The sequence below is a fragment of the Amphiura filiformis genome, chromosome 13 (genome assembly GCF_039555335.1).
Source record: "Amphiura filiformis chromosome 13, Afil_fr2py, whole genome shotgun sequence".
NCBI lineage: Eukaryota > Metazoa > Echinodermata > Ophiuroidea > Amphilepidida > Amphiuridae > Amphiura > Amphiura filiformis.
In genome coordinates, this window is record NC_092640.1 from 63,660,794 (window position 1) to 63,732,882 (window position 72,089).

The following is a 72,089-nucleotide window of genomic DNA, read 5'->3' on the forward strand; positions in this document are numbered from 1 at the left end:
CGTTTATTTCTTATTGAGCTTGATGTGTTTGCTTTAGCAGAGTGGGGTGGGCCAAGTACAAGGACGCAACAAGAGGCTGGCTGGCCATGACATGTTTATTAAAATAATGTGTTGATAATTAGTAGGTTGAAATATTTTAAAAGAGGCGTCTCCCCTAATAACATGCCAAAATATATCAAGATCTTTACCCCTGGGATCTTTATTGAAACTGAAGTACTCATTTGCTGAGTTAATTATCACATTTTAGAGAGCGTTTTCCACCGTTTTTTAATGAGAATCAATCTGATTTTTTTAAGAAATATTATCTTTATGTGTAGCATATTCTGCACTGATATCGTATTAAATATTGACAACGGTTGTAGTTTAAATACCAATTTGTTGATATTAAGCACTTCATCCGAGTCTCTGTGACAACATATTTGTAACCATCCATCTAAAACCGCTCGTAAAGTCGACAAAATGAGCATAAAGGTTGTATTCATATTTACCTAATGTTTGTCCTACATGTTCTCATTTTAGTGTGAGTCAAACGCCAATCTTTAATCCTTTTGTTGAAGAGGATAACAAGCTTATACTTATGTATAGAGCTAGCAAATAGCTCTGGTCTTTGTTTGCTTTGGCCAAATCATGTGGTGGGTTAACTAACAATCAACAATGAGAGGACATTCCTGAATTTGAAGTGACCGCCAATTATACCAATTTGATATGTAATACCAGCGATGTGGAAAAAGAGAAATAATATAGCACCAACATAATGTACCCTTTTGCTGAAGGAGCAAAGTTTAAGGGATGGGGTATGAACGTTTGGACAGTATTTATTGTGGGACATTAGAACACATCAGACATATCGAATTGCATTCTGAATACGAAGAATGTCCTTCTGATACCAAATAATTGTTATTTTTTGAAATTCGCAATGTAATACACATTTTATGGCAAATGATTAAAAATTGATATTTTTGATATTTCACAGTACTCGAAGTAAACTTAATAAATGTGATGATTTATACTTAAAGTGTATTGTAGGTGGGATGAAAAGCAGACGATCACAAAACACCAAAAATAAATTAGGTCTTTTTGGGAAAAATCCATATCTTCAATATGAAAGGTCAACATTTTCAATTGATCATCGGCTTTTCCTCCCAGCTACATACACTTTATGAATATATCATTAGATGTACTTATGTTCCTCAACGCTCCCTCCGTTCATCATCTGAAAAGCTACTCAGGACCCCGCGTGTTAATTTATCATCTGCCGGTATGCGTTCCTTTCGTTATGCTGCCCCTGTAGCTTGGAATTCCCTTCCCAACAACATCCGCAATATCACTTCTCTTGCTCAATTCAAATGTAGTCTAAAAACTCATTTTTTCCAACATGCTTTCCCTGATTCCTAAGGTTTTTTGTGTTTCACTGTGTGTCCTTTGGTTCTTTTTTGTTTTCGCGCCCTAAGATCTTTTTGATGATTTTTGCGCGTTATAAATACGCTCCATTATTATTATTATTATTTATAAAATTTACTTCAAGGACTGTTAAATACCAAAAATGTGAAAAATATCAATTTTAATAATTTGTCATAAAATTTGTATTATATCGTGAATTTCAAAAATAAAAATTATTTGATATCAGAAAGATATTCTTCGTATTCAGAATGCAATTCGATATGTCTGATGTGCTCTCATATCCCACAAAAAATACTGTCGAAACGCTCAAAACGCTCATTCTAGCTCCCTTAACAAGCCTTGTTTGAAGTCAAATGATATACCGTAAAACCCCGTCTACAAGCATACATAGTGTTTTTTATGAAAGCTAAATTAATTCGAAGTCAACGTAAATATACCAATACCATAGATTGGTCTTAAAATAATATTTGTTTGTATATGCTTGGATCCGTAATTTATTTGCTCATACTCCATAATGTCGCTTGTATTAATGTAGCTTTCATCAGAAACACTCTATATGCTTGTAGACGGGGTTTTACGGTATCATTGTAAAATTGACCAGGGTCCGACTTTACGAGCGTTTCGACCAGGACGGTCACATTTTATATCCTGATAAAGTACGCACGTATATTCCTAGTGATGCATTATAGCATCAGATGCACGGCTAGTAGAGAAACACACAACTTTTTTCAAATGTAGAGAGTTTGTAATCAATAAACTTTGCCTGAAACCTTTCCTTTTGTTTGATGTTAATTTCTTTGTTTGTGAAACCAGTAGTCCTTTATTCCTTTTTCTAACTATACCTGTCATATAGAAGCTAGTCAGTCGTGTAAGCACTTATCTACCATAGATTGGTTATATTTGGAAACAGCGCGTTCTAGGCCATTCAAAGTATGAAATTACTCACCACTAATTGCAACAGAATTCATTTAATCACCAATCATTTCAGAAAAGCATCTTAATAACACATGAAAAGGGCCTAATTTGCATCAATACAAAATGGCCGCTTATGCAGCGGGTGGAATTTCAAAGTCCCAAGGATTCAGAAAAAAATTAGTTCGACCTATCTCTTCTTGAGTTATAGGGGGAAAGATCAAATGTCAAAATTTGGATTTCATAGGGGACAAAAATTGAAAATTCTCTGATTTTGATTTAAAAAATGGTCTCAGATTACTCCAAGTGCAAGAACAAAAAAAAGAATATTTTCAGATGGTTTGTTACCTTGGTAAGCAGCAAAAATGATCAAAATCCATTGAGATTTTGATCTGTGATAACTGTGGACCTCAAAATTTGACCTTTGACCGACCTTGTCTATAACTCGAGAACTGTTTCCACTACTTGGACTTTCAGGGACTTTTGATGTGCTATTAAATATGCTTTGGTTATTAAATGCGTTCTGTTGCAATTAGTGAGGAGTTAATCGCTCTTTTTTCTTGATTTGACTATAGCTTATAACATTCGGCCAGTTTGCGTAGAAGCGGGCAAGTAGCTTATTTTTGTTAACTCGGCCGGGTACGCTGAACTCGCTCGCATCTGTTGTCTGCCAAGCAGTATCCTTCTTTAACAAACACATAAAAAGACCTGACCTACTACGATAGAGAATTGACTCCTATGGACTTATTTGCAATTTTAAACGGCCTCTTTTGATTGTAATATTTTGGCCTAAATACATTTGTAGGAAGATACGGCTTTCGAAAGGAGTGGATACGTGCAGTTGGTGTATACCCTCGAGTGTGTTATTATTACGTTGTCAATTCACCACATGGGTGAATGGGAGATGTCCACCAACGTTTTCTAATGACAACATCTGTTATGTAACTGTAACTGGTACGCTAGTTGATTGATTGGATGATTTAATGAGTGAATGATGAATTGGGCCATTTATTGATATGAAATACCAGTCATCAATCAATCAAATGATAAATCAATCAGTCAATTGATTGGCCTGGACATCCAGTGAATCAATCGCATTATTTTATAATCACAATAAATTATTAGATTTATATATTGATGAATTAATACTCAATCATTCAATAAACTATTCAATCATCTATCATGCATCAGTCAATAATTATTACTTCGATATATCTATTAAATAACATATCGGTGTCGCAATTAATATGTTTTGGCGTGAAAATATCAATTAATATAATGTAGTAAAGTCGAGCAACCACTCAATTTATAATTAGTCTCTCAATAATCTGGCATATAATCAATGACCGCTCCTAAATTCCTAAATCAATCGACCAATTCATTCATTAATTAATCGTTCATTCAATAATATTACAAACTGCATTCATTCTTAATTTGTATACATGGTATCCATTCATTCACGCATTTTACATTCATTCACTCATCACTCATTCACTCACTTATCAATCTAGTGAGTGATCAATCATCAATGCAATGATAAATCGAGCAATTTGTCAGGCTCTGCTTAGATTGGTTTTTGATCAAAAAATCTCTAAACCAGAAATATTTGGAGTCATTGCGTGGTCATCAACTGGGTTTGTTCAAGTCACTGATTATGATAATTCGAGTGCACTACTGGGGTTAGAGAATGAATCTAGAAGGACCCACGCCTAACGGTGTGGATGGATTATCGTGCTAATAGCGTGGTCCTTCCTGACGGACTACTCCTGATTTTTCACCCGCCATACAAAAATGCGGTGTTCACGCAAAAAAGACTTAAGCTAATTGTAAATCCATCCTTTGTGCTCATTTTTGTGATAACATTTTTACCCCAACACCTTATTCGGGGGTAAGACCGACCATAAAAATTGACCATAGAGGAAGGTGGTTGGTGAGGCCCAGCATAGATTTCTACAGTAAAATCCAGTGAAATGTTTTTCTCCCATGAATATTATTCATAGAGTCTGCATTTGCGGGGAGAGTAGCATTTTATATTATTGATGATCGAAGTCTGGGTGCCGCCTTTGATATGATGACATCACGTGAAACCTCATCGATTGCTTTAAGTGCACTTGTTAAGTAAAAAATCAATTCGACATTAAGTTAAAATTATGTCATGTGTCCCCAAATGTTATTACATATACTGTGTGAACCCATAACCTTGATTACTGTTTCCCCGATACCACAATTGTGACATCGGAATTATTTTTTTCTCGCTTAACTCTCGATAACCTTTTTCTGACGATAACAATAACATTTCCTACTGGTTTCAACTCTGTTACCCTTTACCCTAAGCGTTCCTTCTATGGAGGATGTAACATTGTCATTTTTATGCTTTTACGTGAACATCGGGGTACCGTACTCCACATCACATAATGTGGTAATGGCGGCGCCCAGACGTGATCCAGATAGAATCGAGTTTATACAAATGTAATATACAGAACCAAATAAGGGTATGCACACTCTCCGCACGATGGACGTCGCCAGACCGACTTTCAACATTATTTAATACTTTTATCGGCTTTGTCACATGAATCTGAGCCTTGTTCACTTTCTTTAATCCTGAAAACCCTTTTTGTCACTGGTGTACCAGATACCAGGAGTCAACCATCATGGTAGGCAAAGCTTTTCAACGGTCCAGTTTACGTTACAACATTTTAGCCCCCAATCAAGGTGAATATGAATGTTTAGAGAATGTAATTCTCAATTGCACTTATAATTCCCAATATTGCAGTAAACCTACTTAGACTAGGGTAGTATTTGGCGAAACGGGGGTGACATTTGATGTCGTGCCTCCCATCCCAGAATGTGGAGGGGGCATGTACCACCTGTCCCACATGTCCCAACCGGGTTTAACGCCCATGCCACAAATTTAACTTTTCGACGATACAGTTATTTCATAATGTATGTATAAATAGGTCATTTTAATAACTTGTATTCTCATGCAAATCGAATTTACGGGTCCGATTGGAGCTATCATCTGGGAAAATAATATTTCCTTAATTATAAAAAACAGTTCTATACTTTTATGCCATCGTGAGTTGTACGATTACTGCTACGTATATAGCCTGGTAATGGTGTTGTAACGCACAGGGGGTCTTAGCTAGGATGGAATTAATAAATAAAACGCTACTACCACCACATAACTTGAAATTTCCTGGACCGAACTAGGGCTAAATAAATCAATGAAATGGGCCCGTTTGAACACAGTTGATGTTCACCTGTCAACCTAACTCAAACACGTAAATGACTTATTTCCACACATAATCTTAAATCTAAACAAACATTTTAATAATATTAATGCAAACAACTCCTGACATTACTCCTGCAGGGACTTGAACCAGCAGCTACAAACATCCTTGGTTACACAATACACTGTTCCGTAGCAAGCAATACCATTGTAAGTTTGTAACCACTTATTCCCGGCAAAATATAATCAAAATCACACCAGAAAATCTGTTAAAAAGTCACGGCACAATCAATTTAACACTCGCCAAACAAATATAATACAATACAAACACCCGCATGGTCCCTTTAATACAAAAGCTGCCTTCAACTTCATAACTTTTGTGCTCACGGCAGCTCATCAAACTTTTAATCAAACATTGCTGGGTGATGCAATGCCAAAAATTGAAACAGACTTTCTTTGATTTTGCAATATTGAACCAAGTTCTAAAATACTTAATATTATTACATGTACTATTCAACACCAAGTTTCTGATAAAATACCATTTTTAAACCAGAATTGGCCTTACAATCGGTTTCGTCGGTATCTTAACTGTGGTAACCGATATCGCAAGTACATCAGTTTCACCGGGAGAGTTTTAGAATGACAAGAAAATGGCAAAAGAATTTATGAATTTAACTACCCATTTTAAATGAACAAAAACAACTCTCCAGTTAGATCTGATGATTTCTGATTTTTGTTACAGTGTGTACATCGCATTTAATTTTGAGCTTCTTGTGTTTTGCCACCATGTATAATTACATTAACGAAGAAAGGGTATACACTCACAAATAATCAAACTCTGTGTATCTTTATTAACGCAATGCATAAGTCTATATGTATAATAACAACTATACATATACTCCCATCATAACGAGTACTATGCCAGCTCTCTTCAATTTTCGCTGGTAATCATAGTGGTGTGGATATCGTATTTGATTTTGTGCACTTTTTGTTTTGCACCATGTATAATTACATTAACGAACAAAGGGTATACACTCACTCTGTGTATCTTAATTAACTGACGTAATGCATCAATATATAATAATATCTATACATAGACTCCAATCATAGCGGTTATTAGCTAAAGTGCTACGCCTAGAATCATTTTCTTAAGTGCTCTCTTCACTTTTCTCTTTCGTTGAATAGAAACATTCCCGAAATCCTTTGGGGGAAACTCCTACGTCATCACATAGTTATGAGCACGCTCGTTTATTCGAACGTAAGTGAGTATCGAAACTTATTTCTCATGAAACGCCACAACAAGGTTTGATTATAATTTGTTTCGGAATCGTGGTAAGAATCCTGGTGCTCACACCGTAAAGAGTTATGTTCATATTTTTGACAAATGTGTTGAGAATTTTGGATCAGCCAAAGTCATTCAAGGTAAGATTATAGTTCAGGGGTATGTTTTATTCTGAGAAACGGTAGTTTTACGACGGGAATAAGCAAACTATGATGATACGAATAGGCTATTTGATCTCTCTTATAGTTTTCGGATATGTAGTGAGTAGGTGCGTTGAGTGATTGCCTATAGATTGAATTCCCAGTTTGCTTATCATGAAGCTGCCGTGACCAAATAGTTTTGGCTCAGGTCTCGAAAATGTGAGGTCCTGGCTTCAATTCCCGTTGTTTTGTCTCGAGACTTTCAGATAAAATATTAATGGCGTTTCACTGTTTGAGTGTCCCAGGTTAAAGATGAAATAAATAAACAAACACAGTTTAGCCTCTAAAATGCGTAGGAATATAAAATAAAAGCGAAATAAAGGTACAATTTATTTCCGCATTGTCTGTTGAAAAATGCGTGAAAAAGCTGTAACCCAACAGTCACGGATTTTTTACGCATTTTATAACTAGTTACATATTTTTTACGTGAAAATGAAACTTCATGTTTTGAGAGCAATCACATTGAATTTTTATTTATTATTATATCTTGAATTTCTTGTAGATCATTTTTCGTTGAGGTAGACAAATCAATAACAAGTGTTAGCTTCATGATCTTTCCAAACGCGTATTAACTTTACTGTTGTTTTAGCAACAGATCTGGATATGACGTAATGACATTACCTCCTACTTGGTCGGCATAAATGAATAATAAATTTTTCAGATATATTACCGCTAATGATATCCATAAAAATCATATGCAAATACGTTACTTTTTTGTGCTGTTAGTAAATTCTTACCAAGACAGAATTATCAAACAAATTTTAATGTTAAGCATTTTCCGAGCAAGTAAGTTGAAATATTATTAGGTAAATTGGCAGCTGACCAAAAGTGAGGTATACGTGCAAGCTTATAACATATCAGTATAGAGTGTGGACCCTTGGACAGAAACATGAAGATTCACATACACTTACTACTAGTGGTATCCGTTGTGCTTTGGACATTTTATTTCCATGGTCATCTCATTACTGCAAACATTGCTGTTCAGCCTTTATGGGATGATGGTTCTACTACATGTGGTATTCAGAAAGCTGGTGACATCAGTGAAGTGATCACATTTCAAGGTAGCAATGACCACACCTGCAGTTTTCGCCTCGATGCTCATTTGGAAGGTTCTTCATTCTTGCAAGTGGAAATACCAGGCAATCTAGATTCATTTTTTCTTTATATAGAAAGAATGGGTCCTGATTTGAATTGTACCAATAAGTATGTTGTTTTAAAACAAAATGATTGTGTTAGCAATTTTGTATCTTCAAACTTGCAGGTTAATTTAGAGGGCGAAATTAACATCACAATCACCCGACTGATAAAAACAAATGTTCAGGCAGAATTCGCGCTAGACTGTCCAGAACATGTAACGAGCAACCGTTTTTCAAAAGTAAATAGTACGTCAGTATGTACAAATGTAAAAGGGTATCGAGATAAAATTACATGCAGTGGAGAAGCAGGTACAAGAGGTGAATGCAAGCTGGAGTTCCCAAAAAATTGCAATGCTACTCTAGGCTACAGGGAAGTATTCTTTCAATGCTTAGATCAAAATGATAACGAGAATCAAGATTTCAAAATGTTTATAAACGTGCATACCGATACTACTGAGGTCAATGTGGCTGGTAATAATATTGTAAAAATTGACCAAGATGCATTATGGGGATTGACTAGGATTACCAAATTAAATATATCAAACAATCTATTGAAAGCATTTCCGGAACAAATTTTTAGAGATCTTGGAAATTTATTTTATCTAATTCTTTCTGATAACCGCCTATCTGAACTCAATGAAGACGTTTTTCAAAGTTTACTGAACTTACGATCCCTTAGCCTTGCACAAAATGTTTTGCCGAATTTACCAGAGCGAGTGTTTAGTAATGTGAGTCTAATATATATATTAGACCTATCGAATAATATGTTGGTGTTTCTGAATCGAAGTATATTTGAAGGGCTGTACAATTTGATTGTGCTTGATCTTTCACATAATATGCTGACGATTTTACCGAATGATCTGTTCCGTGACCTGTCCAAACTGTTTGTGATATTTTTAACTCACAACAGATTATCTCATTTAAAATCGGGTTCGTTTTTAGGTTTGTTGACACTTAATGAGCTAAACATAGACAATAATCTGCTAAACACATTGGATTTTGACTTATTTCAAACGTTACACAATCTTATAAGACTTTATCTCAATACGAATAATTTGCTCTCTTTAGAAGTTGGTTTATTTTCAAATTTAGGAAACCTACGCATCTTGAGTCTGACTTCTAATAACTTAAGCACATTGCATAATGAAACTTTTAAGAATTTGCATGAACTTACTGATTTAGACCTTGATAATAATTATCTGCTTTCCCTGCCAGTTCAACTATTTAATGATCTGGGAAGTCTGCAGTATTTGACTTTGAAAAGAAATCTTTTGACATACTTGAAAGTTGGGGTATTTACAAATTTGACCAACCTTGACACATTGGACATTGCATTTAATCACCTAACAACTTTACAAGAAGGGGTTTTTAAGAATTTGCATGAACTTACTAATTTAGACCTTGATAATAATTATCTGCTTTCCTGCCAGTTCAACTATTTAATGATCTGGGAAGTCTGCAGTATTTGACTTTGAAAAGAAATCTTTTGACAGATTTGAAAGTTGGGGTATTTACACATTTGACCAACCTTGACACATTGGACATTGCATTTAATCACCTACCAACTTTACAAGAAGGGGTGTTTAAGAACCTTAAATCTTTGACCAAATTATTTTTGCATTACAATAATTTATCCACCTTGGTTTACTTTCTAATTTGAAAAAGCTTAGAAATTTTGAAACTTTCTAACAATAACTTAACCAAATTGCATAATGAAACATTTAAGAATTTGCATGAACTAACTGAGTTAGACCTTGATAATAATTATCTGCTTTCACTGCCAGATCAACTATTTAATGATCTAGAAAAGCTGGAGTATTTGACTTTGAAAAGAAATCTTTTGACAGATTTGAAAGTTGGGGTATTTAGAACTTTGACAAACCTTGATAAATTGGAAATTGCATTTAATCACCTAACTACTTTACAAGAAGGGGTGTTTAAGAGCCTTAAATCATTGACCATATTAGACTTGCAATGCAATAATTTGTCCACCTTGGAAAATGATTTATTTTCCAATTTAAAAAAATTAGAACTTTTGGATATCTCAAAAAATAACTTAACAAATTTACATAATGAAACATTTACGACTTTGGCAAACCTCAGGATATTGGTAATAGGAACGAACATGTTAGAAACCTTAGCCGCAGGCTTGTTTCACAATTTATCGCATCTTAGTGTTCTGTTCCTTAACTTTAATAGATTGACGTTTATCAATTCTAGTATGTTTCAAAGTCTACACGAGTTAATCGTTTTAAATTTGCATGATAATATGTTGAGTCAGATTCCGGGGAAATTGTTTGTTGCTTTGAAAGAGCTGAGACTTCTAGTCCTGGCGAATAATTCAAAAGTTGAATTTGAAAAAAGCCTATTACATGGGCTAACAAAACTTCAGATTATCGATTTAAGTGGCCTGAATGTGCGTTATTTGGACCAGGAGTTATTCAAAGACAATATTAATCTTCAGAGCATTGAAGTACAAAGAAATAAGTTGAAAACAATTCCAAATGTTACAAATTTGCCCAGCTTAAGTTTCCTTAATATAAGAGATAATATATTGACTGAATTCCAATTTGATACGTTGTCTTTTACGAGTAACAATGTGGAGGTTCTGGCAAGTCAGCACGAGATATGTGAATGTTATATACCTAAATATGTTAGTTGCAGCGCGGCTTATGCACGATCCCCGTATCTCACGTGTGATAGACTTCTCTCCGATAGGGTTTTGATGTATATGATGTGGCTCATTGGGATTAACGCATTTTGCGGAAACGTTTTCGTTTTGTCATGGAAATTTACAAAAAAAGAAACCAGGTCAGTTCAAAATCTACTTCTCGCAAGTCTTGCTATATCTGATTCTCTTATGGGCGTGTACATGTTGATCGTTGCATCTGCTGATATATATTTTGGCGAATACTTTCCTATGCAATCTGAACGCTGGCGATCAGGTATTACTTGTCGAATAGCTGGTGCGTTATCAATTATATCGTCCGAAGCATCTGTATTTTTAATTATGTTGATCAGTATTGACAGATTTATAAATGTTCGATTTGCATTTTCAGCAAAAAAGATTGGCAAGTTTACGGCCAAAATGTTAATAATTGTAACATGGATTGTATCGTTTATTATAGGTATAGTGCCGTCTATTTTAAGCGGGAAAATATTTAAATTTTATGATAATTCACATGTGTGTATTGGCCTACCTTTGGCTTTAGACAAAAAGTTTGAATCCAAGGAGGAAAGAAGATTTGTAATTTTATATAAGGAGTTGGAGATTAGTTAATTTTTTCCTATATTTACAACCACGTTCGAAGGTTACCAGACAGGTCAATTCTTTTCATCGGCAATATTTCTTGGAGTAAATTGCATTTGTTATTTGATCATACTTTATTGCTATATTGAAATAATTAGAACAGTTCGGAAATCATCTAAAAAGGCTGGTAGGACCAAAGATTTGCAAAGACAAATCATGCTAACCGTTAAAGTAACAGCAATAATTGCTACAGATTTCATATGCTGGTTTCCGATCATCATACTAGGAATTTTGGTACAAACTAGGGTACTCATGTTACCCCCATCTGTGTATGCCTGGTCAGTAACATTTATTTTACCAATCAATTCAGCACTTAATCCATACCTCTATACAATTGCTGAAATTATATCATCTTATAAGAAAAAACGAGCTGATAAAAAGATGCAAGAGTTTGAGGAGAATAAATAACAAATGTAAAACTAAAATAGAAACACGATAAAAAAAAACCAAATGTAATTTTACTAGACTGCATTAACATTGAAGAGCATTCGAGAATTTGCTTTATTGTCCCCAGTAGATTAAGAAAATTAAGTTAATCTAAGCGGTGATGAACAGATTTTAACATCGTAGCTAAAGAATTTTAATTTCAATGTTTATGTTTATATCCAACGGAACTTGATATGATTGGTTTAGTAGACTGATGTAATGTAAATACAAAAACACTCGCGTCCATACTGATTGGGGGTGGGGGGGGTGGAGTTGTAAGTAGCTGACCAGAAGATGTTAATGTGTTGAGTAGTATGGTGGAATATTTTTTTAAAGTTGGTCTCAAATAATGAGATGCAAAATACTTTTACACCTCTCTTCACAAAATAATAAAGATAGTTGATCTTTTACATGTATGAGGTAATTTTCTCACTTTCAGAGAGAGGTTTGCACCGTTTTTGATAGCGTTTAGTTATTTCCACTGTTTTTGAATATGGACTGGTTCTATTACGGAAATATGTGCTTATTCTTTTTTAGAAATATGTGCTCATTTAAGCATCAAGCGGCAAGTTCTCGTAAAAGCTGGCAACCAATTGGTTAATTCAGGTATACTGAATTCAAAAATGCTGTCTGCCAAGCTATATTGGAGCCCCGTGACTCCAAACCCCATACATGATCATACAGGGGGCAAAAATTCAACATGCTCCTTCACTAAAAACATGGCAAATTATTCGTCTGGGTCTAAGCATCACAAAAATGTATCATTTGCGCGTAGGACACATAGTTACCAAGGTATGAGGCTCAACAGTTCCAATGTCAATTTGCATGTTATACATGAGTGAAAAATCAAAGTTGCTCGGAGTTTTAAACTGGATGCAGATTTTTCTTCAAGGGATTCGGGAAAAGAATAGTTTTTACTATCAGCGATGTCAAGTTTAGAAGGTAGATGATAAATAAATACAAATTTTATTGAATCTTTGGGATCATACATATCTTTTGACTCTCTGCTGTGTAACATGCTAACTAGACATCACAGATAGTGCAAACTATTCTTTTTTATAAAACCTCTAAGCTAGGCTAACAATTTGCCTTAACTTTTAAGAAAATTGGAGCTACTTTGACTTTTGACCCATACACAACAAGCAAATCGACCTGTGACATTTTGTGCCCCATAACCTCTTTACGATAGGTTGTACACGCACGAACATTACATTTCTGGGATCCGTGGGGCAGACGCATAATTTGACATGTTTGAAAAAGTTAAATAATTTGGTTTCCAGCTTTTATGAAAACTTGCCGCTAGGAACGTGTTTTTTTCCAAAATGCAACCAGACTAATATATTTCAATAATCATTCCCTTCTGATTTCTGTATCATTGTTGATATATTTCTGGCACATTCAAAGATATTTTACCGAAAGCCTACTGACTCAACATTGCACCATACGCACCAAATCCACATATTTGATTTTTAGCTAATGGGCATGGCAATCATTGGCAAGGGCCCGAAATTGAATGATAACTTGCCTTTTAATTTTGAGCGCTTCCAAAGATTGAACATACAGCACTTAGCGCACCCTTTCGGTACAACGCAATACACACAGAACGCCGCAAATGTGAGCTTTGAATCGAAGTCTCCCGGATGCATTGCCAAATATCCGGAGGTACATAAGGTGGCCTTCATGCACAGACTACTATTACTTGTTTCACCTTAAGTCTGGTAGTGACGTCCTTGATTGTTCGCAGTTGATGTGTATGTTTATATTCTGCGCAATTAACACTTCGCGCGCGATTCGTTAATGCGATCAGCGAAATACGCACCTACATCACTACTGAAATTGAGGCGAACCAATGTAATCAGACTATTTGCAAACAATCAATGTCCCCGTGCTTTGCATGCTGTGAATTCTTGCATATTCATGAGCGCCGATCGTTCGATCATGTGTGTCTAACAATCACGCCAGCGATGTGTTCCATCGCGTATATGCGATAGAGCATTGCGTATGTTCGCGTTTACGCGTAAGACTGTAAAAATACTGCTTAACAATTTCTTTTGTCGCACTTCATGAAAAGATCGGCCTCATTAAGGGGTGATGCTGGGACCTGTTTGCGAATAGTCTAGTATCTGTAGTAGTCTGCACCTTTGTGGTACACAAACATAGCAAAGTCGGTACTCATGGATTCTACTTCATTGGGAACAAACATTTATCTTTCAATGTTTAGTACTTTTATTGACTGTTAAAGAAACAAATATTACTAAATTATTAAATGGGTCGGTTTCCTGCCGGCAATATGATATCAACAAATACAACGAAAATAAGTATGTTCCTAAAACTTTTTAAATATCAATATTGAGGCATTTGCTACCATAAATTTGCATTTAGGTTTTCAGGCCACCTACGAGAAACAAGCTGATTGTTAAGCCTTAAATGTAATTCAATAGACATCAATATTATTGCAGTTAATACCAATGATAGTAAACATTTCATGCAAGACTTTGTGACAACATATTCTGATATGTGATAAGGTAATAGACTGCCGCCCTCATTCGTCAACTTTCTGGGTTGACGACTGATAAACTGTTTTTGTGTTAAAAAGTGGCGAACCTTGCACCAAGATCTGGTGGTCTGAGACTGTCTATATAATCATTGCACAATCATTTAATCTCAAACTACAGTTTGTCCACTCTGAAGTCAAAGTGCGTAAACAGTGCGCAGTGCTGCGTCTCTGCTGCAGGTATGCGTGCCTTCAAAGTCGGCACAATGTGTGCGTCCGCGTCGTTACTTTGTACTTCAAAGTAGACAGGCTGTATGCACGTATATTCATAGTGATACAATATAGCACCAGATTAAAAAAAAAATTGAATGTAGAGATTGTAAAATCAATAAAGTTTGCTTGAAGCTTAATTAGCTTGTATTTTCTGGTAATTTATTTGTTATCTCGGTTACCCCCTTTTTAACTATGTCTCTAATATAATTGATATATTAAATACTGTAATGTGGTGTGCGATGCGTGATATTATTGCATAAGATAATTGTGCAAGCAGCACGATAACCAGAACGTTGTGATAAGTGGACTATACGACCCGCACACACACAGACTTTGATGTCGGCAGCCTAGTCACGTCATCGTCGTCGCAATCCACCATCAGCCGCCGTTCCTTGCCGCCAGTCAATCCGCTGCCAGCCGTCTGACCTCCTTGCTTGTTGTCGGGCTCCGTCGAAACATCATCACTCGCCGCCTAGACAACGTCCGATTTTGGTCGCTAGACTCCGTTTCTTGCCGCAGACATTCGTCCCTTGCCGTCGTGTTGTCACTGAAGGTCGTTCCCACTCGTCAGCTTTTCCCCTTTTGCCGTCGCTTTGCAGCCAAAATTTTGTGATTTTTATGTCCGTCGCCTTTGGCAGGTTATCTGCCGTCATAGTGTGAGCCAGCCTTAAGGATCCGATACACGATTTACCGACAAGTTACTCATTTCGGAATGCGATCATTAATTTTGAAGAAAAAAACGTTTCCACAGTCTTCGATGGGACTCGAACCAACGATTCCACCCGTCCTTGATTATCAGTCACTGTCTTTACCGCTTGGCCACGGAGGAAGATGAACAGAGTAGTGTAATAATAAAAGATAAATCTCATAATGCTATCTTTAGCCTTTTGTTTACATAAAAATGATGCATTTTGTAAAGATAGATTGGCCGTATTATGCATAAATAGCACGAACGTTTGGAAAAGGCCTCAATCATGAAATGCGTAAGTCGGAGAATATATGCGTCGCAATGTTTTGTTTTGATTTTAAGAATTTGACCTTAAAATTTACGACGTTAAGACATTATCATTCGAAATCAACAAAAGATATTTCAGCAGTATATAGTCTCATTCTTTCTCTAGATTGTTTTGAACATGTATGTGAAATAGCTCCAACATTGGTTCGCTGCATAATGGTAAAAACAGCCTTGACCTAAAAAAGGGCGAGAGGTGCCATATTTGCGGATTCAGGCTAAATTCAAAATTGGTATAAAACGTTTGGTTTTTGATCGATTACAAAAATTCATGTTTGTCATTAAAAGAAATTGTGCCTGGCGTGAATTACACTACAATTTTTATTCCTTGGGCTCTTTGATTTCTTCAAATATTTTTTACAATGATAAAGTGAATCGTTTGGCCCTCTATAAATATGCACAAAAGATCGCCTCCCCTTAATTCTTTTTCATGTCAACGCCAAATCGGGTTATCAATGCTGACGTCACCGTCAATACGGTAGAATGTGGTACGAAAAAGAAACAACAACAACAATAACAACAACGACCTACGTACTAAAGGACGATGACGCATTTGTTAGACGCAAATGTTGCGGACCAGATCGGCTACGTTAAGGAAACACAAACACAAGTTCAATGGATAAACCCCTCCCGTGAAAATCTTAATGTGGAATATGAGGATATTTCGAGAAATTAGGAAATGCTTGTTGTAAATAAATTAAAGGAGTTTTTTATGATCCTCTTTTCATGACATTTTAGAGTAGATATCAATACAAAAAAGGCTTCCCCAAATGTCCCAGTTGATTCCGATTTTGCGTTTGCGAGTTATGCATGATTATGTGAATACACTGCTCCATAGAAAATGTGTTATTGTGTAATTTCGTTATGATGTACCAGAACGTAATTCAAATTTGACGATATTTTTGCTAAACGAATTAATCGGCAAGATATTTTTGTACATAAACATTATGTAGCTAGAGGTTTCCAGTGGCATAAAATCTCTTTTTTTTTGGAGAAAAGTGGGGGGGATGAGGCTGTGAATCACAAAATGCCTCTTTTTATGACATTTTTAGTAGATATCTGCGGTATAAAAATCTAATTTTTTGTTGAGAAAACTAGGGGGATGAAGCTGTGAATCAAGAAATGCGCTTATTGTGTAGAGACAAAATAAACACAATAGGTCGAATTCCATTGCTTGAGGAAGTAACTTAATTGCTATTAACATGTCGAAATATCAAGTCTGTATTTTCCCCATGTTCTAAATAGAATGGTGACCAAATGGTGATAAAAAAGGTACTACTATCCCAGAGCCTTAACGCCTCGAACCGAGGCTAAATTTGTGACGCTTCATGCACCAAATTCAGGGGAATCCCCCACAGACTCCCTCGCAGTTTTCGAAATTTAGCAACTCATGCATGGCGCCGCGATATAAGGACAGTAACAGAACTTCACAAGTTTATTTGTCTGCAATTCAGAGTTATTATTTGGATTTTTAGCCAATTTAATATTCAATTTGTATCGCTTTGCTTACACATGGAACAAGAATAAAAAACGATGTCTTACATAGTGTTCGTCTTTGGAGCGATTACATTAGGCCTCTGTGCATACGGTAAGTAAACGATGATTTCTTGGACAAATTCAGTAGTAAAACGTTTATTATGGTTGCATTGTAGTTTCGAGGACCGACATGATTTAATGAAAAAGGATCTTCATATTCGATATTCCAAAGACCAGAGCCCAAGGGGGTCTTCAAAATTATTTCTACGGGGACAAAGCTACGCAGAATTTCTGATGCTGAGTTTTGCTGACTTTCTCTTCCTACTTTTTCCTGTTTTTGCAAAGGTATTTACAAATTTTTCACAAAAAAACCAATTAGGATCCAAATTTGCCTACGTTGGTGCTTTTTAAGGGCCATTTGCCCAAATGTGCGCAATTGGGCGTATTGTCCTTCACTTAAAATCCACGCATCGATTTATCACAATCGCTGAAACGTACCCTAAAACCTCCAACCAGAGCTGTGACCGGAGATTGAGCCTTTCAAACTGCAGCTTCCCAGCAAACACAAAACGTTTTCGACATCATTCGCAAAAGGTTATAAAAGGTTGTCAGAAAACGTTTAAATGTCGGGTTATATAAAGGGTACATTAATGGTATGAAACGTTTTCATAACATTAAAAAACATTTGTTGGTAATTTACTGCACAACAAACACAAATATAAAGGGTATAAAAACGTTTTAATAACATTCCAAAAATATTTTTGAAAACTTCATTTGATTTAAAAAAAAATCATTCTTAACAGAATGTTATATTTTGTAAAAACATTTTAAGAACATTTCTGTGTTTGCTGGGTGCAAATATTTTAACATAATGTTATTTATGTGTTGACATTTTATTTAACCAAAAATGTTTGCAAAAATAGTTTACAATGACATTTCGAAAACATTTTAAAAATATTGTTGTAGTGTGTTTTCATACAAAACGTTTTAAAACGATTTCATGACCTTTATATAACCCGACATTTTAATGTTATTAAAACGTTTTTACCTAAACCAAAACCCACAATATAACTTATTTAAAACGTTTTAAAAACGTTTTTGTGTTACTGGGTTCAGATGCATCTTTACTGCGTTGTTATTTTGTATTAATCATGTTGGTTATTTTAATTTTCCTTATTATATTTACGTTTTTATACGTCCTTGCAGTACGCTTTATAAATGTCTATCTATATTAAAAACAGCTATTTAACAAAATATATTATTATTTATTTATTTATTTATTTGGCTTCATACACTGGTTACAATATCAAATAACAAAGTTAGATAAAAGATGGAAAAATATATTGCACAAAGTAAAAGTATAAAAGACATATATATATACATGTGAATAAAACGCACCACGGATCCAGCACATGTAGGAGAGATACCAGTGTAGATTTTCAAAGATTGATGATAAGGGACTACATATGGAAATCGAGAAAATGTATTCTCTGGCAATCTCAACGAAAGCTATCGGGTATGAAATAATCGTAAATATTATGTTGTCGGTCAGTTTCACGAATGTTTTAGGCTAAAATGGCCAAATATAAGGTTCATTTGGTCAGAAACCACAAACAGGTGTCTTGGGATTGAATAGAATCATGATCCAATGTTTTATTTATTTATTTACTGCTATTCTAGAGGTCCTGTTACAGAGTATAACTTACGAATATAAACAAAAGTGTATTAAAAATGAAATAACATTTACAGTACGTAATGAAATTGGTTAATATACAATTACAAATATGATTACATAATGATCAATCACCCTTAATATAATATTTTAATTGGCAAATAGACATTGGATCAAGGTTGGGACGTGTATTAATGTCAATTGACCAGGCAAACACAAAACGTTTTCGACATCATCCACAAAAGGTTAGAAAAGGTAGCCAGAAAAAAATAAATGTCGGGTTATATAAGGGGCATATAAAGGGTATAAAGTGTTTTCATAACATTAAAAACATTTTGATAACCTACTGTAAATATTCTAACATAATGTTATTTAAGTGTTGACAAAATATTTGGCAAAAATGTTTGCAAAAGATATTTTACAATAACATGTTGAAAACATTTCAAAAACTTTGTTGTAGTGTATTTCATACAAAAGGTTTTAAACGTCTTCATGGCCTTTTTGGTTATTAACACGTTTTTATCTGGACCAAAACCCAAATAATAACCTGTTCACAACGTTTTTGTGTTTGCTGGGGAGTTATTCCAAAGATTGGCCACTCTAAAATTAGAGTTGCTCTTGGAATGAGGAACAGGAAGTGAATTATAATAATTCCTTTAGACTAATACTATCACTATGAATTGAATGGGTAAACTGAATCTAGAATAAAGATAATCAGGAGCTTTTCCAGTAGACACCTGAATAACATATGTTTATTCAAGCTTTGGTCTAATTTATATTCAGGTGTACGCACGTCTATGAATTGCCACAAATTCTTTTTTTTTGTTCTTACTTTAATAGGACAACCGATTGGTGGAGGTTCTATCATTCAAGAAAGTGTTCTAGTGTTGTTTACTGAGCGCGACCCTTCCACTGGAATACCTCGGATATCAAGTATCCCCGCTGATAACCCAACCAGCACAACGTCATGGTATGTTCAAACCTCAACTTAAGATATCGGAAAGCACACCAGACACACATTGCATTTAAATACGAGGAATGTCCTTCTCATATCAAATAATTATTTTTTTTTTAATTCGCGCTATAATACAAATCTCTCAAATGATATTTTTTTAAATTTTTGATATATATCAGTGAATTTGTAAGTCTTTTTTTGAAAAAAAAACCGCATATCTTCGATACGAAAGGTCAAATTTGTCAAATGATGGACGGTTTTATCTCCCAGCTACATACACTTTATCATTAGAGTATACTTTGAGGACTGTTTTAACAATGTTAAAAATATCATTTTTTTTATTTTATGCCATAAAATGTTTATTCTATCGCGAATTAAAAGTTGATATCAGAAGAACATTCCTCAGATTCTGAATGCAATTTGATGTGTCTGATGTGCTCTGATGTCCCACAAAAATACTGCGCAAACGTTGCTATCCGATTACTCAACGTTACACACAATGTATAAAATGCCACAATATACATGATTATTCTTTGTAAATACAATGATTCCATACTAAATGTCAAGCCTGTAATTATGGTCATGTACTTTCATGAAGGTTTTCATTTATTTCTATTATCGCTCTATCACAACAGGCATTACAGCTATGATGAACCTCGAAACTGGACATCACTGACTAACGATTATTCAGATAAATTTGTTTTCTGGACAGACCAATCTATCAACGCGCTTTACAAAGGATACTTCGATATTCACGCAGAGACTATATTTTCTGGCACTTCTGACGTAGTCCAGGACATAGCCGTTGATTGGTTAGCAAAGAACCTGTATTATACCGACTCGACATATGATTGGATATTCATGACTGATTATCAGCATGATAAGTATAAGGTCTTGGTTGACACTGGATTGGACAAACCCCATGGCCTCGCTGTGCATCCATTAGCAGGGTAGGTTTTAATTCAAGGTCTAAAAAGGTATGATTTGTCCTGTCACTTTAACAATAGCGTGAATTATTTGTAATTCATGTTGCTCTGGTCCGGATTTAACAGACCCAGAGTCCAAACGCATTGACAGCCGTTTCATATGATTTAATTATATTGTTACTCCTGTTATAAATCTGAATTTTGTTAGCGGAAGTATCTACGAAAAAAGCTGATTAATACGTTTGAAGCGCACTGATGTAACAAAAGAAAAATCGAACCAAACAGAACAAACGCAAAACTGCAAAAATTACTCACAATATACTACATGCATGTATAATAGCAACAGCGTAATTTACTTTAGGAAAGTAGCAATAATCAGATTTATATATAATATGGATTTAACAGCCACACAACACAAAATAAAAAACATCTTTATATGTTTTGTAATGTTACCTGGTATGGTAATTGTATCTGTAAATTATATTCTGAATTATTTTACCTTTATTTCAGCTACATATTCTGGACTGACTGGGGTAGATCGCCTAAGATAGAACGAGCGTCTCTTTCTGGGGAAAATCGTATTGTATTGATAAACACAGGGGTCTACCAGCCCAATGGTATAACTGTAGACTATGGAGCACAAAGGTATTACAAATTTATCAAATGCAAAAGAAAACGGATCTATGCTAACAAACTATAAGTATATATTAACAACAGAGGTAGGCGGACATACGGATGTCAGAAAAAAATACATTAAGTAAAAATAAATAAAGAAATGAAAACTAAAAAACCTGCAAAATAAAATAAAATAAAATAAAATAAAATAAAATAATTTAAAATACATAAATAAATAAATAAATGAATAAATAAATAAATGAATGAATGAATGAATAAATAAATAAATAAATAAATGAATAAATAAATAAATAAATAAATAAATAAATAAATAAATAAATAAATAAATAAATAAATAAATAAATAAATAAATGATAAATAATAAATAAATAAATAAATAAATAAATAAATAAATAAATAAATAAATAAATAAATAAATAAATATTTTTTTTCGTCGCAGAGTGTATTGGGTAGAAAGCGACACAAGTGGAAGCCGTCTGGAAACCTGTGATTTGGACGGAGGCAGTCGCAGAACTGTTGCTACTACAAGTGCAGCCAATGGATTCTATTACGACTTGGCCATATTTCAGGTAAGTCCCATTATAATTGTGCAATGAATAATTATATGAAAAGGTTTTAACAAAATATATAAATGTCATGCTTGATTGGTGGACAATGTCGTAGGGAATACCCTCGTAAGTTGCTGCTTTACCCGGCTGCTTTACTTAAATCCTGTCTCTCTTTGTTTGTTTCTTGATTTTTTTATTTATTTTTTTTTTTTATTTCAACTAGTTTGTTAGAGATTGATAATATCCTATAAGGCTTCATGGTTGCCCTTAATTAATTAAGAAAAAATAATATATATTTTCCTAAAAATTAAAGTAATCCATCAACCCCACCACACTTGTAAAAGCTGCATTTAGAAAGTGGAAGAAATGTTCAAGTTCTCAACAAAGTTTACGAAATAATTTTTCCATGTTATAGAGGTAATATATTGACAAACCAACAAATATATTCATATCGGGAAAATATGTGACCCGTTACAGCAAAAGGTACTTTAAGTCGGGTGGTACATATATCTCATTTGCTAGTGCCAAACACATCTTTAACCAATCAATAATCCTATTGTTGAAGAGAATAATAAGCTGGTACATATGTCTATAGAACTGTTTGTTATACAGCTCCAGTCTTTGTTCACTAAGTTGGCTAAACCCTATTCATGTGGTGGGTAACAAAAGCATTGTATTTGATCTAGGTATGTATTAGCCACCCATTCACAATGAGAGGGCATTCCTGAACCTCGTTGACTTGGGGATGATTTGAATTGGCCGCCACTTTAGATTGTTTCATATTTACTGCCAACATTGTGGAAAATAAGACACATGTAGCAGCTGACATAAGGTACCTTTCGCTGTAACGGGTCACATATACGTAGTTTCAATATACCAGGTACTCATAGTCATACTAAATATTACTCCTGGATCTATTTACACAATAATCGGTAAAACATGGTTTCGCAATATTATTTTGATATACCAGATACCTATAATAATAAATATCTTTTCAACTTTTTCCATCTCAATATTATCAATTGGATTTATTAAACAATATGTGACCGTCCACGGCGAATGAGCCGTAAATTCCTCCCCCGGTCAATTTTGTTTTATTTCGTGTTTAAAAAATAAACATCATACACTTAAAAATGGTATATCATTTGACTTCAAACGATATCCAGAAGCGGAGTTATGGTTAGTTAAACTTTGCTCCTTCAACAAAATTATAGCTTTTTTGGTTTCTATGTGTGTCTCTTTTTCCACATTGCTGGCAATAAATATCAAACAGTCATAATTGGCGGTCATTTCAAATAATCCCCAAGTCATTGTTAATTGTTGGTTATGCATACCTATACAAATAACCCACCACTTGAAAAGGATTTAGCAAAAGCAAACAAAGACTAGAGCTATTAAAAGTTCTATAGCCATCTAAGGTAGAAGCTTATTATCCACTTCAATAATAGGATTATTGATTGGTGTTGTGACTATCCAAATAAGACAGATGTCGCGGCAGCTTACGTGACCGATGAATACGACCTTCGTACACATTTTACACCATAACTCAGAATACAATTTAGGGAATTTACGGCTCGTTTGTGCTGCCGGGTCACATATATCGAGTGGAAATGATTGCGCAATAGTTTCGATGTGCCAGGTACTCATATATCATCTTTATACTTCTCTGTTTCGAAATGAATTATTAATAAATATTTTTTATTTTTTCAAACACTAAAATTAGCTCAACTAAAGGTTCAGATGACAACAAAATTTACCATTATTATTGTTATTACCATTCAGTACCATTTATTGAAGGCAGAACTTATGTGTGTGTGGGTGGGGGGGTGCGCCTGAGGTGTGTACTGGGTGTGCTAGGTTCCCGGTTGTGTTTGTAGCACCATTCAAGTCGAGGGAGCGATTACAAAGGTGGTCCTCTCTAAGGGTGGGGGTGTACTCGCTCTGTAAACAGGAGTCGGGATGGGCGGGTGTTTGACTGTGATTGTTTTGTATAATTATAATGTGTTTCTATTGTTCTCAATCCTTCTAATTTATTATTTTGTTAAATTAATTATTAATTAATTAATTAATTCAATAATTAGTGATTACAGACTTGACATTTAATATAGAATACTTTTTTGCAAAATTCCAAGACTGGTCTGGTAGAGGTCTGCATAAACGGCACGGGCTAAATATTAATTGGGGTGTGTCGGGAGATGATGTAAAATAATTGTTTGACAGAAAATGTGCTTTCCATTAGTTTACATTCTGGCGCTCATAATGTAGTGTATTAGTCTTTAAGGCGGATTTAGGCGGATTTAAGGCGACTGAATTTGCTTTTTGTGGGGGTAAAATTTCTGAATTTGAGCAACATTATTCTGATTTTATCAAATTCGTTGAGGTTTGAGGCGATTTTACTAAACCAAAATACCAATAAGTGTTCATCAGAACTGAAATGCACCTGTGATTTACCAGTTTTGAAAATTGGAGGAGCTTTAAAAAATATGGTTCTTAAAAGTGGTACGCACTCAAAAGTTTGAATGGTCCCCTGTGGCCAAATGTTATAAATTTACTGTACACAAATAAAACAGTGTGAGTTCATTGGGCAACTATGAATCCAAACAATTGTTCTTGTACCATAGGTTTACATTATTTGACCCCAGGGGGGCATTCAAACTTTCTTAGTGTGTACAGCTTTTAAGAGCCCCATTTTAAGCTACTCCTCTGTTCAAAAACTTGGTGCATTGTAAGTGTTTTCAGCTGTGATGAATGCCAGTTGCTGACGAAGTTTTAGACTGCGCTGCATTCCTTTTTTTTTTTTTTTTGATAAACAATTCATACGTTTCCATGCATGAAACCATTTAAAATCTATGACGAAACACATCACATCTCCAGTGACTGCCCTGCCCAGAGAATTCTCATGGATATCTGAGCTGTTGAATCAGAACAGGAATGATGAGTTTTCCATGGTCAGATCAGAGAGATTAATTTAGGGAATGATAAATTAAACTGGTCTACTACAGTAGACTGGATATCTGAGCTGTTGAATCAGAACAGGAATGATGAGTTTTCCATGGTCAGATCAGAGAGATTAATTTAGGGAATGATAAATTAAACTGGTCTACTACAGTAGACTAACGAAGTTTAAGAAATATCACGTCAAACCCATATAAATTTAATAATAACAGAACCATGTTGCATAAAGTCTGAAATTGTGTCCCCCCACAAAGCTCAAATTCAGCTTACCTAAATCCGCCATTTTAGGCAAATTCGCTACATTATGAGCACCATAATGTAAACATATGGAAGGCACAATTTCTATCCAACAATTATTTTGCACCATCCCCCGACACATCCCCAATTAATATTTAGCCCATGCGGTCTAAATGATACGAAAAATATTCCATATTAAATGTCAAGTCTGTACCTTATGGAGATTATAGTTAAAAGCAACCGCAAAGAGTTCACATATTGGGGGGGATAAGAAATCTTTCTGAAGCGAGTGCTTCATGGATGTATGTAACCGATCTACTCATAAATTATACTTTCATGAATGCTGACTTAATAAAGGTAATAAACCGTGGTAGTTAGTGTGTCTTTAAATTATTAGATTGAGTGAGCATGCTAAAATAACAGGTAATAAAGTTAACCCTGGGAACATTGACTTGTGTTACCAGTTCAGTTCACAAAATCAATTAATATTCCTTGCGATAAAATTAGTGTATATTTAGTTTCTTTGTAGAAAGCAGTCTGATTGTTATAAATAGAATCGGGGCAAATATAGAAAAGTCCCTGCATAGTCTTTAATTTTGCACCTGGGTTTGATATTACACGCAAATGAAACAACGATGACAATAACTAAGATGTCCCATTGTCCAATATATCACTGTTTGAATCGATTTCGTCGTATATATATAGTATGGGTTTTTCCAGAATGTCGTTGCGAAACTTCTTTAAAATGGAATGAAGTCGTCACACTGTACACAAATATTTTGAAGGTTTATGTACAAATAAATAAAACTTTGTTTTGAAAGCAAATGGAATCATTTAAGGAAAATTAAAATGTAAATAAATAACTAAATAAAATATTCAGTTTGGTATTAGGGAGTGGTCAATATTTACGCAGAGCCGATATATGGGGATTTTAAAAAGCGTGCCCCCCCCCCCCATGACTTTAAAAAAAATCTAAATTATAGATATGTGAAAGGTGGTCAGGGTAGTCGGGTGTGTCGAATTGGCATACTTATATGACCATGATTCAACCGATTAAACCATTTTATAATGCTCTGAAAATCCTCCCTAAAAATCACCCCTAGAATCACCCCCGCTCAAATCTATTTGAAATAATCCTTAAAGCTGAATCACGATTCAATGGAAATGACACTTCGTTGCCTTCGGTTTGAAACAAATTGGCAAATATTTTATAACTAATTTTCTTCTTTTTCCTTCTCTTCTTCTCTATGTTCTTGCCTATATTATACCAGAACACCGTGTTTATCAGTGACTGGAAAAATAAAAAGATACATGCCATCAACAAAAATGACGGAAGTGCGATCCACACGTTGAATCTACCAACAGAACCGTTTGGTCTTACGTTATACGGTCCAAACCAACTGCCAACAGGGGATACGCCTTGTAAGTAGACATACATACATACATACATACATACTATAGTCTAGTATAGTTAAACAATAATAACTGCGCGCTATCCATTTTAAGATCATTGTGGGAAATCGGAGGGTTTGTTTTGGGCCCAGGCATTAAATACCATAGCCAAACCGTGCGTGTATTTAAAAAGTATTCATAACGTCATAAATATACGCGATGTATTTGATCCAATTAAACAATACCAACTGCGCGCTATCTGTTTTGAGGTCATTGCGGGAAATCGGAGGGGTTTGTTTTGAATGACAATAATAACTTTTTCAACATTTGTTTACGATCATTGCGTGAAATCGTCAGGGTTTGTGTTGGGCTTCGGTATATTTCGGTATTTAATGCCTGGGCCCAAAACAAACCCTCCGATTTCCCATAATGACCTTAAAATGGATACGCGCAGTTATTATTGTTTAATTCATAACCTCATTAATAAACGCGATGCGTGCAATCCAATTACATTTAGTTATTTGTAAAAACGCGAACGCAAATCAAGGTCATTAATATCTCACAATTGACCGCAAAATGCGTAATTGTTCGAAAGTAAATATTAGTAGCCTCCGCGAGCGCAGTATTGTGCGTCAGAAAAGACTGCGCCCGCTGGCTGCCGTATTTGGATTGCGCGCTACCATATTTGCACAGATTGAACTATTTTGTTTGTTTGATTTTTACACAATTTCTATAGCGTCATGTGCAAGTAATCCTTGCGAGCACTTGTGTATTCATACACCCAGTGGGTACCAATGCCTATGTGAAGATCAAAATACGTTACAATCTGATGGTCGCACATGTGTTCGTAAGTAAACATTATTGTTACGATACATGTATTTACAAAATATTAATGTCTTGAAACATTTATGCGTTAAATATTTAATATACATACTTTTAAAATGAATTTTTTCAAACCTGTTTTGTTGGCATAATTTTTTATTTAAACACGTTAATTACATCTAATTTTTTCCATCATAATCTTTAACCATCAAATTTCTAGTTTTTTACGGTAAGATGGACAATTGTCCATTAAGTGAGGTGGACATTTTGTCCATTTGGCCATAAATTCTAGAAATTTGATGGTCAAAAAATTAATTGAACTTACCTTTATTTAGCTTTCAATCACTTTTTTAATTTGAAAATTGACTTCTTCGTTCTTGGATAAAAATTGAGGTGTGATTTCCAGAATTGTTATATTTCCAGAGTGGAGAAATCTTGTTTCAAATTTCTACATAATATGTGGTAGCTGCATAACATAATACTATTGAGTTCTGTTTATTGTGGCATTAAAATACTTAAATAACCGACGGTGCAGTTCTTTTAGAGACACCCTGTATTATTTCGTTTACCAGGAAACAACGAGTATGCAGTTGGTAGGGTGTACTTTGTCTCCAGTGATAGCATATGCAGTCATTTCGCCAACTTTATTGAAGTTGTTGAAACACCGGAAAATAATAAAACATGTATCGTGCGTGATAGAGATCTTGCTGTGTCTTTAGCCTTTGATGTACGGGGACGCATGGTGTTTTACTCTGACTATCTAAAAAGCAAAGTGTATTCGGTCCGTATGGTGTCATCTTCACCAATATTGACTATTGTTGGTGGTGTTGGCAGTGTAGAAGGTAAATAAACATACATGTATTGCAAACGCATCTCTATTATATTCATATGTAATAAAGCCTGAAGAAGGTACGCCCAGTACCGAACATTTGCTGTACAACTGTTTCCCGTCTTCGTTTGTTTTATTTTTTTTCTATTATAATAATAATACATTGATGTTTTTAACAACGAAATATAAAATGTTCTTAAACAAATCCAAATAAAGGCGATATTGACATACCTCAATCACGTTTCGTGCTGTAATACAGCACATTCTCAAATTGAATGACCAGCTTTGACCTTTCTCGTCGGCAGCTTCCTATTGGTAGATGGCGCTGTCAAAACCTGATGTGTGCGGAAGGAAGTAGTTATCCCCGGGTAGTTATCACAATGCCTGCCCCCCCCCCCCTTTGTTATCCATATTGATTGCTTTAAATGTGTCTTCTGTTTTCCGTTGCTTTCAATATCAAATTGCCAAACAGATCGATCAAATAAAACAAAGACCCATACCGATCAATATCTGCACAGTCCATTCTCATCACCATTTACTTCCAGACTTTTCGGCATAAGAATGAGAGAACATAAAACTAAACCTGATTTGGCATTGGATAAACCATTTACCAGTGCCCAAGAAACACAACAGTTGAAAGTGCCTCTAAGAAATCGGCTCTCATGGACCATGTTTCTGAGGATAATCACGGATAAGCTGTGATTAACATACGAGACATTGAAGTACAACAGAAAAAAGGAGACACATATAAGAATCAATATGGATAAGAAAGAGGGTGTAGGCTAATACACTCAACGGAGATTGTGGTAGCTACTCTTTCCGCACATATATGATCCGTTATTGACAACGCCATCTTCCAACAGGAAGCAGTCAACGAGAAAGGTCAAAGCTGGTCATTCGATTTGAGAAAGTGCTGTATAGCAGCACGAAACGTCATTGAGGTATGTCAAGGCTGACTTGCAATGCGCAGTAACGATGTTCAATAAACGATGTGTGCATCGGCGCAGATCGGCGTGACGTCAAATGACGAGTTCTCAGGTGTACTCGCAAAGGCTTATGGGATTAACCGAAAAGGTCAATTTGGATTTGTATAAGAACATTTAATATAATTTTAAAAGATAATCCTGATGAATTTATTTGCTGAAAACCAACAATATTTTTTTTTGAAAATAAAAATCCATTTTATTGCATAAGTTAATGTTTGGGCTTTTTAGTGAAATCGTTGATATCATTCTGTGATCGTAATAATTCTTTATTATTCAACCCTTATTATAGGTCTTGCAGTAGACTGGCTGAATCAGAATTTGTACTGGACTGATTATGTTAACGGACACATATGTGTTTCCCGATATGATGGACGTTATCGACAAATTCTCATATCGGATCAGGTGCTGAGTCCAAGGAGCCTTGTTATTCATGCTGGACAGAGGTAGAGTTACACATGTAAAAAAATCCTCAGGGAGATAATTAACATAATTTAAATATCTACTTTTCTTCTATAAGTATGACTTTTAACATTTTCCTAGATTGATGTTTTGGTCAGAACTTGACGCCACCAGCGGGCAGATTGAGAAAGCTGGTCTAGATGGCGGCAATAGACAGGTCATAGCGGCGAACATTGGATCAGTTAACGGACTCGCCATAGACTTTGAATTGAATAGGTAAGAATGTTATAATTCTTAAACAACATGCACTAAGGGACGTACCATTAGACTTCAAGGGGGGTTAGGAATTTTTTCGCCGCAGAAGTCAGCGAAGTTGTTGTTTTTTTTCGGTAAGATTTTTAAAAACAGTTAGGTGGGGACAAGTTTTTAGTGTTGTTGGGTATATTTTCTTTTGCTGATATAGTGGGGGAATGTTTTTTCAAAACTTCCTAACCCCCACCTTGAAGTCTAATGGTGCGTCCCTACTCGCACTAAAATCATTTTCTTCAACTCTACTTATAGTGTAGGTACGTCTCCTCACTCGGTTCTTACCACTGCGGTCCAGGTTCAATCCTTGAACACCCCACACCCATGTTCCATCTTATTCGGTTGGCATCCCTTTAATTTAGTGGCATGTGCGCACTATTAGCACTTGTCTGGCTTCGGCCGAATGTAATATAAATAAATACAATTTATATATGACCTTTATTTTCTTCGATCATATACGTAACCATTTGTATTTAAGAAATATTTAGAAATCCTTAAGGCTTGTGACAGCTTTGCCCACACCCACTCTGACCCAGTTAATATGTTGGCACCTAAAGAAAGGTCAAAATGTTTAGCCTGAGATATGTCTCCTTTAGATGTTATGAGCAAGTATGTATAAGCATCATCCAAAATGGTGGCATACCACCCATGAGGTTTCAATAATATTTTGAACCAATTAGCTGGAGCAATTTAACTCACAACTTGGAGTCAGATCGTTTCAGTGATAGGCCTCAGTGAACGGCACAAAACGCCACCTCTACTAGGTTAGAGTACAAAAAGGTTAATCACTTTTGCTTAGCCATGGCAGTTTACATTTTGTGTTCCCAACTAAAATTGCTCAGGATACGGCACACAAATGTTGGAATACACAACTGTTAGGCCTAAAACAGTTCTGTGTTCCAAGCAGTAGATGTGAACCACAATGGATTCGGTCACGAAAGTAGAAATAGTAGAAAATGGTTTGTTTAATTACTTTTAATTTTCTTATCAATATATTTTTAGATTGTTCTATGCAGACCGTGCGACTGCATCGATTTATTCGGTTGATTTTAATGGCAATGGGAGAACTACCGTTCATACACGACCAGGTGCTGAATTTTTCGACATTGCAATCCACAGGGTAAGTTGATCTAGGGTTGAATGTCGGCCAGGTCTCCAACACTAGGGTACTTCAAAAAAATAATAATGAGATGTTTAGGTTCCTCAGTCAATGCAGGAGTTATGGTCAATTATTCCATCCCATACAGTTGTGGTGAGCAGAACATAAGAGAACTACTCAGATAAAGTAGAAAACTCTACCTCTAATCATGCTTGCAAAGAATGTTATCAACCTATTGCAGTATTGCAACCTTCCTTTAAGGGATCTGGAAAGAGCGTTTTGAGCGTTTCGACAGTATTTTTGGTGGGACATGAGAGCACATCAGACATATCAAATTGCATTCTGAATACGAAGAATCTCTTTCTGATACCAAATAATTTTCATTTTTGAAATTCACGATATAATACAAATTTTATGACAAATTATTAAAATTTGATATTTTTCACATTTTTTATATATAACAGTCCTCGAAGTAAATTTTATAAATCTAATGATATATTCTTAAAGTGTCTGTAGCTGGGAGGAAAAGCCGACGATCAATTGAAAATGTTGACCTTTCATATTGAAGATATGGATTTTCCCCCCCAAAGGACCTAATTTGTTTTTGGTGTTTCAATACGAAAGGTCAAAAGTCATTGATCGTCGGCTTTTCATCCCACGTACATACACTGTAAGTATAAATCATGAGATTTATAAAGTTTACTTCTTCGAGTGCTGTTAAATATCAAAAATATCAATTATTAATCATTTGCCATAAAATGTGTATTACATTGCAAATTTAAAAAAAATCAAAATTATTTGATATCAGAAGGACATTCTTCGTATTCTGAATGCAATTCGACATGTCTGATGTGCTCTAATGTCCCACAATAAATACTGTCCAAACGTTAATAATATTATTAATAGTATTATTATTATTATTATTATTATTATTATTATTATTATTATTATTATTATTATTATTATTATTATTATTATTATTATTATTATTATTTACAAGGACTACTTGTTGTGGACAGAATGGGGTGAAAACGATCCAGATAACCGCGGCATTCGCGCAATAAACAGAGAAACAGGGGAATTCGTTAAACACGTCCCTTCAGATACAAACCTCTATGACATCGATGTGTATGATCCAGTGAGACAGCCTGATGGTGTGGGTAAGTTAACTGCTTTTCTTTTTGTGAGGGTGTGTTTGTGTGTAGGGAGGGTGTATGCATGGGGTGTGTATGTCGGGGTTGTTGGGTGTTTGTTTGTCTGTTTAATCAGTCTTTCTGTATGAAGACACATTTTTGTACTGATAGGGCAAGGGATATGGCCCAAGTAGCAAGAGCTTTCTAAAAGTGTGACGTATAATCAGTTACCATAGGGTATTAAATAAAAGGCACTAAATTTAATGCCCACGTGACCCATGGGCGCCGCCATACCAAGACCACCAAGTGATCAGTAGATGTGCTACAATGCTAAGAGATAGGAATTTTTCAGACAAATATCACCAAAATTGCTGAAAATTTAATAGGCAAAATAATTAATTCTGTTTTTTAGTATGTTTTCAAGAACTAAATTTTGAAAGATTTTGTCGACGGAAATAAAAAGTTATCGACGGAAACTCTTACAATAACACTACAAAGTTGCAAAAAAATTTTGCTAGAAAATTTGAACATCCATCCCGCGTTTCCAATTGAAATACACAGGAAGACCACCAGCTGTGCCAAAGGTCACTTTTCCAGACACCCTGCCTAGACGCTGGTCACGTGGGCATTAAATTAAGTGCCTTTATTTAAATGCCTTAAGACGACTGATAATGATCGAATCATAGACCTTTGGTAACTTGTAGTTATTTATTCAGATATGATTAGTTGGCCCAGATGTAGATGGTTTCCTTATCTCCTCTCTCAAAGTATCTGCGCTCGCTATCCATGATTTTAACTGTATCAAAGGCAATGTGGTGGTCTGGTGACTTGGACCCCGGACGAAGTGAAATGGAAAAGTCTGTGTTCAAACAATATGGTCCGGGGAGAATGTTGTCTCGGATGTAATTTTTATGATTCCTCTCGTGGCCGTAATAAAAAATTATGTATTATACACCGAATTAGTGACGTCCTTTAGCACTTTGGAAATGTTGCATTGGCATAATGTCCTGTCCTGGTGTCTTGCAGAACTTGTTATCTAGATAGGGTTATTCCGCTGATGAAGACTGTAGTAACCAGAGCCGAAGAGCAAGTTCGAAGGTTGAGATCAAGAGTTTACCAATACAGATGAACATTCATGTTAATCTTATTATTAATTATATATTTATATATTTTACCAGCTGTTTGCGGAGCTAACAATGGTGGTTGTGCCCACCTTTGCTTACCTCGTTCCAGTGGTAGCTATGGATGCGCATGCGCCACCGGATATGAACTTGGACTCGATGGTAGAACCTGTGGAACAAGTAAGTAATAACCCTTGTATTGGTTAGTTTTGGATCATTGCAATTGGTCAGTGTTATGTCAGTTGTTTGCAGTGAAAGGGTTTTTATGAATTTTGGACGAAATTTATCATCTTAACTGTATTTATATCAGTTGAAAACAAATTTTTAAAGTGTAGAAAATTCGAATCTACGCCAATATTTTGGCCACATTTCTCGTCCCTTAAAAACAATGACCTTAGACTAGGTCAAAGGTCATTCATCCAATTTCTGTTGATTTCTTGTCTTTATAAAAGCCATATTGAATTACAATTTTCAAGAACATTGTTATCTTACTCACAATATATATACTCTTAATTTCAATTTGTTTGCTCCATGATAGATGAACGAACCGACAACTTCCTCCTGATGACGGACTCTTACCTGCGGACCATTTTTCAAGTGGATTTAACCAATCCCGATCTCCCGTACACTGCGCTTCCAATTGGCGATTTAGATGGTCCATTCGCTATCACTTATGATTCGGTTCAGAACAAAGTATACTGGTCAGACATAGCGAAACAGACAATCAACCGGGTGAACCTGGATGGAAGTGAGCATGAGGTGCTTTTAGCTGCCTACAATGGAATACAAAGTGAGAAGCAGATCTTTTTTTATTTAAAATTCGGATAATAAATAATATTACGGTCTTATGGGCCTATCGAATAATAGTTGTCTCAAAATTTATTAATATGAAAAAGGAAACAGAATATTAAGTGTCTCCTGAATTATTTCGTTTATGATCTGAAGCTGTGTGAACTTATACGACCGACGACCAGGATTTTAGTGAATTCGCTTTACAAAAAGTGGATGAGTATTTTCACGTTTTGCATGAATTTATTTAGTTTTGATGGCTAATTTGAAATATACAATAATTGGTATTTTTTTCTTTTTCTTTATAATTTGGATCTTCTTGGGCACATTTTTACTTTATTTCTCCTGAAAAGTGGATTTTTTCCCAACCTTGTCCCTGGCTTTGCCCCTGCCGACGACAGTCCGATTGTCTGAGTAAATTGGTTTACGTAACGTTTATATATCCGGGTAGATATTGTTCCATTTAATAAATAGCATTTACATACTGTTTTGGATATGGTTATTTCTTCGAAGTGATGTTAGCGCGGCAAAGTTCGTTGACCTGTGATGCGGGTGTTGTGTCACAGGTCAAGATGAGCCAAACCTCTGAGGGATCTTCTTGATCGCTGAACAATAGGCCCCTGCCAAGTTGTGACATAGGCCGCCTCCCTTGTTGGGTGAAGGCTCGTCCCGTTTTACATAAGTCGTTTCCTCATTCAAACTTCAGAACACCTTGCGACAATTTGCTGGTCCATCCTAAGGACAAACAACCAAAGGACAAACAAAGCAACATTGTGTACGCAATTTAGTATAATGGCAGTGGATGGGACGACCTGTGCATAGGGGAGACAAATCAAACTCTAGCGAAGCCCATGTGCCTTTGCGGTTTACTCGCACTTAGACAGCACTTATCATATGTTTGACAACAAAGACGTCAAGATATTAGATCGTGAAAGTAGATGGTTTGAGAGAGGAGCCAAGAAAGCGATTTATGACCTGTGACACAACATCCGCATCACAGGTCAACGAACTTTTGCCGGGCTAACATTAGTGGGCCTGATGATGATATGTTTTATAAACTGTATTTTACATCGAAAGCTAATAAGTTTAGTTTCCGCGGACGAGGCAGCGGTGGTCAACACGATGAATTGAAATTCCTATGGCGCACTTCAAATTGTCCAAGTTTTGCAGGGATATCACTTATCTGGCTGAAACATATACCCATTGACTCTTCTCTTTTTAATTTTTCAGGTCCAGAAGGACTGGCCATCGAACCGATTGCTAGACTGTTATTCTGGACAGATTTTGATAGAGACACAATATCAGTGAGTCGACTGGACGGTTCATATAAGAAGACACTGATAACAACGGGTCTGGATAAGCCGAGAGGGATTCTTCTGGATCATAGAAATGGGTAAGGAATTTATTAACACATTCCTACAAAATCCGAAACATAGAGAGTACTCGCGATCGAGGGGGTGAGCAGTCAGAATTAATAGGTAAATTTTCACGGGAAAATTATCTGGACACGTGACACCCATGGGCGCAGACATATTAGCATTATGGAATGTGACCCCGAGCACAGCGGGTGTTCTTCCAATGTATTTGAATAGGAAGAATTCTTCCTTTGAGGCAAAATAAGTTACTTGTCGCAAGTTAATAATGTTATGGTAAGAGTATCCGTAGATAAATATTTTTTCCGTAGATAGATATTTTTGAAATTACGTTTTGATGATATTGTGAAAAAATTAAGATAACATAATATTCAATAAATTTACAATGCACACATTTCTATCAAAATTGCGGTCAAAAATACTATTCCAATTCAAAATTACTAAGACTTGAATAGCGAGGTCACCGCCGGGGGTCAGAGATCAGGCTCGAGGTTACACTCACATTGATACGCATTGGTCACGTGTCCAGAAAATTTTCCCGTGAAAATTTACCTATTAATGTTGACTGGTGAGTGGCGAGCCGCAAGGCTGCGAATATGTCCACTATGGTTTCCCAGAGTTTGTGATTCCCAGTAGTTTTTCTCCATATGGGTCTCACATACTAATTTGGATAAAGATACATACCATTAAAATGTCAAATGTGTTAGGATGTTGTACCCATAAGACAGAACATTTGATGATGGGGATTATTAAAACAAATCGAAAAGTACCTGCTAGAAATATCTAGATGTAATCAATATTTCCATCATCAATAAGATTATTTTATATGATTAATAGTAACTGCAAGTATCTACTTTTTCCGGGACTTTTTCACAGAATTCTGGTATGGAGCGATTATGGCTTAACTCCAAAAATAGAGCGTTCTTCTTTAGATGGAAGCAACAGGCGGACGATTTTATCTGGTGCTGACGTGGCAGCTCCTAATGGAATTGCCTTGGATTATACTAGTAAGGAAATCACAATGGGTTGTTCCAGTAAATATCCATACGGCCCCTATGGAAGACATGACTTTATTTCCCACATGGGGGTGTGGGTTTCAAATGCAGTCACCCATTCAGATAACCCCATTACTTTGGCCCTTATGAGGTAGAGTCAAAAGTGGGTGAAATATATTATACATATATTATAATTCAATGCCAGTTGAATCGGTCTACAGAGTAATTTACGGAAAATATCAACTAAATGGACAAAAGCAGAAACATATTTGCCACTATCATTAAACCAAACACTAGACCCACCTTGCTGTGAACACTGAAAAAATGCATGAAATTACAAATAAAAAAAAGCCGGCTAAAATACTACTAACTCATAATCTATGAAAAGTGCCTTGACCTGACCCAAACGTCCAGCTCCCCTGGAAGTCTAATAGTACGCACCTAGGGCCCGCATATTACATATGATTGCATGATTAACTAGTACCATTCATATCGTTATATTAAAATCCAAATTGCACCTTGGATATTGTTATTCGTTTCAACTGTTTTAAAACTGATTCCTTGATTGTTCATTGCAGCTAACATGATTTACTACTGTGATCCATTCAGACGAGCAGTAGAGAGAATTGGTATAGACGGTAACAATAGACAGGTAAGCATATAGCCCATTCCTATAATTTGCACCTTCCTGTCGTTGCTGGGGTGAGCATCAATATCACGTGATATAAAATACTGAAAACGAGTTCAAGAAAGGTATCACGTTATTATAAAATAACAAAATAATCGCGTGGTATCCCCGGGGAGGTACCCTTCTTGACCTCATTTTCGCTACTTTACAACGATATTCACACCATCAACGGCTGGTTTATATGCTTCAATCCCGGGCGAATAATAATTACGTTGAAGCACAGTTTTAGTTTTATTAGCAGCTCAACAGCGGGAGGAGGTGTTTTTCACTGCCGGCCCAACCTCGAGCGAGTATTGATTATAAGAGGGATAAAACTCCCCAAGACAGGTGGCAATCAATTGAGGATGCCGTTGATGAAAGCACAAGACAATTTTCATTTGTAGTCTTTGTCACGGTATACATAACATAACTCAGTTTCAGTTTCCCGATCTGCTATTGCCTAATACCATTAATTAGGTCAAGCGTTTGCGTGTTTTGATTATTGACTTCAAAAATTTAATACAGTATACAATTAAGTGCTTTGTAATATAAAAGATTTTTAAAAGATCATAAGACCCAGTTTTTCGATTTCTTCAAAGAGGATTTTGGCAATATTGTTGCTAATATGTATAAGAAATTTTGTATTGTTTTAGGAACTTGTTCAATTACCAGGAGGTTATCTACCAGTAGGAATCGCACTTTACCAGGGAGGTATGTTCATATCCGATTGGAGTGTTAATAGCCTGATATATGCAACGCAAACTGGAGCCAGCTTATCTTTTGTGGGTGAAGCAGATTTTGGCGGAATCCGATTCCTTCATTCATACGAGTCTTCTACTACTATCATTGGTATGCTTTTTGTTATTAATACTTTGGCGACGAAAAAAATTTGACCCGATCGACCCGAATTTCGGTTCATTATTAGAGTCATTTAGCTCATCCAGAAAAAATGAACAAAAACGGCCCAAAGTCATTAGCTTCATGCCTTAGCGGGGTAAAATGATTCTTGGTCATTTTTGGTACATAATGTTTTCAATTATGTTCTCTTTTAGTCTCAGCAGCCAAAATTAAAAATTCTATAGTAATGTTTTGATTTTAATGTAAAGGCATTCCTTCAGTTCATTGTACGATCAATATTGGTTCTGCCTGGCTTTGCGCCAAATGTTATAAATAAATAAATAGCTGATTAATTAAAAATAAGTTTATTTATTTATTATGGTTCGAGTTTTGTACTAATCCACCTGACGCCACTCTGTATACATATTTTATAAATAGTAAACAAAGTAAGAAATATCGTTAAAATTAAAAAACATCGCACGGCATACTGGCGTATCATCTTCGTTTCTTTCACTAGTGGTGTTAGGTGAATGAACCCGACGTAAAGAATCGCCATAGGAATTACAAGACGACCGAGGTGGTGTTAGGTTAGGGTCATGTGTTTTACGTGTTTTCCACACTGACGTCCTTATTGTTTTAAATTTGTCATTTTTTGCCAATGTATTAATATATTTTGAAAGTTATGAGTATAAAGTCTATTTATTTTACTACAATTTAATTTCACATCAAGCACAAAATATAATGAATGACTCGTTTACACACTGCGATTTTACATTCGCATTTCTTTAAACCCAATTTTCTTGAAAAGTTGTTTATTCGCGGTGCCCAACCTTACGCCACTCTGGAATGAAAGCGGTGAATGTGACTTTAAAATAAAGATGCTTTTAAAAACAAGGTATGAATAATATTACCCACATTATGAATAATAAGACGAAGTTGTTATTTTAGTATGTTTTCTCCTCAAATTAGGTACAAATGCTTGCTCTTCCAATATGGGCGGCTGCTCCGATTTGTGTCTTGCCACGTCACCAACGGGGAGAACCTGCGCATGTCAAGATGGTGCTTCTTTGATGGCAAATAATCTCGATTGTACCGCACCGGGTAAGTTAAAGGAACACTCCGGCAATCACATGATTATGCCTTATATGTTAAATAAATATTTATCAAGCACAAATCACGTGGTTTTATTTCAAACAAACCGTCTCTCACCGCGTGAGATTCAAATTTCCCGGGGACCGAAATTGCATGTGGAAATGACGTCCCAGTAACACAATGAAGGCTGGCGACAATTGAGCATAAATAACCATGACGTCATTGCCACAGGCAATTTCGGCAGAGGAATTTTGAATATCACGTGTTGAGAGCCGGCTGTTTTTATTTGTTTTGGGGGTCAATATGAGTTTTAAATAAAACCATGTGCTTCATGCTTGATAATTGTTTTACATATAAGGCAAACTGTTGTGGTTGCCAGAGTGTTCCTTTAATACATAGTGCACTTACGTCCACGGCGAATTCACCGTGACCTTTCCAGCCATAAACCCGCTTATTGAACATGTTGAAGATTAAACCGATATATGCAGCACTAAACCATTATATAGTAATCTATTGTCCAATGCAAATTTATTACCACCTGATAATATTGATCCAATGAGCGACCGAATTGTCCGCTACGGAAGACTAATCCAATCAATAATGACTCTATTGACATGTACGAACAGAGCCCCACTGACCGAGTTTTGGGATATTTTTCACTGGTTTGCAGCTGTTTGCTGTCATTTACTCATCAAGGCGGAGTACCGTTATTATAAGGACTATGCCAATTATTTAAAGATTGACATGTAGAGAATAAGCCATAATTGATTGACAGAAAGTACTAAAGTTGTACCTATGACGGTTTTATGACGCAAATCTTCAAAATACGATCAAAAAATGGCTGCCCGGTGAAGTAAAATGTACATTGGAATAACACGGCGAGTTTGGATTTCTTTTTAATAAAAATGTATGTTCCCCCGTTATTAAAGCTTGTACCGGATTGAAGATTCAGATATTTGGAAAAGAATAAGTAATTGAAACAGAGAGAAAGTAATAGATTTTATACTTTTTGATATATGATGCTAACTAGTTCATCCCCAATAGCTACGATACAGCGCTACCAGTAGGGTTCAATTGCCTATTGTGAGTGTCCCTGTGTTGTGTGCATACATGTAGTTAACAATAACTGCATGATGAAAATAACGACAGCGCACTGCTTTCAAATTATGGATCAATGCTTATAATACGTTGTGTGAAGTTGATAAACCATGGGCGGTATCGTATGTTGCCAATGTTTATAATCACGATGTCACCTATTCTTTATAACATAGGCAGCATACCTGGGGCAATGGTTGTCATACGCGAGCGGTTGTCGTAGTATGCCCACGCGCATTTGAATCCAGTTCAACTAGATCTTACGCAACTTCATACATGATGTAAATATCTGTGCAAGGCACCTCTTTCAACATTATAATTTTTCGATGCGCGCGGTGCGATGTTTCTATGCTGTTTTCTTTGTGCGTATCATTGAGGAAAGAGTAACAGTCAAAGTCCCCGTGCATTGTATGCTGTGAGTTCTCACTTATTCATGAAGCCGATTGTTCGATCATGCCGTGTCTGACAATCACGCCAGCGTTGCGTGCCTTCTCGTATACGCGATAGAGCGTTGCGTGCCTTCGCAATTACTTGATAGACCGTAGAAATACGCGATGGGAAGTGTGTAGCAGTCTTGCCTGTCGCATTTCATGGAACAATCGGCCCTCATTATCGGGTGATGCTGAGACTTTGACTGGTTGTACGCGGTCTGTTATCTCTTTCGTCCATTGGGTGTATATTTTATATACCGTATATTAACGTTTCTACGTGGTTTTATTTATGCTTTATTTATACCGTATACTAGCTAATTTGCCTTTTTGGCTCCATGTTTGCTACTCTGTTTTCTTTGATTTAGTCTTTGGTGTCTTTTTATGCCCGGATACTTTTTCGAACGGACGAGTAGAATCTGATTGCGATAGAAGACCAGGCTCTACATGTGCCGTAGAATGTAACAGTAACTACCAAAGTGAGGTGGAATACGTGACATGTGGAATATTTGGTGCATGGGATTTAGCTATCCCCTTCAGCACTTTATGTACAGGTATAGAAACATTATCAATTTTTAATTAGAGACCATGAAACTACTGGCTTCTTCTGTGCCAGTATATTATTGTCTATATAATATTTTCTTCTTCTTCTTCTTTTTCAGAGATAAATTTGTGTTCAGGTATTCCTGGACCATGTTTGAATGGCGGAACATGTACAAATTACTACACCTACTACACTTGCGCATGCGTACCTGGCTGGGAAGGGTTGACATGCAATATAAGTGAGTATCTTGAGCAGACTTGTGAGATATACATGTTGGTGTAAATGAAGACCAAATTTAAAAAGACTAGTTTGTCCTGACGTCAAGGCAAAGACGTGACGTGAATGGTTGCTGACCTGCGCAGTACAGCATTTTTGGTCTGGTTGACACTACAGGACGTCAGACACAAACTAGTCTTTTAATTTCGGTCTTCAATGATATCTGACACGAAATAAAAATATCTTTACGACGCGATGCTCACCAAAAAAAAAAAAAAAGGAGAAGGAGAAAAAAAAGAAAGAAAAATAAAAAAAAAAAAAAAAAGAAGAAGTGTTTTAATAACATTTTTTAATAACATTTTATTTTTCAATATTCGAACAGTTGATTCTCTCCTTGCAACTTTTTTGTGTCCTTTTAGAAATGTTTGGTACGATACCATTTTGTTCAGGATCAAATAATTATATTAGTTTCTTTAATAATAATGTAAAATTAAAATCATAACAACAACAATGAACTTTTCTCCCCACCTCAAAACATATAAAAACGTTTAACGGGTTGCTTTCTAGATTTCAATGAATGTGGTAGTTTTCCATGTCAAAACGGAGGTTCATGCGAAGACGGAATCAATGGCTACATGTGCAGCTGCTCTGTTGGATTTTCTGGGATAAACTGTGAAATTGGTAACGTAAAGGACTTTTTGTTTTCTTATTTAAAAGTAAATAGTAGACACGAATTGAAAAACGAGCTCCTCATTGAACGGTAACGTAGCCAGGGGCGGTCGATATTATAGCATTATATCGCAAATTTTACGGAATGGGGACAGCATCATCAAGATAACTTGCAAATGTTAAAGGACACTCTATTAAAAAGGGTCGACATTTTAGTCTGTCGGTATATTTGCAATTTTGAGTCCTCTGATTTCGAAAAGCATCTCAATGCATATATTTAATATATTTTTTCCTTTATTACTTTAGGTTCCAACCCATGCTCCAGCTCTCCGTGTATGAATGGAGCGACGTGTGTATCCGGTGGCAATAGTTACACGTGTAACTGTGCACTGGGATTTGCGGGCACAGTCTGTGAACAAGGTTGGTAACATAATTAGATGTGAATAAAATTTAATTACTGAAATTAATTAATCACATTATACAAATTAATAAACTTTAATAAAACCGAGTTCGTTTTTACTTTCATCACAGATATAAACGAGTGTGCTAGTAATCCTTGTTTGAATGGGGCAACTTGTAATGATGGCATTGGTCGATACGAGTGTTCTTGCCTTGATGGATTCTCGGGGACACAATGTGGAGTCGGTAAGTTAAATATTTAGTTTTAAAGTACGGAATTTAGTTGCGCATCGTGAACCAGAAAAAAAGACCACATCGCGTGACGAAAGTATCATTATATATTTGTTCTCACGTTCTAGTGTCTGGTCTGTTGTATTTTATGTTAGCTATTGGTTTTTGGCCATGTTTATCAAATAAAGCCGATAGGTTAGTGGTATTTGTTTGAGTGTCTGCTTAGTACGCAGAAGGTCTTAAAAGTTTAATGCCTCTGTTAGCACATTCTTTAATTAAAAATTCAAAAATGTACACCGGCATTTGTTGCTTTCATTTGTCTACAGTTGTAATTGGTCTAACACTTTGGGTAGGTTAAACTGTTCTTTTTGTTTGTGTTCAATAATCAAAATAAACAAGCTCTTTCCAATTAAATAATGATATTAAAAATAATAAAGAAAGAAAACCCACATGGAGTCAGCGTTTTTCTATTTTATATTTTTGATACATTTCCAGTGACAAACTTTTGCAGTAGCAATCCGTGTTGGAATGGGGCAACATGTAACACGGTAACCAATGGCTATACATGCACCTGTGTATTAGGATTTATTGGAGTCAACTGCGAGACAAGTAAGTAAAGTGGCTGCTTTTAATGTTAATTTTTGAAAATGGCAGAAAAAAATCTCTGTTTTGTTCATTCTGTAGTTGGTATAAAAAACACAGGAACTTGCGCTCACATATTTTGTGAATGTGTTAACGTTAAGTTAATTTGGGATGGGAAGATCGTCAGAATGAATTAATTCTATGATCTACTGTGTTCATAATTTCAATGACTTTGATTTTACGTTTAGGATATCCAGTGACTATTTTAAAATGTGTATTTCTATGCTATTCTAAGATTTGCATAATACATATCGGAATTATGAATTGCAGATATACCAGAGTGTAATTCCAACCCGTGTATTAATGGAGGAATTTGTGTGGACTTGGTGAATGGGTTTTCATGCATGTGTCAATCTGGTTATGAAGGTGATCATTGCCAAACTGGTAAGTCATGCAATGGCAAAAGTAAAAAGATACAATTATTAGGCAAAAAAAAAAAGGTTCGTCTCAAAGCTTGCGCGCGCGTTTGTAAAATCGCACGATTTGACAAAAAAGAAATGCGAATTTTTTTTTTTTATAGTTTTTTCCAGAAAAAATCGGCGAAAATCAGACTTATTTCTCAAAATACCATGAAAAAAGTCAGGAATAAAAAAAAATCGCATTTAGCATTTGTTTTTCAATTTCTCGTGAGCTTTGAGACAAACCTTTTTTTTTGCCTTACAAAAGCAGTGCAGGTAAGGTGAAAGAGGAGACGAATAGTTGATGAAAACGATGGAAAATAAAGAGGAAAGATGAAGATGATGGAAGAAAAAGGATTAGAAGAAGATGAGATGGAGCATTAGGACGAAGAAAAAAGACAGAAAAAAAGAAGAATTATTTCCTTTTTTATACTTATAATACAAATGCAAGACTAGTAGGTAATAAGACTTCTAGCAACTTTCCCGAAAGTGTGTTACAAGCGTATGATGGTCATAATGATTATGATCATCATAGCAAGATCATGATGACTTAAATAAAAACATACATTTATGGACGAGGAATAATATGCTCATATTTTTACCATGCCAGATTCCTCAAAGGTAACAAGGTGTTCGGGTGGGTATGGGTTTTGCCACCCACTCCCACAGCGAGTCTGTTTTATATTCCAAGCGCTATTTATGCCGGTACTCATTTAATTGAGGTTAAGGGCCTTGTCTATTATAGCCACAGCACAATCGGGGTTCGAACCCTTAACCTTCTGACAATGAGTCAGATCCCATACCTCTAGCACCATAGTGCCCTCTGCATTGGGCCTCAAGGAAGAACAGATGATTAATTGTGTTTTCAACTGATTGAGTGTCCCAGGTTAAAGAAGAAATAAAACAAACAAAAATTGGTAATACATATTTTAGTTTGTGCAATACTGTGATTTTGTTTTATCTTTTCATGAAGTATTAAAGCTTCTTCAATTGTATTTAAATCTTTAATTGGTTCTGTCATAAGCTAGATAAAACGTGCCACAGTCCTGACCTCTTTTTCTTTCCAAAATTCAATGGCGGAGAACAATCGCCGATATCAAAACATTAAACAAATATAAAGGCCTTCCTGAAAACTGCGACAACAAATCGGCTTTAATATATTTGCAGAGCTTGACGAATGTTTCAGCTTTCCCTGCTCGAATGGAGCGACATGCATCAATTTTGTAAATGGATTTTTATGTCTTTGCGTAGAGGGGTATTATGGAAGAAACTGTGAAGCGGGTAAGTTGAAATAATTCTATAAAATGTAACATTTTATTTTGGTTAAAAATCAAAAACATAAAAATATTTGTAATTCTTTACAACTTACAGAAATTGGCTTATTGCATTTTTACATATTATTTATGTTTTATGTATAGATACTGTATTTTACTTACGAGGCCGTTCTTGACATTGCGACAAAGATTCTAGTCTGCACAGGGACGCATTTGACCTACATTAGTTTGTTTTATTTCACCTGACTGTTCTGTACTTTTTACTCTGCGTCACCATCGCTGCATCATCTCAACAGTAACGTAGCCAGAGGGCGGTCGATATATTCGCAAGGAAGCAAATTTACGTCAAATTGGCTCACTTTGTATATAGCATTAACATGTTTCCCTCGCAAAACTCACGGGAAAGTAATTCTGGGGACAGGATCATCAAGATGACTTTAAAATGTTGAAGGACACTCTTTCAAAAAGTGTCGAAAGGCTGTTGGTACACGTGCAATATTTTGTTCCCCTGATTTTTAAAAGCTAACTACGTCAAAGCGTCTCAATTCATATAATTTATTTATATGTTTTTGTTTCCTTATTTCTTTGTTACACGTGTACTGTGCACTGGGTTTTGCAGGCACAATCTGTGAACAAGGTTGGTAATATCATTAGATGTGATTACTGAAAATAATTAATCACATGTGTTCAATAATAATAAAAAACTTTAATAAAACTGAGTTCGTTTAATTACTTTTATCACAGATATAAACGAGTGTGCTAGTAATCCTTGTTTGAATGGGGCAACCTGTAATGATGGCATTGGTCGATACGATTGTTCTTGCCTAGATGGATTCTCGGGGACACAATGCACACTCGGTAAGTAAGTTAAATGTTGATTTTTAGAGTACAGAATTGAGTTGCGCATCGTGAAACAAAATAAAAGATCACATCGCGAACTAATGCTTAAGTGACGATTAAGGATAGCAACTATACTCCTCAAAAAGGTTGGGAAACTTTCAAACACGGCTGTATATCAGAATTCTTTGAAATCTATCTCCACATTGTTTCATATCAGTGAAACTATTGTTCTTTCCTGTCAACAATGACACCTCATTTGTGACGATAACTTATTCCACGGCTGAGTAACTTTCTTTGAAAGAGGTCTCAAAGAAAATGTGCCAAACTGACCATTGCATATTTTTCCTTCTGCTTCCTCCTCGTGAGTGAACTTAATGTTGTTGGTTGGATCCGCTTTGTTGAGGTGATCTGTCAATTCTTGCGTAGTGCCCTTTGGTATAATCTCTAGGATATCGTCCACATATCTTTTCCATAATTTTGGACGACAAGCGATGGGTGCATTGGCTATAGCTTTTTGTTCCAACCATTCCATAAAAATGTTCGCGATAATCGCGCTCACCGGGCTTCCCATGGCCGCTCCAAATTTCTGCATGTAAAACATTCAGCTGAATGAAAAATACGTCGTCGTCAAGACAAACTCAAGTAATTCAATAATGTCCTCGGTGTTGAGTAATGTTCTTTGTTTCAGCGTGGTGTCCTTGTCCAGATAATCTCTCACTATCTCCAGGGGTATTCGTGAACAGTGACACGACATCATGTGAATTAAAAATGTCCTCGTCGTCAATTCTGACCGTAGCTAGTTCTTCCGCTAATTTCCGCGAGTTAGTGACATGATGGGCCGTCTTTCCGTCTTGGCCAACGTTATCAACCGCGATGAAGGGACATACTCACTCAATCATGTATATGACCAGCTATTACAAAGAACTACACCCTCTGGAGATGAGAGTAGGAATGTTGCTGGTTCATCACATGAGTAATCAAGTGGATTTGTAAAGCACAATTTACCAATAATTGATATTTAACAATCCTGATAAACTTATTCAAGGAGGACAGAACAATGTTTGTATTGATATGAAACAATATGGAAATAGGTTTCAAATATTTCTGATATAAAGCCGTTTTGGAAAGTTTCCAAAGTATCATCCTATATATTTGTTTTCACGTTCTAGTTTCTGGTGTCTGGTCTGTAGTATTTTATGTTAGCAATTGGTTTTGGCCATGTTTATCAAATAAAACAGATAGGCTAGTGGCATTGGTATGAATGTCTGCTTAGTACGCGGAAGGTCTTGTGTTTGATGCCTCTGTCAGCACATTCTTCTGATTTTTTTAAAAATCTAGAGCATTAGTTGCTTTGTTTAAAGTTGTAATTGCTGGTTAGGTTAAACAGTTCTTTCCCCTTTATTCAATAATGATTGGCAAACCTAAACTTAACAATCAAAATAAACACGCTCTTTCCAACGATTTTGTAAATGGATTTTTATGTGATTGCGTAGTGGGGTATAATGGAAAAACCTGTGAAACGGGTAAGTTGAAATAATTCTATAAAATGTAACATTTTATTTTGGTTAAAAAATCAAAAACATAAAAACATTTGTAATTCTTTACAACATTTCAATTTTACGAAAATATTAAGTAACATACAAATAATTGCACACAGTAAATGATTAGGACAAATAATCGACAGGCCAGTTGCTAATTAATTTATATTTATTTCTTTTTAAATATCAGATGAAATGGCTAACACAATGGAAAACCAAAGAAATCAAAGCATAAAAAATATATTGGATGCTAAGATTTTAGACACTTGACAGCCAATCTTGTCACATTGTTTGTTTAGGACTAGGTTAACCATGTAAATGGAATCAGCGGGCTACTCTTTAACATCTGAATATTACTGTTTATAGAGTGTAAACTTTCTTTGATTTCTAAGGATCATCACAGCAGAACAATTATACTGAGAGGGGGCAATCACTTGGAAAATCTCTCAAATGATTTCTCAATTCCCTGTAAATCTGTTCTCTTCGGCTGCGACAGTGGGGTGATTCCAGCTCAAGATCGGCTAGGGACCATTGTGTCCACAACGAATGTGGTGACGATGTTTTATGACGTCATTCAATCAGCCAATCTGGACACCACTCCCGTTTACGCAGGACACCCGCTAAATTTCCAAATTGCAACAAAAAAACAAAACCAAAAATAAGAAAGGAAAAAAACCCTAATGAAAAATTTAGTTATTTCAATTTATCTCAACAAAAGGTTACGATCCTACCTAACTCTGTTATCTTGAATACAGTTTACATTTGTGTTACGTTCTAAACTAACTATTACAGATATCAACGAGTGTGCAAGCAACCCTTGTTTGAATTCGGGCATATGCATTGACCAGGTTAACAGATATTTATGCTCATGTACAAACGGATATTCCGGAGATCGATGTGAAACATGTAAGTTCATTAAGTAATGAGCAAGTATCCACGCTTCCTTTACCTTCCAAGGGATCGAGATCAAGATAGAAATGATGGTGTCGAGTCTTTCTATAAATTTGGGAGAACATAGAAAATATCAGCAGTGAAAATGAAAGTTACTTTTACCCGTTGTAACTTTATTTTGTCTCACGGATGGTTACAAATCCAGATTATGTATGAGTTAGTAGCCATAGAAATTACAATGGACATTATGTACCTCGGAGTACAGCCTGCTATACAATGAGTTGGTTCAAATCACTTGTAATGCATAACAATGGCTATTCCGAACAATATTTTGTAAATGCCCATTGTCCAGTCACAAGGATTGATTGGCAGCTACTTCTGCGTTACCAGGTTTGATTGATAGACCTGTAACAAAAATTTACCTACGGTTTACGCTATTAAAATAATTTTGTTCTTATAATAGATACCTCTGATTGCGAACCTAACCCATGTTATAATGGTGGAGTTTGTACCGATTTCGCAGGATCATTTCAGTGTTCATGTTCGCAAGAATGGACAGGAAATCTTTGTGAAATATGTAAGTAATTTAAATCATAAATATTAAAAACTCATTTAATAATATCAGTCCGAGTGACACCCCATGGTAAGATGATTAGCATCACCAACCAAGTAGCATATATTCTAGGAGCAAGGGGTATTGACAAATGGTCAAGTTCCACGCTCGTGTCAAACCAACCTTTGATACCATGAGGTGTTAGTATAGTATACAAATATATACTGCCATGAGAGTTTCTGGTTAAAACTATGGGCCCGAGGTGAGATCAATAGTACTATTGATCTCAGCGAGGGACCATGGTTTTAACCAGAACCTCGAATGAAGGCAGTATATATTTGTTTTATATCCTTCATTCATAGATTTTTTGTTCATTGATTGGTTAAAAGATTATATGAAAACTCCACCATGCTTCAAGATAGGCCTAGGTAGGGCCTATGCACGGCAGTCTGGTTTCTAAGGCGGTTCAAAAACTCGCACTGTCATGTTCATGTGTTAGTGGTTTTTAAGCTTACTCACTGTCAGTGTTTATTTGTTCAAGTTGTTACATGTAAAAAGATTTACATGTGTAAACTCGAAGGCCATCGTGCATGCAATCGGGATAGGCCTCCATACGCACGGTACTAGGCCAGCTACCTTCATGCATGCATGGCCTAGGCGGTCCGAGACTGGTCTCGCACTGTCAGTGTTTGTTTTTAAGCTTACCGTGTCAGTGTCGAACTGAATCTGACTGCGTTGGTCTGTGGTATGAATTCAGTAAATATTCCTGCGCTAGAACTGGTAACAATTCAAATTAAATAGCTGAAATTGTGATCTTCTTCAGCAGTAGCAGCCCACTCCAGCTTGATTTATATTTCGCCATTTTTGTGTTGTCGTTTCTCGGCAGTGACAAAATACTCTTATAGTCAATGTCGACGTTCAAGGTTATTGTTATGCTTTATGGACTGCGACGTGGATATGCTGCTATCCGTAAATAGTAAATATCCAAAAGTACTATTTACGGCTTGAGGGTACTATTTACGGACGTAAATAGTACTTTTTGCACTTCCTCACAGAATAGTGTGTTTATTTTTGATCACGTGACACACTTTTAACCAATCAATGAACAAGAATCTATGAATGAAGGATATAAACCTTCTTAATCACTGCTAGGGAGTAGTGGGCTCCAATCATAGGGTACGCTTTTCCCTAGAGGTCACGAAAGTTCACACAGGGGTAACAAACTAAAAATGCTTAGATCTTGTTGAAATATATGTTAACTTAAATTACTCGTCTGATGACAACAAATTTAAAAATGTATAGTTTGTGCAATCTAATGACCTATCGTATTGAGTTATCCTACAAAAACCTAATTTTTAGGTTAAATGACACGTTTTTTGTTGATGTGGGTGTTGAACTGAATCCGTATGAGATTTACCTCATACATGTAGAACAATTTACACATCTTTTAGCTTGAATTTTACCAACTGTATTGCACTCCCACAGCAATAATTGTTAAGAATGTGTCTTATTTTATTTAACTATAGCCACCAATGTATGTTCCAGCACTCCTTGTAGCAACGCAGGAACATGTATTGGAGATAGTAGCTCTTTTACATGTAATTGTTTGTCAGGATTCGCAGGTCTACGGTGTGAAATGAGTGAGTACAACGGATACAATGTTTCTCGTCATGTAGCAAAAGCAAAGGAATGCTATAAAAACGAGCCCATTTATTTTAACGACAAAATGGTTGAGTAGAGCGTGGCCTAGCGGTTAAGGCATAGGACTGTGAACCCAAGGGTCAAGGGTTCGAATCCCAGGTCCGGCTCTTTGTGTCCTTGAGCAAGACACTTCACTCTACTTGCTTAGTGCTTCGGAGGGCACTTTAAGCTGTCGGTCCCGTGTACATGCATATTTTCTCACATTAATGTAGTGTGCACGTTAAAGAACGTCACAGGCTATTCGAAAAGAGCAGGGGATCATCCCGGTCATGTTGACTGTACTTTAAAAATACACTCATCTACTCTAGGTTCCAGAGTAAAAAATAAGTACAGCTTGTCTGTACGCAGTGCGACAATACTCATACATATGAGGGAGGCACTTATAAGGAAGAAGAAGAATACAAATGGCATCTTCAGCAATTGCTTATCATATATCCAGAATTAATTGATTAAAAAATTTCATAAGCTCTCTAAAAAGACTTAAATAATCGCTTATTTTTAACGATTCATGTATGATTGTAAAGGCAACCCTTCTTGCTTACTTGCATTGCCGTTCAGGTCAGATGCAACCCTTCTAAATCGCCATCAGATAAACGGTATGATCGATTTAGATAAACGGTATGATCGATTTATCATTGTAACTGACTAACTGTAATATGTCATCCAAAACTTTCTGTTCTTAGATGAAAACGAGTGTCTCAGTAACCCGTGTCAGTACGGAGGTACTTGCACAGATGGCATTAATGGATATGTCTGCTTTTGCCAAGACGGGACTTCTGGAGTAAACTGTCAAATAAGTAAGGTGTTAAGAAACATGCACGCACATGCGCACCCAACCATCCCCACCACATATAAACCTACATGAAATTTTGCACAAGAACACAATAATATTCTTACAGTAAATGAAAATTAGTATTCGACTCTTAAATTCCCTTTTCATGTTAATTTCATAGCTGCACCTGATGCTTTTTCGTTGCTTTAATTATAACCCAAATGCAACACTTTTTTTAGATAACGATGACTGTTCAGGTTTTCCGTGTGGTCCTCATGGCATATGCACGGACTTGGTGAACTCTCGCAGATGTACTTGTCAACCTGGGTTCACTGGAGGCAGCTGTGAAATAGGTAACTCAACAATCAATATATAAATTAAGCACTATTTACCCAAATGTTCAAGTTTAATCCGGGAGTACTAAATTAAGAGAGGCGCTACTTCGATTGCAGAAGTGAGGACAGTGTGAGCTCGGTACCTGTGTAAGAGTCTGTTCGAAAGGTGATTGTGAATATGTAATGATATGAATGAGCTATAATATGACGTAGCTACGAAAAGGCGGTGTTATTGGATGTATGTTGTTCATTGAGCGGAGCCATTATGCCCATATTAGGCTGTTGTTATGCAGACGTCATGCTCTGCGAACGGTACAAAAAGGTGACTGACAGATCTATCACGTAAGTGGCAGCACACAGATTGCAACTGACTGACCTGCACTGTTTGTCACGTAGACAGACCGTGACCTGGGTAAACACGTACAAAGCTGGGGTGCGACTGTGACACAGGTCTTGTCCTCGGAATCGGTATAGGCAATTTGTACAGAGTATGAGTGTAAAAATATAATTGTTTCACCTTTCAGATGTAAATGAATGCAGCAGCAGCCCATGCGCAAATGGGGGTACCTGTCTTGATTTGACGAATTCTTATTCATGTTCTTGCATGGCCGGTTACACTGGTACACACTGTCAAACTAGTAAGTCATCGCGATTTTATAATAATTCTATATATAAGGAAGGATCGGACCCGAAATCATAGGGTCACGGGTTTGAATCACATCAACATTTTGTGTCATCGGGCAAGATACTTAATCCCGCTTGATTCAGTTCAACCAGGTTATTGGTCCGGCTTATACTGGGAAGGTTAAGAGAATAGTTGTGCGAGATGAGGTGTGTACCACCAAAAACAATATTACATACTGAGGGATCTGGCCCAAGTCACTTTGAGACAGGGCTACTGTAAATATTGGCATGAACCTTTTATGTGAGATTGAACTTGTTAAGGTAATAAAGTCAAAAGGCTGGTGATTTCGCGGTACACAATCTAATTATCTGCGTTCTTTTATTATTAAATAAATTATTAAAAAAAGGGACGCATTTGCTGTTATAATAAATCGCCTCGACCCGTAATAGTTTAATAAAAAAAATTAACTTACAATTTAAATGGAAAATATAATAAGAGTTCAAGTACTCGTTTAACTCCTAAATTCATCGTCATTACTTGCATTCTGTCTATTTTTAGGAGTGACTTGCCCCGGCTTGCCATCTCCCTCTAATGGAAGAGTTACACCATCTAGTTGTCTATCAACAAGTTACTATGGCGATAGTTGCGTATTTTCTTGTAACGAGGGGGACTATGTTAGAAGTGGTCCACAAGTTCAAACATGCACAGTTTCTGGAATATGGAGTCAACAAGGAATCACAACATCGTGTGTCTTCAGGGGTATGTATGAGCTACAATGCGTATGCCTTTGGTTGATTTGCCATTAATTTGTCATTTCCTTGTATATACTTATAATCCATAATTTCTGACAAGAGCTGATGTGAATATGTGTAAACGGCATTGTCATAGATGTACTAAAAAGCCTGCTAGTGGTTTAGTCGAAAGCCGTATATTTAAGAAAAAATAAGTAATTTACATAAATCTGTCAATTACATGAATATTGACAGCAAATAGTGTACCGCCAGCATTTCTCGGCTAAAACACGAAAAAAAAACTTGGGGTCTTTAAGCTTGAACAAAATGTAGAGGCTTATTATACATGTAAAGCTCCGCGCTAGTTCTAGGCACAACGCGTTAACGCAGAACGCAAGCAACAAATCACTTTGAATCGAAGTTACACTATTTTCCATCCGTGAGCGGCACGTCGGTGTGGACAATCTTCGGTTCTCAACTCATTGTCCTCAACTCATGACAGCCTCGATCTAATGGTTGTTTCAAGTAAGTCTACTAAGCGTTAGCATGAACTTAAATAACGCTTCAAACTTTAAGAAGAACTTTTGATGTGCACGTTTTCATAAATCCCGTAGATACAACACCACCCGTTTTCACAAAATCGTGTCCAGTGGAGATCACTGTAACGGTTGGCATGAACCTTTTATGTGAGATTGAACTTGTTAAGGTAATAAAGTCAAAAGGCTGGTGATTTCGCGGTACACAATCTAATTATCTGCGTTCTTTTATTATTAAATAAATTATTTAAAAAAGGGACGCATTTGCTGTTATAATAAATCGCCTCGACCCGTAATAGTTTAATAAAAAAAATTAACTTACAATTTAAATGGAAAATATAATAAGAGTTCAAGTACTCGTTTAACTCCTAAATTCATCGTCATTACTTGCATTCTGTCTATTTTTAGGAGTGACTTGCCCCGGCTTGCCATCTCCCTCTAATGGAAGAGTTACACCATCTAGTTGTCTATCAACAAGTTACTATGGCGATAGTTGCGTATTTTCTTGTAACGAGGGGGACTATGTTAGAAGTGGTCCACAAGTTCAAACATGCACAGTTTCTGGAATATGGAGTCAACAAGGAATCACAACATCGTGTGTCTTCAGGGGTATGTATGAGCTACAATGCGTATGCCTTTGGTTGATTTGCCATTAATTTGTCATTTCCCTTGTATATACTTATAATCCATAATTTCTGACAAGAGCTGATGTGAATATGTGTAAACGGCATTGTCATAGATGTACTAAAAAGCCTGCTAGTGGTTTAGTCGAAAGCCGTATATTTAAGAAAAAATAAGTAATTTACATAAATCTGTCAATTACATGAATATTGACAGCAAATAGTGTACCGCCAGCATTTCTCGGCTAAAACACGAAAAAAAAAACTTGGGGTCTTTAAGCTTGAACAAAATGTAGAGGCTTATTATACATGTAAAGCTCCGCGCTAGTTCTAGGCACAACGCGTTAACGCAGAACGCAAGCAACAAATCACTTTGAATCGAAGTTACACTATTTTCCATCCGTGAGCGGCACGTCGGTGTGGACAATCTTCGGTTCTCAACTCATTGTCCTCAACTCATGACAGCCTCGATCTAATGGTTGTTTCAAGTAAGTCTACTAAGCGTTAGCATGAACTTAAATAACGCTTCAAACTTTAAGAAGAACTTTTGATGTGCACGTTTTCATAAATCCCGTAGATACAACACCACCCGTTTTCACAAAATCGTGTCCAGTGGAGATCACTGTAACGGTTGGCATGAACCTTTTATGTGAGATTGAACTTGTTAAGGTAATAAAGTCAAAAGGCTGGTGATTTCGCGGTACACAATCTAATTATCTGCGTTCTTTTATTATTAAATAAATTATTTAAAAAGGGACGCATTTGCTGTTATAATAAATCGCCTCGACCCGTAATAGTTTAATAAAAAAAATTAACTTACAATTTAAATGGAAAATATAATAAGAGTTCAAGTACTCGTTTAACTCCTAAATTCATCGTCATTACTTGCATTCTGTCTATTTTTAGGAGTGACTTGCCCCGGCTTGCCATCTCCCTCTAATGGAAGAGTTACACCATCTAGTTGTCTATCAACAAGTTACTATGGCGATAGTTGCGTATTTTCTTGTAACGAGGGGGACTATGTTAGAAGTGGTCCACAAGTTCAAACATGCACAGTTTCTGGAATATGGAGTCAACAAGGAATCACAACATCGTGTGTCTTCAGGGGTATGTATGAGCTACAATGCGTATGCCTTTGGTTGATTTGCCATTAATTTGTCATTTCCTTGTATATACTTATAATCCATAATTTCTGACAAGAGCTGATGTGAATATGTGTAAACGGCATTGTCATAGATGTACTAAAAAGCCTGCTAGTGGTTTAGTCGAAAGCCGTATATTTAAGAAAAAATAAGTAATTTACATAAATCTGTCAATTACATGAATATTGACAGCAAATAGTGTACCGCCAGCATTTCTCGGCTAAAACACGAAAAAAAAACTTGGGGTCTTTAAGCTTGAACAAAATGTAGAGGCTTATTATACATGTAAAGCTCCGCGCTAGTTCTAGGCACAACGCGTTAACGCAGAACGCAAGCAACAAATCACTTTGAATCGAAGTTACACTATTTTCCATCCGTGAGCGGCACGTCGGTGTCGACAATCTTCGGTTCTCAACTCATTGTCCTCAACTCATGACAGCCTCGATCTAATGGTTGTTTCAAGTAAGTCTACTAAGCGTTAGCATGAACTTAAATAACGCTTCAAACTTTAAGAAGAACTTTTGATGTGCACGTTTTCATAAATCCCGTAGATACAACACCACCCGTTTTCACAAAATCGTGTCCAGTGGAGATCACTGTAACGGTTATCACACCGTGTTCAAATCAGGCCGTTGTTACAGTGGACCAACCTGCGGCGACTGACAATTCGGGAGTAGTGACGGTTACCCCTTCAACCTCTGAACCGGAAGTACTCAATGTTGGACGATATGAAAGGAATTTTAGGGCAGAAGATAATGCTGGTAATAGCGCGGAGTGTCGTGTTGTAATAATTGTTCAAGGTAAGAATATAAAGCTGTCACAACACGATGACATATATTAGTGTTGGCTCATGTATGTGATATAAATGAACTTCCGTTTTTCATATTTATCATGGAACTTTATTCAGTGAGCGTTGTCTAGCTTAACAATAGACGTCTATAGACGACACTACGTCGTGCGGATGTGCCAATTATTTTGATAGGGTGGATAATCCACTAATTTAGTGTCAAATTACGGTACTAAAAATACTGTGTATGCTCAAATTTGTCTCAAAATATATGTTTTCTTAAGACTACTAAATAAAAAGGAATAAATGATAGGAATTTCTGTTTTACTATCCTCTATCGTGTGATAGAGGATAGGCAGGTTCAATAGTATATCATAGTTGCGCATGCATCCTACTCAAAATATTGGGCCTGCATTTCCCTTATCACGATCAATATCATCATCCTTTGGCTTTGGAGCAAGCGACAAGAATGTTTCTCCATGCACAGCCATCTTTGGCAAGTGCCACTATCTGCTCTGCCTAAAACATGTTTATCACGATAGATATATAGTTAAAACACGAATAAATACCGTTTATTTTCTAATTAATCATTGGTACCTGATTTAGACACTGCTTTGAACATAATAATCATGTGATAGTGTACATGATAATCGCTTGTTCCGAAGTTAATTGGTGATTTGGTATTAACAATACAAAGAAAAAACATTAATATTACTATTTTTGACCCTGTAAATATACTTATAATGGATGGTTCTCCCTTGTTACCAATGAATATAATAGGCGTTAGCCTGATGCGAACTTCTTGCGAGGTCTATTCCCAGCTACATCTTTTCCCCATTTGATTTGAATGGAGAGAAGGAAACGCATTCATTTTCCTCTACCGGGAATTGAATGGGGGTCCTTTACACTAAATTCAAAGGCTTTAGCCACAGTATCACGCTGCACAAACTGAAAAAAATGTAATGACCCATATATATCATTATATAAATTATATTTTATATAAATTATGGCATTTGATTACAAAAATGTATTGTTACCGTTATTTTGTCAGGAATCTATTGTAGTGCACCTCCACAAATCGCTGCATCTGGCTACATTGCTTCTACCAGTTGTTTGCATACGTTTGGTTCCGTTGCTACGTACCAATGTTACCCTGGATACCGATTAGTAGGAGATGACGAAGTCCAATGTGGGATGGATGGAAGTTGGAATGGAATTGTCCCTATTTGTCAAGGTATGTATACAATGTGGCCTGTGTGAAACTCAACGATTATCTGTGTGCAGATTCTTGAGGGGTTTAGCATAGCATACTAAATCACTAAGGTTCGTTTAAGTACACTAAATCACTATCGTTTTAGTACTATTTTGCTGTTTACAATATTTTTTGAGGACTGAATCAGATATTTTTCTTTTTGAAAAGACAACTTATAATATTTGGGCTCAGACTAAAATAATTATATTTATAACGTGACATGGCTTAATTGTCAACGTTTCAGCTGGTCAAATGGGGAATCATCAACATTAGAATGTTTCTGCAAATATTGTGCTACAGCTACTATTTCTTTTCAACAATATCAGAGTAATTTCACACTAAAACATTTTGCCTATTAAAGCCTTTGCATCGGTGCTTGAGATTGGAATTCCAGTTTCCGTTCTCACGAAGTAAGGGCTAAGAGTTTGTACAATTGTGTTTGGGAGTGGCCTTCTCTCCTTTCTCATATTCCTTGCTATTTTCTTCCATTTCTTACTTTGTTTATCAAAGCTATATTACTAGGCCAGCATGCATTTTATTAGCCTACACTGGCTATCAAGGCTTGTGCTTATTTTTAGTACATGAGCTTGGAATGGTACATGGATTTCCCATGGATTAGCATGTGTCCCTCACGGACCAACCTGGGTAAACAAACAATAAACAAATAATAATTAATTAATCTTAAAATCATCAACAGCGACAGCCATGTGACAGGTGTATTTATTATTCTGTAACATCCATTTGAGCCTTTTCTGGAAATCTCTGCTTGTTTTTGTTCTCAATCTCCAGAGGTACGTTGTGATACTTTGATCATCCCGCCAAATGGTAATGCGTCTCCTTTCACCTGCACTGGTGGCAGTGTTTCTACCGGTACGCAGTGTTCTCTATGGTGCGACACAGGCTTTGTGCTTAACGGAGCTGATGCGTTGGTGACGTGCAGAGCTAATGGTACTTGGAGCAATGATTTGACAAATGCAGCTTGTAATGGTTAGCATTGTAATTCTAGTACATCTTGTTTTTGTATTAATAGGGCTGTTATAGCAGATTAACACCCACCCGCATGTAATACCTTCCAAACAATATTCAAGCAAAATTTACTCATTTACCTGTTTATTTCAAAAAGCATCAAATCTTGTCAAAGCTTCGTCATTTCTATGTGAGATACCTCCTTTCTGAAGCTTTTTAGGTCCAAATCAAATCAAGTATTGTGTACAGTAATACAAATAAAATAAATAATAATAATAATAATAATAATAATAATAATAATAATGATAATGATAATAGTAATAATAATGATAATAATAACACTAATATTAAATAATAATAATAATAATAATAACAATAATAAGCATAACAATAATAATAATAATAATAATAATAATAATAGTAATAATAATAGTAATAATAATAATAATAATAATAATAATAATAATAATAATAATAATAATAATAATAATAATAATAATAATAGTAATAATAATAATAATAATAATAATAATAATAGTAATAATAATAATAATAATAATAGTAATAATAATAATAATAATAATAATAATAATAACAATAACAATAATAATAATAATAGTAATAATAATAATAATAATAATAATAATAATAATAATAATAATAATAATAATAGTAATAATAATAATAATAATAAGTAATAATAATAATAGTAATAATAATAATAATAATAATAATAATAATAATAATAGTAATAATAATAATAATAATAATAATAATAATAATAATATAATAGTAATAATAATAGTAATAATAATAATAATAATAGTAATAATAATAATAATAATAATAATAATAATAATAATAATAATAATAATAATAATAATAATAATAATAATAATAATAATACAAAGCAAGTGCTATTCTTTTGATGGCCTGCTGTCACCAAAGCAAAAGGTAACGGAATATCTGAGCAATTTAGATGAATGTCATAATTTAGCCATTTAATTCAAATCTACAAAGTATTACCTATCGTACGTGAACCATCTAATCCTCTTCACTTTAATTTCCAGATGTCCGTGCACCAATAATCACTAACTGCCCAAGTAGTTTCGCGGTCAACTTACCTCCTTCATCAGCCAGTGTTGTCGTAACGTGGAGTATTCCAACCGCTACTAGCGGGGGACAACCAATTGCAGTGGCAAACACTGCCAATGTCACTCCACCTACTACGTTGGGACCTGGAAGTCATCTTGTGGAATATGTGGCTAGGGACAGTGAGAGTCGGGAAAGCTTCTGCAGGTTCACTATCGAAGTAAATGGTAAGCCATACAAATTTCTGTAAATACGAACTAGATCACTAACAATAAAAGAAGATATATTTAGGTATTTTTTTCAAAGACTTCGGTGATTCATATATCAAGCGCCGAAGGTACGAGTTTCATACTGAGATAATTCAAACTGGATCAAAGAATTTCGTGATCCATAGATGAAGCACCGAAGGAATGAGTTTCATATTGAGATAATTTAAAACTGGAAATCAAGGCGTTTTTTGAGAAGTTTGTTCAATAAGGATGTCACAACATAACAACACAGAATGTATAAAATGTATACATACAATATATACCGTTATTATGATCATACGCGTTTATGATTAATTTTGAAATAATTATATCTACAGACATTGAATCGCCCGTAGTTACGTCATGTCCACCGGAACCAATCATCGTTCAAACAACTCGAATTCCACTAGTATTGGAGTGGACGGAACCAGCGTTTGCCGATAACGTTGATGTCATCGAGGTATATCAGGACGGAACGCCAGGCAAGAAAGTGTATTCATGGGGCAGAGTGTCGATACGATATGCTGCATATGATGCAGCTGGTAATACGGCGGAATGTATAGTTATCATTCATGTTATTCAATGTAAGTTTCATTTGTGGGGGACACATATTTTGGTAAATGCGCGCGCATGAGATTGATGTTTTGGTTATAGTAGAGGAAAACCTCAAAGTGTGTGTTTAATAGATTTAGTGACGTAGGGGGTGCCTAAGGAGGGCGTGCTCTCTCGGAAGGTGAAGAATATGAAGCCCCATTTGAAGACAATTGAGGACATTTGGCGGTGCACATTTTTACACTATTGTTGGTTGTAAACCTACAAGTGTGGGTCTAATATACTTACGCGACGCGTAGGGGGTCTGATGGGATGTGTCCCACTGAGAAGTTTGAAATGTTTTCAAAATGACGCCAACTATTGTTAGTTATAAATATATATAGTACGACATACATCGAAGTGTGTTATCCGTGCTTGCTCTATTTAATTTAATATTATAGAAACGTGGGGGGGGGGGGGCATTTCCCCCTGGGATTTACTCCCTTCCGAATTGGCTGACGATTAAACCTACAACGGGGAAGTGTAGAAAGTAACATAATTATTTTGTCTGTTCATATGGTAGTCAATGTATTTCTTTCACCATTTATTAATAATGTATTCCACGAGAGTACTGTATGTTAAAGCCATAATGTATGAACTTATAATATTAAATTGGTTAATTTTTTCAAAGCTGATTTTTTTGCATATTTGTAATGTTTACACATGTCCCAACTTGCACCTAAATGGAATCGGCCAAATTTGTTGTCTTTGTAGGTCAACAGAGCAAAGTTCGACAAATTGTCATAATTTAAAAATTATATTAATAATGTCCTCCCATAGAACTGCATGTTAAATGGCCAAAATAACCAGTGGGGGTTCTTTCACTTTACCATGTTATTTCAACTTAAAATTGACATCAACCCTTCCCGTCAGTTAATACTTATATTATTTCAACATTTTGAATAAAGAATAAGAAAATTAAAATTTAACGGAAATCGTACATTAAGGCTTTAAATGTAATTATAACTGTTATTATTTCATCCGTATCAGCAGCATCATGCCCGCCATTACAGCCTCCCGTTAATGGAGCACTTGATTGCCAAGATTCAACTTGCACGGCGCAATGTAATGAAGGTTTTGTGTTTACCAATCGGAACCGGCCCCGAGGAGCCTATGTGTGTTTACCTAGTGGAATGTGGAACCATGCTACCCCAGAGAACCCTACTCCAGAATTACCAGCTTGTGTAGAAAGTAAGCTTTGGTAGAGTGTATACTTAGGGCACGGTGGCTCAGTGGTTACCTCGCTTGCCTCACCCCACCCAGGTGCAATGGGAAGCTGTTATGGGTTGTCACAGTCGTTGTACTGATGAACCCTGCGCCAATTGTAGGCTGCAAACGTGGTTCCGACATATTCTAATGACGGCGGAATAAATGTAAAGCGCTTTGAGGCTTTTTACGGCATAAAGCGCTAGATATATAAATATCGATTTTTTTTTTATTCCAATTAACGCAAGCCCATACTAAATCTTGACACTCGCGTTGTAGCAAATAAAAAGAGCTTTAAAATGATTATGATATTCCTTAATGCATTTGGCAAAAAAGTTTTTAAACTTGTGTGTTTGTCAAGATAATGCATGTATCAGATAAATGTGCCAATTGTAATGTTGTGCCACAGTAGCATAAACCGTAACCTTAATTTACAGTAACCACAAACCTAAAACCCACGAAAGCAAGCTCTGATTTTATTTTACTTTCAAATGCACATTCAAATCTGATCTTATTATACGTATACTTGTATATTTTTGAACAAAAGTGTGATACTATCACACAAATTTTATGTAAATAATGTTTTGTATAAAATGACCAAATAAATTGTTTAGATAATACTGTGGTTTTTTCCTTTTTATAATTATCTTTTATATTATAAAAGACACACTTGAAAACTCATTGATATTGTCAAGAGAGGACATGGTTCTTCTACAAGGAGCTATATGCAACCCGGAAGTAGAACAGCAAACTACCTCAGTGATCTCCACCATTTTGGACAACAGCAGTTTTATGGTGAATATAAAAAAGTGTATTCAAGGTGCAGCTCTAGATTCAAGACCATTGTCATTCTAGTGAAATCTACCTTGTTACAATTGTGTATGTTTTTTTGGCGAAGGCCGGAGACACCTTTGTACTCTACGTTCTGGAATTTAAATTTAGAAGCAAATATAGCATTTGGCACTTTGAGAGTACATACCGCTTTGCTTCAAATTCATCTGTACAGACTGAAATCCTGTGCATTTTTAGCACTGCAAAATACCACAATAACGCCATATTTTCCAAAAAAAACCTTACAGCAGGTCTCTGAATTCATTTACAGACAAGACTGTGAATTCATTCACAGATATGTCTGTGAATTCATTCACAGACAGGTCTGTGAATTCATTCACAGACAGGACTGTAAATTCATTTACAGACAGGACTGTGAATTCATTCACAGACAGGTCTGTGAATTCATTCACAGACAGGACTGTAAATTCATTTACAGACAGGACTGTGAATTCATTCACAGACAGGTCTGTAAATTCATTCACAGACAGGACTGTGAATTCATTTATAGACAGATCTGGATATTCATTTACAGACAGGTCTGTGAATTCATTCATAGACAGGTTTGTGAATTCATTCACAGACATGTCTGGGTATTCATTTACAGACAGGACTGTGAATTCATTCACAGACAGGTCTGGATATTCATTTACAGACAGGTCTGTGAATTCATTCATAGACAGGTTTGTGAATTCATTCACAGACATGTCTGGGTATTCATTTACAGACAGGACTGTGAATTCATTCACAGACAGGTCTGTAAATTCATTTGCAGACAGGACTGTGTATTCATTCACAGACAGGACTGTGAATTCATTCACAGACAGGACTGTGAATTCATTTATAGACAGATTTTGATATTCATTTACAGACAGGTCTGTGAATTCATTCATAGACAGGTTTGTGAATTCATTCACAGACATGTCTGGGTATTCATTTACAGACAGGACTGTGAATTCATTCACAGACAGGTCTGGATATTCATTTACAGACAGGTCTGTGAATTCATTCATAGACAGGTTTGTGAATTCATTCACAGACATGTCTGGGTATTCATTTACAGACAGGACTGTGAATTCATTCACAGACAGGTCTGTAAATTCATTTGCAGACAGGACTGTGAATTCATTCACAGACAGGACTGTGAATTCATTCACAGACAGGACTGTGAATTCATTTATAGACAGATTTTGATATTCATTTACAGACAGGTCTGTGAATTCATTCATAGACAGGTTTGTGAATTCATTCACAGACATGTCTGGGTATTCATTTACAGACAGGACTGTGAATTCATTCACAGACAGATCTGGATATTCATTTACAGACAGGTCGGTGAATTCATTCATAGACAAGTTTGTGAATTCATTCACAGACATGTCTGGGTATTCATTTACAGACAGGACTGTGAATTCATTCACAGACAGGTCTGGGTATTCATTTACAAACAGGACTGAATTCATTCACAGACAGGTCTGTAAATTCATTTACAGACAGGTCTGTGGATTCATTTACAGACAGGTCTGGATATTCATTTACAGACAGGTCTGTGAATTCATTCACAGACAGGTCTGGGTAATCATTTACAGACAGGTCTGTGAATTCATTCACAGACAGGACTGTGAATTCATTTACAGACAGATCTGGATATTCGTTTACAGACAGGTCTGTGAATTCATTCATAGACAGGTCTGTGAATTCATTCACAGACAGGTCTGGGTATTCATTTACAGACATGTTTGTGAATTCATTCACAGACAGGTCTGCGAATTCAGTCTGCGAACCTTTCCCGGCAGAAATATATAAGTAAAGAAATGTCAATGTTAATTTTACTCCATTCACGCTAACATGAGGTTTGGACCAATCATTTTTAATTTGATAAAAATATACTGGCAAAAATTTACTTTTAAACCACCCGGTTTTAATACGTTCATTGTATTGTCTACAATGGGAAAAGTTTACTGATAAAACCGGTGTTAATAGCTGCATTGTATTTCTACTTTACAGACTACCTGTTACGGCAACTCTGATAACAATTGTGGTATTGGTAACATAAATACAGATTGTAATTCTGCAGAAGGACGTCGTCGCAAGAAAAGACAAATGCAGGATATCGTTGTTCACTATGAACTTACTGGGACCAGGTTGGTAAAAGGCGGCCAGTATGTTAACAGACATATAATAAAAACCAGCTTAAGGTTGTTTGATAGAATGTAAAATTGTGTCATTTATAAGTAAAATTGAACAATGATGGCGCTATTCCTAAATCGTTTTTGCATCTTTACAAGGGGTAGACACTTGAATAATGGTAGTATAACGTCAGAAAAATACTAACAAATTGCAAAGAAAGATTGTTATCATGAAAAATACAATTTGGCCCAATTACCCTCCAATTGCAAACATACTAAGTTTTGATTTTTATTGCCAGTTAGAACAAATAAAGGATTAGGATTTAGCTATGTTTCAATTGGCAAAACATGGTAATATTTGTTTATCCAAAACAATTAGTACTGTATTTTTTTTTTTGGAATAGGGAGTAAGGTAGGTAGTGCGCGTTTTATTCAGAATTATTCCAACGAAATATATCAATTTCAGAACAAAATGTTAGTCAGTACGTAACTAAGTAAGTAACATACATTAATATAGGCTGATACATTTCATGGTTCAGCAAAATTCTTATGTGTACACTTATTACTTTAAAATACTAGAAATGACTCGACTGATACTGCGGCTTTAGAACAAGCAATGGCAATCCCCGCTTCCGATCTTATATCTGCTGCCAGTATCGTTGTTAATGTGAATGGGCAAGATGTGACGCTTAATGTTGTCGAGACTGAGACTGGTCTGGTAAAAGCAACTTGTGAACCAGGACAGGAACTTACTGGAATGTTTTGTGGTAAGTCAATAACTAACCAAATAGTGTAAGGCATCAATACATACAGATATAGCTGCTGAACAAAAACAAGATATTGTGACGTTCAGGTATTTTTACATATAATGCCGTTTTCTGTTGGATTTTGGCTGAAGGTTTAAAGTTATTCTGGACAATTATTCTTGCATAAGCATGCAAGCCTACTCTTTAAATTCCTTAGATCAAAAATTGAAGTCGGGGATATGGACCCTCGTCGGCCCAGAAATAAGCACTGTAATATTTCGCGAACTATACCGAAATTAAGGCGAACCATAGTTTTCATTTGGTTTGTCTTTTTAAAGTTATATTACAATAATAATGAACAACTATTTTACAGGGTACGTGATACCTCAAGAATCCTTCTGTTAAAAAAGTTTCATCACACCTTTCAAAGGCGTCGAAAGAAATCCAAATGGACCCATAGCTTGCATGGCAATGACTTGTATTATTACATGATAATATCCTTATCGGGATTTTTATAGAATGCTAAGTTGACATCAGTTTTGTGTATCAATGCTTTACAGTTTACTGTCCTGTTGGCTCAAGCTTTGATTTGACCACGTCGGGATGCAGTCCTTGTGAAGTCGGCACATACCAAGACAAAAAAGGGCAACTGATTTGCAAACCATGTCCAGATGGAACAACTACAGCTGGAACAGGGTCATATAGTAACAACCAATGTGAAGGTAATAGCGTGCTCTATATAATCTTGTGCAATAATTGAAATATAATTTATGTCTTACAATTACTATGTTATTTGGATCTTTGAATGAGCCACATCTTTGTTACATTTACCACTATTTACCGCTCTAAAACGATAAATCTTTCTTTTTCTATTTTAGAATCATGCACACTCGGTGAATATTCATATATTGGGCTGACACCCTGTCAGCTCTGTCCACGTGGCACTTTTCAACCTAAAACAGGACAGAGAGGATGTGAACCTTGTGCACAAGGATATAGCACAATCAGAAGTGGATCAACGTCGTATGAACAATGCCGTGGTATGGATGGCGCTTGTTTTGTTTTTTGAGTAATAAATGTATTGAATTAACATTCATAAAGTAAATCTAACCCGAAACATGAAAACCTACGATGCATACAGTATAACAAATAATTTCTTCCTTTTTGTGTACTTTGTCAGTTGTATATACCAACGGGCCTGACGTTCGATTTCTGTAACTCTATTCAAAAAATCATAAGTTAAAAATACGTCAAATTCCTTGTCCCCTGAGTTAGGGGTGGACTACTTTTCTGTTTTATGATATTGCTAACTTTTACTAGTCAGCGCCTTTTAAAGTATTAGTGTATGTGTCTTTTGTTCAACAGCCATCGGAAGCTTTACTCCCATCTTCTCGACACCACTGTATACAACTGCAGGTATTTAATTATTCATTGTTGTATTGAAATTATTTATATTATCAACTTTTATAAATAGTACTTCCTGTGTAAGGCAAGTCAATTTTGAAACCAAAATCCAAGTTTTCATGCAACAGGTGATTAAATTTTAATTGGAACTGCATATAAAGATACTCTTTTTCGTCGGGTCAAATTTACTACTGCGATTAGTTGTAGTAAAATTCGATGTTTGCTCCTTGTTGAGCTAAAGATGAACTTAATCTGTGGACATTTTGTGTAATCAACACAATCATGTTACTCGGCGACATTTTACTATTTCAATTTGGTGTGTAACGTGCGTATGTGTCCTCTTCATAAGTGTACGCCTGTGTTTTTAAATAAAATACGGCTAATTAACACGTGTTCTATGCCGTTTGCGGTAGAGACCACTAAGCTTTGTATTTGCTAGCTTATTTAATATTATTTTCAAACCTTACCTCTATAAAGAACCTGCGACCAAGTCATCTGAAGTAGGTGATGAAATACCTCTGACTGCAATCGTAGTAGGTGCTGTTGCTGTCCTAACTTTGGTTCTTATCGTTGTGGGCGTGGCATGTTGTACCTGCAAGCGAAAACGATTCAAGTAAGTTTATCATGTTATTAGATAGTTTACGATTTCCAAACGCCGTCATCGTACGCCAGCCTATCATGGACTAAGTATATAGAGCACGTAGTGCGATGGATTTGAAACTCCGTTCGTCGACGTGAGGACAGCGACGTCACACTTGGAACATGTGGACGTAGGTGGCAGCAGCATTTTTCTTTAATTAGCATATTCATGAATCGTCATGTTAACATAAGTCTCCACAGCACTACGCATATTTTTAGGTAGCTTTTAGTACTATCGTGGTGGCAGCAGCATTTTTCTTTACTTTTCCAATATGGCCCCGCCCGTGAATCAATTTGGCGACGCCATCGGACGCCATGTCAGCGCAGAGTAATACACAGGGGAAGCCGACGCTGTCGCCACCTTTTTGTATTGCGCTAGTATATGAGTTACAACGGCCTGAGTCTATCTATTCAAAATTACTCTCCTGTGACGGAGCGAGGTCGACTATTTTGCCAGTAAGAAGATTCTGTACCTACGAAATGTACGCGCGGACAACGTAGAAAATGCACACAATGTGTCCGTTTTATAATATATTACAGATATTCAAGGAGATTGAACATACGGAGAAAAGTATTAATAGAATCCATTTTATTTGTAAGAAATTATTATAACATTAAAGTAGCAGTGAGATGTGAAAATTCATACGTGCGGATTGCCCGTTGAAATGCGTGCGTGCAAGATCGGTCGTAGAATTAGAATAAAGAGTTTACGATTTGCATCTTTGGTATAAACACACGGATGACGTTGAAATTGACAGTCTTGAGCTGCATGACGTGGTTCATGCAATGCGACTAATTTTCCCCTCGCAAAAGTATCATAATAAAGATATAAAGTCATGATTTATTCATGTAGCGGTCCTTTATCTACCGAAATATTTGTTTTTGACAATCACAGTATTCGGGAAGCACTGAAATACAATTAATTGTAAGCGGCATGGTAGTCCTGGTTATGGTCAATTTAAAAGCATGCCGATCTAAAGTCTAATAGACATAAACCCCAGGCATAAGCACTAAGACTGTTAAATATCTTGTTCAACTGTGGCCAGCGCAAGTGTTGGTCACGGTCCCAGACGGCTTGTGACATGTACTCCTTCGTCACAAAGGAGCTAAATCCAGCATGGAACCAAGAATATCGACTGTGCGCACGTACGAACGTTCGTATGGAGCATCGCAATCTCTCTATTAATCATTTCCTTTCCAAACGGACAATATGATTTGTTTGTTTGTTGAGGAGATTTTGAGTATCAAATAAGTATCAAAGGATATATTGTATTTTAGACGTAACTGCTTGTACATGTAATTATCAATTGTAAAAAAGGTTGATATGAACGAGCCAAATAATCGATTCCTAATACTCATGGAATACTTAGCATTTTCATTTCAAATTTGTGTTTTCTATTTTTTTTTTTTTTTTTTTTTCGAAAGAATGGGCTCCAAATCTGACCGTAGTGAGCTTGAGCTATATGATGTACCCCCAGATGCGCATCAGGCATATCAAGGTAAATACTGACATTATTTTATATAGCGCCTTTCACATGTATCAAAGCACTTTACATTTATTCCGCTGTCATTAGAATATGTCAGCTGCCATGCAATGCCCAAGACATGCTCATACCTTTGAAGTAAAGCGCTTTGCCCAAGTGCACAACACGATGTCACTGACGGTGCTCGAACTTGCAACCCTCCGATTGTGAGGTAGAGCCTGTACCGCTGTGCCACCGTACCGCTGTGGTATGCATGATATGACCCCTGATGAGTTTCAAACAGGTCAATGAATAATGTATATGTTTTCAAAGACACAATCGCACGACATATTTTAAACTTCGTGTATAAGTATATCATTCATGAGTTATTAAATTGCAGGCTTTTAAATAAAGTGTGTGTATTGCACATATTTATGGATACGTCTAGTTTCACCATCAATGGACACGCATGAATCGTGGACGTCAACGGTTTATAACACCCGTTTGCAGAGGACACCAAACAACTTTGTGTTTCCCCAGTAAATACTTCCACATTACAGATGCATTGTCAAGTCCACGGTGTGTAAAAAACTTGTGTATAAAATTCCACAGTCACGCGATGCTACACCGATTGATTGGCAAATGAGATGCTGATGTGATGATGACGTAATTCAATTAGCCAATCAGAACCCGATTTCATGTGAACGCCATAAGCTGCACCAAATCGAAAAATGCGAAAGATCTTTGCAAATAACTGAATAGTTAATATTTTTTCTGTTCACTAAACAAACAAATACCTGTTTATATTTCAGGGCAGGAAAACCAAGAACATATGAATAACAGATTTGCTGCACATGAAGAACCAGACCATTTCAGATTTGGTGCGATGAATAATGTGTTATAGTTATGGAAGACATGTTTCTGATGAAGAAAAAGACACAATGCAGGATTATTAAAAGGATTAAAGACTATAATAGCCGGGAGTGAATTAATCAAAATTGTCCAAAGTCGTATCTTAATTTATGACAAAAAACTAAGTTTATGATAATATGTGTATAATTAAAAACAGGGAAAATATGACACAACATCCAATGGGGGAGTAACATAAGACATATAAACAAAGTTAAAAATATATGTGTATAGTTATTATCTTAAAGCCTTTAATGTACGATTTCCGTCAAATTTTGATTTTGTTTTTCTTTATTTAAAATGTTGAAATAATATTAGTAATAACTGACGAGAAGGGTTGCTGTCCATTTTAGGTTGAAATAACAAGGTAAAGTGAAAGAAACCCCACTGGTTATTTTGGCCATTTAATAGGCAGTTCTATGACCTACAAAGACAACAAATTTGGCCGATTCCATTTAAGTGCAAGTTAGGACATGTGTAAACATTACAAATATGCAACAAATCAGGTTTGAACAAAATTAACCAATTTCATATTATAAGATCGTACATTATGGGAGGATTTCCGACGGTCAAATAATTGCTACTTCACCCAAATATGTCTATTATACATACATTTGCCGTAAGTATCCTTTTACAGGTTTAGCTGTAAAATGTAGCAATGAGGAGCGTTTTACTCAGATTATACAATGCGTCGTTTCAAGTTTTTCGTATTGCATGCTGTGCTGTGCAATATTAAGCTCCGAAAAAGATAAAATTATGAGGAATACGGCTAGCTCTCAGGAGGAACAGTTAACAGGTCAAACATGTCAAAGGGGGATCACGCAAAAGGGGATCACGCAGAATGTCGAAATTATTTAATTTAAACATTGGGTTGACAAGAGGGGATCTGTTGAATCTATCCTCAACATAACCACTTTGTTGTCGGAATATAAGCACCCGAACATAAAATCAAGAAAAAAGTTGATGACTAACTTTAACCTAAGGTCGAAATCATTATTTTTTCAGGACAACGAGCCAGGACAAGTGAACTTGTATAAAATATTTTAACAATTTTGCACAGTATACCTCAAATAAAAGGAGTGCAACTATTGATTATGTACCTTTATTTTATAGGTTTCAAATTTCATATCTTGGTTATTTCAATTCAAGAAAACATTATTGTACCTCACATTGATTTTTTAAATCGACCCTTATTTTGGCTATTACTATCACATTCTATTACCTCCACGACCCATTATTCAAAATCGCGCACTGTGATTTGTTGAAACGCGTCACGTGAGAGCCCATTATTCTGCAATAATGGGTCAAGCGCCGTAACACATTCTACGCACAGCATTACGCTTGGTTACGCGTGCAATATTTCCGCGATACGCGCTGTTAAATTGCACTATTTTTGTGGTAATAAATTTAGAATAGAAATAAAGGGTGCAGCATTATCCTTTACACGCAAATAATGTGTCCTCGGCAGTAAAACGTTTAAATAATGGGTTCGGCTGCGCCTCACCCATTATTTACGTTTTACGGCCTCGACACATTATTTGGGTGTAAAGGATAATGCATTACCCTTTATTTCTTAAATCATGTATACGAAGATCGTAATTAAATTGAATTCTAGAGTCACTGGTTCGAATCTTATCGAGCAATCATCAATTGACGCTGTCCAGGTTCGAAACCAAGTTGCTCGTCTTTTGATCACAACTGGAACGACATTCTTCTTGTGTTAAAAAAAAGCGCAGTGATTTATAGTGCGCTACGCACAGGCACAACGCCTAGACGTTGATCCACAAGCCTCAGCACACTTTACAGGTTGTCGCTGACCACTATGGTCCCACATCATTACATAAACCATTAAACAACAATTCAGGGACTTTGCTGCTTCAAGAGCGCACACCCTAGACATACCACAAATAACCATCGCAACCAGGATCAGCTCCCCGAGTTTCGTACGGGTTACAACGAAACAAATTAGCAGTGAGTTCCTTGTCCAGGGGAATTTCAAGCTAACTGAATTTTTTCCACGAGAGCATACTAGGCACCACCAGGGTTCGAACCCGCAACCTCTCGCACCATAGTCGAACGCCTTATTGATTGAGCTAACTTCACTGTTACCTACCGTATTTCTTTTTAAGAATTAACGGGGTTATTTTGAGCTCTTCAGACAACCAAATCGGTATCAAGATAACAGGATTTCAATCCTGGGCACTATCCTGGTTTGCAAGATTCTTAACTACCATTAACTCGACCATAAACCAGCTTATCTACAATGTGACTAACTGACGTTATCGACAAGCATTTCAAAAATGCTTTTAAAACATATTATTACCAAAAGTCTTGTTTAAAATAATCGGTAGGGTTGAAATGTCCAAATTACTCACACACAAAATAATTCGGATCTCAAAACGAAAACTTTCGTTGAGGAATTTACAAAGGGCAATTAGAAGTTATAAAACGTAAATTTTACTGCAAAACGTTTAAACATAATGTTATTAAAGGTTGACAAAATATTTTGCAAAAATGTTTGCCCAAAAATATTTTACAATAACATTTTGACAACATGATTGAAATATTGGTGCAGTGTTTTTTCATATAAAATTTTTAAACACGTTTTCATGACCTTTATATAACCACACATTCAAATTATATTAAAACGTTTTGACCATAATCAAAACACGTTTAAGGTAATACACTATTTTAAAGTGTTGCGATTTGGTAGTTCACAACATCTT

At 35.9% G+C, this 72,089-nt stretch overlaps 2 protein-coding genes across 2 annotated transcripts; both read left to right on the top strand.

The window, feature by feature from the left end:
• Positions 1-17,101: 17,101 nt before the first annotated feature.
• On the top strand, positions 17,102-53,532 carry LOC140167828 (low-density lipoprotein receptor-related protein 5-like). Its single transcript, XM_072191120.1, has 36 exons — positions 17,102-17,263; positions 19,664-19,793; positions 20,414-20,728; positions 21,215-21,349; positions 21,780-21,909; positions 26,352-26,502; positions 27,209-27,319; positions 27,867-28,136; positions 29,399-29,552; positions 29,650-29,784; positions 30,817-30,934; positions 31,914-32,073; positions 33,225-33,347; positions 33,706-33,957; positions 35,187-35,349; positions 36,206-36,336; positions 36,903-36,976; positions 37,645-37,840; positions 38,798-38,929; positions 40,812-40,997; positions 41,106-41,225; positions 41,771-41,884; positions 42,179-42,292; positions 42,404-42,517; positions 42,998-43,111; positions 43,415-43,528; positions 44,710-44,823; positions 45,561-45,674; positions 47,987-48,100; positions 48,549-48,662; positions 50,165-50,278; positions 51,023-51,136; positions 51,351-51,464; positions 51,971-52,084; positions 52,630-52,830; positions 53,417-53,532. The coding sequence occupies exons 1-36, from the start codon at positions 17,209-17,211 to the stop codon at positions 53,530-53,532; spliced, it is 5,040 nt and encodes a 1,679-aa protein (XP_072047221.1). The 5' UTR covers positions 17,102-17,208.
• A 1,062-nt stretch (positions 53,533-54,594) lies between these two features.
• On the top strand, positions 54,595-70,758 carry LOC140167829 (sushi, von Willebrand factor type A, EGF and pentraxin domain-containing protein 1-like). Its single transcript, XM_072191121.1, has 17 exons — positions 54,595-54,643; positions 54,865-55,065; positions 55,652-55,900; positions 56,939-57,121; positions 57,929-58,126; positions 59,176-59,424; positions 59,784-60,029; positions 61,027-61,227; positions 61,907-62,037; positions 64,081-64,217; positions 64,782-64,969; positions 65,509-65,670; positions 65,827-65,988; positions 66,314-66,364; positions 66,830-66,965; positions 68,417-68,490; positions 69,267-70,758. The coding sequence occupies exons 1-17, from the start codon at positions 54,595-54,597 to the stop codon at positions 69,356-69,358; spliced, it is 2,709 nt and encodes a 902-aa protein (XP_072047222.1). The 3' UTR covers positions 69,359-70,758.
• Positions 70,759-72,089: the final 1,331 nt, after the last annotated feature.

What these genes read in the sequence shown, in the direction of transcription:
- LOC140167828 (XM_072191120.1), top strand. Translation starts at nt 17,209, where the DNA reads ATGTCTTACATAGTGTTCGTCTTTGGAGCGATTACATTAGGCCTCTGT. An exon ending in TGGAAGAAACTGTGAAGCGG is followed by an intron (nt 44,824 to 45,560) that starts GTAAGTTGAAAT and finishes CTTTTATCACAG; the next exon opens with ATATAAACGAGTGTGCTAGT. An exon ending in AGGTCTACGGTGTGAAATGA is followed by an intron (nt 50,279 to 51,022) that starts GTGAGTACAACG and finishes TTCTGTTCTTAG; the next exon opens with ATGAAAACGAGTGTCTCAGT.
- LOC140167829 (XM_072191121.1), top strand. Translation starts at nt 54,595, where the DNA reads ATGAACCTTTTATGTGAGATTGAACTTGTTAAGGTAATAAAGTCAAAA. An exon ending in GTTCACTATCGAAGTAAATG is followed by an intron (nt 59,425 to 59,783) that starts GTAAGCCATACA and finishes TTATATCTACAG; the next exon opens with ACATTGAATCGCCCGTAGTT. An exon ending in TAGTAACAACCAATGTGAAG is followed by an intron (nt 65,671 to 65,826) that starts GTAATAGCGTGC and finishes TTTCTATTTTAG; the next exon opens with AATCATGCACACTCGGTGAA.